The sequence below is a fragment of the Lampetra fluviatilis genome, chromosome 4, assembly GCF_964198595.1.
Source record: "Lampetra fluviatilis chromosome 4, kcLamFluv1.1, whole genome shotgun sequence".
Taxonomy (NCBI): domain Eukaryota; kingdom Metazoa; phylum Chordata; class Hyperoartia; order Petromyzontiformes; family Petromyzontidae; genus Lampetra; species Lampetra fluviatilis.
This window is the reverse complement of record NC_136278.1, coordinates 11,729,996-11,802,084: the sequence shown is the minus strand read 5'-3', so window position 1 is coordinate 11,802,084 and position 72,089 is coordinate 11,729,996. Positions and strand designations below refer to the sequence as shown.

The 72,089-nt window shown below is 45.1% G+C and overlaps 2 protein-coding genes and 1 long non-coding RNA gene across 13 annotated transcripts in view; 2 read left to right on the top strand and 1 right to left on the bottom strand.

Moving 5' to 3' along the window:
• Nucleotides 1–7,610, top strand: part of LOC144931570 (janus kinase and microtubule-interacting protein 3-like) — a 264,070-nt gene extending 256,460 nt beyond the window's left edge. For all 9 annotated transcript variants that reach the window (XM_078855561.1, XM_078855558.1, XM_078855556.1 and 6 more), the window contains one exon: nucleotides 1–7,610. This exon is cut by the window's left edge and continues 3,056 nt beyond it. The gene's annotated coding sequence lies outside the window, so the exon portion shown is untranslated.
• A 4,909-nt stretch (nucleotides 7,611–12,519) lies between these two features.
• On the top strand, nucleotides 12,520–63,287 carry LOC144931568 (dihydropyrimidinase-related protein 2-like). 3 transcript variants are annotated; one of them, XM_078855548.1, is made up of 15 exons: nucleotides 12,520–12,629; nucleotides 13,612–14,211; nucleotides 35,072–35,160; nucleotides 37,536–37,720; nucleotides 41,631–41,795; nucleotides 44,117–44,178; nucleotides 45,459–45,539; nucleotides 47,169–47,237; nucleotides 48,699–48,819; nucleotides 50,476–50,632; nucleotides 52,275–52,416; nucleotides 53,611–53,781; nucleotides 54,782–54,961; nucleotides 55,749–55,935; nucleotides 58,179–63,287. In XM_078855548.1, the coding sequence occupies exons 2-15, from the start codon at nucleotides 13,792–13,794 to the stop codon at nucleotides 58,268–58,270; spliced, it is 2,121 nt and encodes a 706-aa protein (XP_078711674.1). In that variant the 5' UTR covers nucleotides 12,520–12,629; nucleotides 13,612–13,791; the 3' UTR covers nucleotides 58,271–63,287. The 3 variants fall into 3 exon arrangements, with proteins under 3 accessions (XP_078711674.1, XP_078711675.1, XP_078711676.1); XM_078855549.1 differs by having other exon boundaries at nucleotides 12,521–12,629; nucleotides 58,182–63,287; XM_078855550.1 differs by lacking the exons at nucleotides 12,520–12,629; nucleotides 13,612–14,211 and adding an exon at nucleotides 29,260–29,795.
• Nucleotides 30,861–31,332, bottom strand: LOC144931569 (uncharacterized). The gene is made up of 3 exons (XR_013636579.1): nucleotides 31,274–31,332; nucleotides 31,024–31,077; nucleotides 30,861–30,988 (listed from the first exon to the last, which is right to left on the bottom strand). It is a non-coding gene; the product is annotated as an uncharacterized LOC144931569 (long non-coding RNA).
• Nucleotides 63,288–72,089: the final 8,802 nt, after the last annotated feature.

Here is a 72,089-nt window from a genome sequence, read left to right as displayed (position 1 = left end):
TCCATCTAAGGTTCTGGGAGGCACTAATGAGAATTTGTCGGCTACGGCTTTGTATCTATTAGCTGGGATTTCTGGCGCAAGCGAAAAGTATAAATTACTCATTTGGAAAGTTAACGTCGAACCAATGGAACAGTTTTTGAATGGCATGTAAGTATGCACTTCAAAATCGGCGTTCAATGTAATTACATTTCATCCTGATGTTGAGGGTTAATGTGGGTTTCAATCGCACACCCAATCATAGTTTATATGTGAAATGATCAGCACACGTTTACAGATAATGGCATGAGTGCTCATTGTCAATTTAATTCCCTGCATAATCATCCCATATTTTTATTTCCAAATGCCAGTTTTTACAACCCCATCAAGAGTCCAATAAAGAGCTCATAAATATAGATTTTTTTTACTTTGCAATGAAGGGTAAATGCAGTTTTTATCCCTACATTTTGGATAAATGGTTATTTCACGTTCATATTTGCATTTTATTTTGTTCCTTAATCCTTTGGTGTAATGTATTTGAAATGCCACTTCCAATATGAAATGCCTTGTTATTTTAAAAATGAGCAAGTGTACATTCTTTAGTTTTTGATATACAGTACATTATGGAATGCAGCTGTGAAGCCCTAAATGCTGGTATTATTACGTGTTATTTCTGAAAATTAGTTTCTATTGCTGTTTTTTTTCAAATGTTTATACATTTCCCCATTTTACTCTTTTAGCCGTGAATACCACTTGCCCAAGGTTTCCACAGATTGTCACATTTCTTATTAAATGTAATTATTTTGTTACTGGAGAATATAAAATACAAATGAACTGGAACCTCAAAAACCACGTAAAAATTTTACGTTATTCTTCACAGATGGTTTTGTTCAGTTCCACGGTGATGCTGGTCATTTAAAACGTATTTGGAGAAATAGAGGCCATTTCTAACTGTTCACTGAAGCATTTAAAGTACATTTAAAGTTCGGCAATTGGATGCATTATAAATTGTGCACGAGTGTTGTACATGGACACCAGTGGCAATCGTACAAGCCATTAAATACAGTACAGGACTCCTCCACTTACGAACATTCGACTTAAGAACTATCAGGGATACGAACAAACCTGTCCGTATGTCCAGTTGCCTGTTCGGACTGAGAGTCGTAAGTTCAACCGCTCCGCGAAATAGATGGCAGTGGTGGCATCTACATCTGCAGAACGTGAAGCATCACTGGTGTCTACATCTGCAGGAGATTATTCAACTTTTAAATCCATTTCCCGTCTTTAGTGTACGTGCCGTACAACATGTTTGGAATCGACAGGAGTATAGTTGGACTTACAAACAGACCTCTGGAACCTAACTCGTTTGTAAGTGGACGAGTGCCTGTACCTTGTGAGATGTGTGAATAGCTGCGGAGACAAAGGCGGGTGATTGGAGTTCTGTATGTAGTCGCTAACAGCACCTGGCCACGACAGTCTACGAGGCTGAGTGGAATAGCTTTTGCTTCCGATGTTTTGTTAAAGTTAGCACTTCAAAAAAAAACATTACGCTGAGGACTTATATTTCAACCAATATATTTGTCATCATTTATGGTTGGGCGGAAAGGTGCTTTCCTGTCAATGTTCAGTAGCAAAGCAGCTATTTAGTAAAAGAAAATCAACATGAACTGCCTTTCGGTGGAAAATATTAAGTAGGCCGATAACAACTGAGCTAGCAAGAATCAAAATCATATTCGTAGTAGATATTTTTTTTTTCATTTCAACAAAGATACGGTGTCCGACACCAGCCTCAAGGCAGATGTAATGTCGCGCTCACACGTCATGAAAGATCCACTGAATATTGAGATAGATGTCCATACCTTGGTCACTCTTACCTTCCCTCTATTTCAGTACATGTAGTCAACAAGTTGTTAATAGTTAAACACATTTCGAAGTGTTATGACACATTTTTTTGCCTAATTAACGGCGAGGGTGCAGCCCTGAAATAATTTGTTCTTGACACTGCTGGCGGAAGCGCCTCTACGAGAGGGAGGTCTAGAAGAGCCCCTCTAGGATATTTGGCCTGCTAGCCAGACGTCTTTGAAAAGGTGGCCGTGCCCACGCTTTACCACGCTAAACGCGCCCTGCCAATCGACTGCCTTGGCCGATGAACTAAATATCTCCGACATGCAAGAGCAATCAAATTATTCGTAATTATAATGTACATTTCTTTTTAAATCCGATGAGCAAGCAGTCATTAAAAATATATTTCGTGGAACAGAAGATAAATCATCGACACTTTAATGATTTGCATTGATTGTGGGATGTGAATATGAATGTATGGTGCTTGAATGTAGAACTGCAATGTAATGTAACAGTTTGTGGCTTTGCAATGGTATTGAGTATATAATTGTCCTCTGGCTGAGACAAGATCGTGTTGAGATGTAATATTTAAGACTTAAGAATGGGTGCTCTTTTACATGTTGTATACCGGTAATGGAAAAACAGATATTCTACTTTCTAAAAGTACATTTCTTCCGCATGACATTGTGCATGCCTAAACATTTCATAATATTCCTGATAATGATTTGCAGCAGGACATGTTCTGTGTGGGGGGAACAATGCGTAGCTGACACATTTACCCAAATTAAGTGGCGCACTTCGCAAGACCAAAGTCAAACCTTCAGTGACGTCAGTGTTGGCGTTGACGTGCGCTTAAATGTTGGGCCTTTTCATCTTTTTTCGATGGTCCAATTCCATTCGTTTACATCGGTGCGTGGTGCACTAAAACAAAATTACATTCACTGCTTTTGCTAAAGAAGGCCATGCCCATTTAAGACGGTAACGCAATTGCGGCCGCGTGGCTGAATTTAAGTTGAGTGCCGCTGATGCAGCGGAAATGTTTGGTCTGTGTGATTTAGCGGAGACCGTGGTTCAATACCTCTGGACCTGTGGTAAAGGCTGTCAGGATGGAGAGTCCCATTAGAGGTCCTGTAACACTCCAGTAGATGTAGTCGGTTGATGTAAAAAATATTAAGGCACAAGGCTAATGCCAGTGTAGGGTCACGAGGCCAGTACCATTGAAAACTTGCATTGGAACTTTAGAATTCATGCAAATTGACATTTCATCAATGATTCGACGAAAAAGCCAGAAAATTTGAATTTAGCTTTTTTCACTTAATCGTCCAAATGGCAGGAAAATTACAAATAGACTTGATTATTGACATGCGGCGAATCCACAAGCCACAACAGAGTGCCATCTGGAGTCGGGTATGAGAAGCCGATTGAAGTGAAGGAGTCACGGCACAGAATTTTTTTCACCACGTGATACGAATTCTTTAACATCGAGGACATGTTTGGCGATTCATAAAATAGTGATTATCGAAATATTTGGCGGACAATTAGTGATTTGTACATATTTAAGAAAGCGTGCATCCATATTCTCACCTCTAAGTAGCACGGTTCGCTACATATGGTGCAAAAGAAGTTCAACATACATGCTTAAAGTATACTGACACCTTATGAAAGCACCAACACCCCAAACATGAATTAACTTGCTCAATAATAATACTTTCAAATTATCTTGTCAGCAACACTGCTGGATGAATGTCTCACTTAAAACGATTCGATTTTTTTCATATCTGTCTAACATCACGTCGGTGCAACTAATCGTTTTCAATATTTCACAAACTCATTCTCTCTTATTGGTCAGGAGAGCGTTGTTTTTGACCGCATTGAAACCGAGTGCAAATATCACTGTCCGGTGCGAACGAAGGCCACATACTCATCTCCCTCAAGTACTTTGGTTGACAAATTAAATGTTGCCACATCAGTTGAGTCCAGATGTACAGAATGCTGAACGCATGGCCGAATCGCCTTGTAATGTAGCACACACAAAGTTACACGTGAACTCCTACTGTCCCGCTCAGCTTCCAGGAAGTGGCAGCGGAGCAAGTGAATTCTTCAATGCATCGGTGCGTGTCTTGGAGTGCTATGCCGTCATATGCTAGGCGTTCGTATTGTACTCTGGTTTCCTGGCAATATTAATATCCCAATGCAGCATTCCTCTGAAACAGTCTTGCAATTCAGTGAAACTTGGAGAAAGCCAATGCATTCAAAACCATTATTGTTATATTGAATGGAGTCTACAAAACGGTTGCTATAGTCAATTGGTAATTTCTGTGGGGAGTGACCAGAATGAATTGTCTGCTCTAAGTGTATATTTAATCCGCTTTGACGTCGCTTTCAAAGGGACGCCATTGTCTGTCTTGTCATACCCTAAATCCCACAATATTTTAAATCCTGTACTGCATAGCTCAAATTTACAGGTTTCCCGTCACAATAGATTCCAAAGTGCATTTTTTTCGTATGTTCTTAAATTGTGAGCGATGATTAAAGCGCATTTTTTCTTTCCTATAACGATGCATTTTTTTTAATGAAGCCTGTAACATAATTTCAATTCCACGTTTTCTTCGTTGAATGTGCACTGCAAGTGTGATTGCTAACCTGACGCACACTTACGCATTTTTTTCAATAAGTGAATATGTGATTGCGTATGTAGAAACACTCTTGCTGTACGGCACTTTGTATGCGTCCGAACTATGTATATGCGGAGTTTAACCAATGGGATATGAGCATCGATGTAACAGTGTAACTCTTGTTGTGAAATCATTTTGCAGTCATTGTAGATGGGACTAGGCGGTGGGCAGCAGAGCGCAATGCAGCAACATCCATTGTTGTACTCTACTTCTATGCTCCCCGCCTTCACCAACTCGCACTGACCAGCGTGTTGGTAGCACGGTCAAAGAACCCCTTCGACCCAAATGGGGGGTGGGGATGCCCTCGTCCAGCAGTGGATTGACGAAAGGGCGCTATGTGTACATGCAAATTGAACATTAATTACCTGTTCTTGTGAACGGTATTGTTAGTAGCTTCCACATTCAGTTCAATGCCGCCAAAAATGTCTGTAAGATGGGATTTGACCTGATGAACGTTGCCAACCTGTCATCTCGGTGGCATTTGCGATGCCCACAATGGGATGCGGCTAACCCATAAAAAATCAGCGAATCCATACAATGTTTAAATTAATCAATTAAAAATGTTTCAGTTTTAGTTTGCGCATTTGCCTTGGTTTCACCGTAATCAATAAGGAAGGGGAGACGGTGGCATTGCAGCAGGTTTAATCCAGTGTAAGGTGGTGGGTCAATGTGGGTGATTAAGATAAGGGTAGACAACAGACAGAATGACCCCCCTTCCCCCCTGCCCAATGATTCAGTGGTCTTGTAATCCTCTGCAGTGAGTTAACCTCTGTAACAGCTCTCCCACCTCTGTGAATCGCACATTGGCTTTTTTGTTGTTGTTCTGTGCAGTGGTTCTGAAGCCCCAAGTGCCTTATTGTTAAATATAGCACTTTAAGTGTTTTGCCATTCCCAGGTGTAATATGCTTCTGTGAGCTACCATAAGCTTTTGTTGAAACCTTTGCATAGTCCATGTTAAAAAAAAAACTATCTGAATTGCTGTTTTAGTGAGCTCTATCAAACTCCAGACATTTCAATGTTGCTATAATTATTCATTCAACAGCCCAATTTAGGTTATAATGTAAACATCGATGGCTAATTCAGTTACACATTATTTACAGTGCATCCATTGATCGATTTCATAGTCATAGCAACCTCATGTTAAGATTTATTTGTGAGTTTTTGCACACACATATCACTACATGCAGAGATCAAGATTAGCATTAAAATAATTACGTTTTCCATTAGGGTTAGGGATATGGTAACTCTAATTAAGATAGCAAACACATGTATGACCATTGTTACATTTTTATATTTAATTCAGTTGCCCAAAAGCATTTTTGCCTTTTCAAGCCAGTGTAGGGTACAGACTCAGACAGTGATGCACAATTGTGCAAGGCTACTTTGTATGTAAGGCAGCAAACCATTATTGGTACGCAGTATCCACTTTAAATCATAGGATTTCAAATCATATATCATATGTATGGAGTTAATTGCACACTGAGTTTGATACCACTTACAACTACGGCAATGCAATTATTCGCATCGGATTACCTGTATGATGAGACATACCTTGTAAATTAAAGATATTCTTTTACAATGCATGGGTTTTTGCTTTTTTATTTTCTTTATTAAGTCACTATACGTTTGCCAGATATGTATTCTTGCACAGTCTCACATTATAGCCAGAGTAACAATGTAAACGTATGCACGGTAAGAAAAAGAATACTTCACAGACGGACAATGCAGTCCTTGTAAAGTTGTGGTTAGTCATCTATTGCATTCCTTTCGTGAATCTCTGTGACCATGGGTCATGCATAACCATTCTTTGGCCCCGTAATAATTATGCAGAAAATCACTGGCGTCTGTCCAAACGAAATTGGATGTGATGGCCTCCTGTAAGGATGGCCTCGTGATGCAGAGTTGAATAAAGTTTATTTCTTTAGTGGGAAAATACGACCGTAGTGGCGGAGGAGTGAAGATTGGCGCACATTGTCACCCTACCGAGGCAGAATATGAAGCAAGGTGTACGTCAAATAACACAGTGCACAATGTTGGCTTCATGACGATATTGCATTGGTCACCTTGTTGGCTATTTGGCACCATCTCAAAGTCATGCCACTGATTATATAGCGCGCGTTTGTTGGGTGAAGTCCCCGTGGTTTATGGGGACTGCCGCCTTGAGCTCACAGTTGGGGTTACTGAAATGCGACAGATCTATTCGAATGGGAAACTCATCCAAGTGTAAATCAGAATAAAAACAACAACAATACGTATTTTTCTTGACACGTTCATAGCATCGTGTGCGTCGTTATGATTACAACATACAACTATAGCACGAAGCATTGCTGCAACCTCAAGCAACCGCGGTTGCGCGCAGAGGACGCCATCAATTTGGGACTGCTCACTTTCTGCAACTTCTTCGAACAGAAACGGCAAACTGCACCGTGCGCGATCCATCGTGGGATTGCTTAACGGAACTCAACAACTGCCCTTTTAGTGGCTGAATGCATTCAACACAGAAGCCACCGTGATTTCAGAGGTAACAAAACGCCCTGTGTCTGTTGCAGACATCGAGTTAATCCGCTATTTTAACTTTAAACTCAACATTTAATATTCAGTTATTTATTTACATTGTTTGGGTTTAAAACCATCCCGGCGCAGGGTACCTATTCTAAGAGAGTCTTACAACTCAGTGGCATTCAATTTAATTCAACCATGGTACAATTGCTGTCACCTGAGATGCAGTCTCAGTATAAATCATGCCGTAATTCCGTAATAAGTCCGTGCAGTACGAACTGCGGATTGCTACAGCACATTGAACTTGTCGCAACAACAACTGGTGCCACAATTAAGATTTTAATTGGGCACGAACTACATTGTGAATTCAAATTAATAAACGTGTTCATTTATTTTCTTTGATGAAATTGCATGACGACCAAGCATGAGCACACTGCCGTGGAGGTGTGCCACTTGTGTCACCCCTGATTATCAGATGTATAAAGCCACGAATCTATGTATTATACGTGTAAGTACTTGTAAATATGACTGTATTTTTATTCTTAGAAAATGTAAATTTTATATATAATTTAAAACTGAAGCTGTTTTTTTTTAAAATAAAGTTACTGACAAACCTGTCGTCGCTTTTACAGCATTGAGTGATTCACAATGTCCGGACATCTCTGTACCCCCCATACACCCCCATACCCCCCCATACACCCATACACCCCCTATACTCCGATATCTCAGACAAGTCAAAATATATTTGTACAAACATATCTATAATTAATATATTATATGGGTCTTTCGGTAAAGCCACGTAGATAGAAAAATAATAATGTATATAATTAAGCGATTGGTGTCCACAGCCACTCGTCAAACACAGGTGCTGAGAGTGAGTGCGAAATGCTTAACAGACAAAAAGCAGATCGTATCTTTACTCATTCTCTTTAACGTTTGACATTTGTTTAAAGTTTGTTGAAGACCAACTCTGGCATTCTCAACCCCCCCCCTAACTCACCCGAGTGTTTGTACACCTTCTTAACACGGTCGCACTACTAGCTTGCTGTACTGTTTATGCGACCCACGTCTCCGTTAACAGAGATTTAATAAATGAGTAAAAGTATTATTACGAGTAAAAAAAAGCTTTAATTAAAGCTATTTTTGGGAGAGCGAATTTAAACAAAAAGATGAAAAAAAGGAAAATTAGATTTCATTTAGGTAGGCGATGCTTGCATGGCAAAATGGTTAGCACACTGGACTTGCAATTAAAAGGTCGCTGTTTTGGTCCTCTGTTAGAGGGATTAACTCGTAGCTCTGTTAAGATTGTGCACAATTTAAAATGCGGGTGTTGTTGCTAAAGCCAATCAAAATTTGCATGTCTGTCAATCTGCCGGTGTGTAAAATGTTCATCAGTACGCTACATGCATATGTGAGTGTGTCGCTTATCTACATATTATATAGGAGGTTGGCTGACCTGGACAGCTGTACCATGCAACATCTACAGGACCAGAGACAAGACGAGCATTTCGAGCAATATCTGATTTAATAAAAATGTCCCAGAAATTGGATTTGCTCTCGAATGCAAGCAAGGATATACCCATATTCATATACATGACCATATACAAATACATTATGCAAGCAAGGGCATGACCATAGACGAATACATTACATGCCATTTAAAGCACAACCATACTTATCGAGCTGGTATTACATTTCTGTTGAAACTTAATTTATATTTTGCTTGATGTAGCAGAACATATTTCACTCGTTTTGAGCACACATACAACTGTACTAGATTCAAAATATGTAAATGTCTACTGTATCCATAATATAGACATTAGCTGCATTGTTTAGCAATTTATTCATATCAATGAAACAAATCGTTCGTTTAAATTGTACAAACTACGGTACCTTTACATTTACTGTAAAAAGGTTTTTATTAATATTTGTTTACCTTACAAAAATCTATATATTAAGTCTCAACATCTTTTCATAAGGCTTCTGTTTTGCCAGGTGGAGGAGGGTTATGGTTAAAATGTTCCCATGATACCTGCACGATCTAACCCAAAATAAACAAATTATGAATCATAATATTGGTTGTGAAAGCCTACATATTAAAGTTACTGCTTGGAATGTTTCACAGTTTGTTTTTATTAGGAAATGTTTTTCGTATGTGGGCAGTAACAAGAAAATTAGTTTCTGCGTTGGCAGAAACAAATTTGCCCAGGGACACGCAAGTCGCATGAGAGAACAATGCTTAAACTCCATGCAGAGAGGGCCTTTAGAAACCTATTTGGCCTAATGCCCCTGACAAGGAGCTCTTTGCCCTGCAGGTTAATGTCTGAAGCACGCTCTCTCTATGCCCATATGCGAGTCTTGTTATAAACATTAGACCACCACGAAAAAACACTCTTTGGCGAATAGAAAACTGGCCTTTACTAAAGCTGACAATGACAGTTCACTTTAGTGTCATCGCTATCCCACAGTGGTGGCTAACAATGTAGCCACAATGGGTGATTCATCTAGCTTGTGAAACGTTCATTTGCCGATCCCATGTACTCGCTCCACTGCTCACTGCTCAAGCGAAAGATCACTACGCGGAGCACGTCTTGACCTTCACGTTCGCCATCTGGAAGTCGGCGTCTGCCCCTATTAAAGTCAATCTCCGTGGGTTGTGAATTCTCCCCATTGTGACTCAGACAGATCATTGTCAAGTCAAGCCATGATACAAATGTGTAAATATTTTCACAGGAAAGCCTCACTTACATCTTTAGAGTTTGTCTTCAGGGGGGTCCTCTTTGTGAACTTTTGATCGTTACAGTGTTTCAATTTGTTTCAATGAAGAACATTCCTGTGTATAAGGGTTTTAAAAATAGCTATTTAATTTGATAACATACCTACTTAGTGCACGGCATCTCACGCGCACCGCATTTCCGTACAGGTTTGCGTCTCATGCAATTCCCATCTCTGTATAATCCATCAGCCCCATCTCTTAAGTCGCTGGATTACAGACATGTGCCACAAAACCTGGACTATGAATGTATTAAACACCAATCACTAATGACGGTGGTAATTTAGTCCATATAGCGCTCCCCAGCATGGGATGGTGGAATTTTCATCACTGGCCCAATGTTTCCAATGCAGATGAGTGCTGCCCCAATATTCGTCTCGAGCAGGGAGACACTTTTTTTGGATACAATATATTATCAGACAGCTGTGCAGAAACCCACTTGTTCCAACAGGCAGTTTGTTGTAAAGCGGTTGCCTGTTTGATGTTTTACAGAGACATGCGTGCACTGGCTTTATCCCCGTATAAGCCATTAACTCACCCATCGCTATATCACAGGTGTTCAACCCTCGAATGAATGAGAGCTACATTCGTGAATGGCTTAGGTTGCCACTGAGCCATTCATTAGTATTATTATTTGTTGCACAAGATGGTGAGATGTGTCACAAAGCGCCTGAATGGCTCTAATGATGTTAAAGTCTCGAGCTAATGCCATTAAATGTAGGATTAGCACTATATTCTCATGCTGAAAAAGTAAACCCCTTGCCGTTCTCACAATATATAAGATTATTATTTGGGTCTTTCGGTAAAGTCACGTAGATAGGTTAAAATTAATAACGAAAAAAATATGAAACAAACAAAAAACTATGACGTTTCGATCCCAACACAATCGATCCTGATGACGATCGCTTGTGTTGTGATCGAAACGTCGTAGTTTTTTTGGTTTATTTTATATTTATTTTTATTAATTTGAACCTATCTACGCGACTTTACCGAAAGACCCAAAGACTATTAATTTCTGCAGTCACGAAAGCTTTAAGTCAAGATTTTACTGTACTTATCTGTTTATCATCACAATTTTTCTCACGTGAAAATTAACATGGGCGTTAAGCAGTATTGTATCATAGAATTTGATTTATTCAAATATTTAATGTATAAGAATTGCGGTGTCTGTGGATAATGGTTGTCTCAGAGCACTAAGCCAGCAACACTGAGACCCTGAGCTAGAATCTGGGTTTCAGTTGGCCTAGGTGAACGAGCTTAACCCATATTCAAGTGCAGCCAGCCGATTGTCCCAGTTCCATCAACAATGACAGCATAATAATTCAACATATACAATCATTGTTTTCTTGGATAACAATTTATTATTTTAATATATATACTTATTGGCGCGCGGCAAAGCATTACTCACAAATAAAACTTAGCGCTCTCTAGTGATGGGAGTGAGACCTATTGAGATGCTATAAGGAGTTCTGTGGCCCAGACGTAATATAATTTTCATCCTAATTAAAGTTTGCTGTTAGTTTCTTTGTTGAAGAAAATAACACCCACAGTATATATAGAGTTTGCTTTTTGGTGATAAAATGCATATGGAGTATACAAACTAAACAATCAATAACTTGTCCTTCACATAAAGGTTGTGGAAAAGCCTGGCTAGCGAGCACCGATTTCAAGCCAACACGGCGCAATTGGAGCTGTTTAGGATCGGCATTCACACCCGGCCGTCTTTGTCTCTCCACTGCTGACAACCACACTGCCTCAAGGCCAACACTCGCTTGGGATGATTCAACCCTAAAGAGGGCAGTCCTTTTGAGTCGCGCTATGCCCGAGGCCACCACGGCACCCAATAACACAACAACAACAACCGCCATTCGCCACTAAGTGGCGGTGACGTCACCACGACGCTTGTGCCAGGCCATGTGCACCTTGAGGCCACGTGAAGTGTCGAACGCCCGCTGGCAGGAGGTCACGTGGCAGACCCAGGTGTCACGGGTCGACTGACTGAGATGACCGAGATGACTGGCCCAATAACAACAACAACCGCCATTCGCCACTAAGTGGCGGTGACGTCACCACGACGCTTGTGCCAGGCCATGTGCACCTTGAGGCCACGTGAAGTGTCGAACGCCCGCTGGCAGGAGGTCACGGGGAAGACCCAGGTGCCACGGGTCGACTGACTGAGATGATCGAGATGACTGGACCAATAACACACACACACACGCGCGCATACTCTCCCAACGCGTGGGCTAGAGGCGTCAGTGGCTACTGCTGCTACTGCTGCCCCTCTGCTAGCGCGCGCGGGGGGGTGGACGGCGGGTGCTGAATTGGACAGCTCCACCTCGACATCGCGCCGCCAGCCATAGCGGGACCGAGGGGGGCCAGCAGCAGCTGCTGCCACCCTCCCTGCAGGGCTCGGTTTATCACCGGTTACAATCGATATGTCAGACACGACTTGTTTATGCATGCACAGCACCCCTTACGCTGCCCCCCCCCCCCCCCGAAACGCCAGACACACGTAGAGCGCACAGCTCCACACCAACCTCGCGTTTCCACGCTGCCGCACTCGCAAACGATACAAGCAGGAAGACACAGGCCCGCCCGTATTATATTGTTTTTTCTCTCTATATAAATCATTGCATTGTACTTTGTTGTAAGTCCGGGGTGTGGTTTCAGCCGATGGTGCTGCATTAAACGCGGGGGGTTTTCTTTCTTTCTTCCTTCCTGAGCGAGAGCAGCCAGAGTTCAGTGGGACAGGCTGCTGCTGGTCGCGGTGGTGGTGGTTTGTGTGACGCGCACCCCCGTGGGTTGGAGAGCGGCTCTGTGTGTGTGTGCACACAGCAGCAGCAGCACACACCTCTACCTCCACGGTATTGTACCGCGCGCATACTTACATTTGCACACCATACCCGTACCGAATATCATACACATCCGTGCCCGTGTGTGCTTGCTACATGTATCTGTGTATACATACTACGATATATATGCGACACGTCTAGCACGGTTGATTACGTACGGTGCGAAACAAGTTTAACATACACACATTATACCGCGTCTACCTCCACACACGCTCACACCTCTGTTGGTGAGCACACTGAACGCTGACCCGTGTGTGAGTGTACACACACAGGCGCGCAGCTTTGCGTATACGGGTGTATGCATTGCAATACGCGCGGGATATGCACATGTGGATGCTTCTGTTCGTGACTGTATGCATGATACGCACGTGCGTTGAATGTCTTTCGCACCGTACGTCTATGCCGTGTGCACGTTGAAGCGAGATAATGCGGCAAGTGCACTTGGGAATGAATGATCGGCGCCTGAGCGATGTGTGCGCGCCCGTGCATTGTTATAAAACAGTCGTTGTATCCTGCGATAGCTACTCGAGTATATACAATACACACACACAGAGCATGTATGGCCAGCCCTATGCATGTACCCATTGCTCGTTTGTGAGTGCAGCTATGGAATGCACATCGATCATATGTACGCACACGCATGCACGGACACACACGCGCAAACGCACAAACAACGAATGTACCTATACACACGCGCAGACTCATGCATGTACTGTATGCACACACGCATACATGTACACAAGTGCACACACACGTGCGTACATGTATGTACACACACGTGCACAGACGCATGCATGTACACGCACGCCTGTACACACGCGCACACACCCGTGCATAAGTGTACGCACACACACGCGCGCGCACAGACGCATGTATGTACACACGTGGCCAGGCGTGTGAGTACACACACGCGCGTGCATGTACTCACACACGCACGCACGCACACACACAGCCGCGCGCTCCGCCTGTGCTCAGAACATCACTTCCCTTGCAGCTCTCGCACAGCAGACAGCGCAGGCACGGCACAAGGGCGCGCAGGAAGCCAGCCAAAGCCATTCCCTTCAGCAGCAGCAACGACAACGACCAGAAGAAGATTAAGCGGAGAGACAAGCGAGGAGCAGCAGGAGGACAACAACCACCAACGACCAAGAGGAAGACCAAGTAAAAGCGCACAATGGCAGCAGCAGCAGGGAGAGGAGGGGGAGGAGGAGGCGGCGGCGGTAAGGACGAGGATCTGCCCGTCTATTTCGGCCGCTTGGGCTCCGGCAGTCCCAAGCCTCGGCAGAAGTACGGGGGCATGTTCTGCACAGTGGAGGGCGCGTACGAGAACAAGACCATAGACTTCGACTCGTACAGCGTGGGCCGACGATCGGCCGCGGAGACTCCGAACCGGTCCGGGACGCGCTCGCCGGCGTCCGGCGACTCCCCGCCGGGCAGCGTGAGCGGCGGGGAGTCGGCACCCGGCAATGGGGACGCGGAGAGCGGGGCACCGCTGCCCGGTCCGCCCGGGGTCACCACGACGAGCGGCAACCCGCTCACGATCAGGGCGGCCACCGGCAAAGAGGCGCTGCAGAACAATGACGACGACGTGAAGGTGAGTGTGTGTAGATGAGTGTGTGTGGATGAGTGTGTGTGTGTAGATGAGTGTGTGTGTGTAGATGAGTGTGTGTGTAGATGTGTGTGTGTAGATGAGTGTGTGTGTAGATGAGTGTGTGTGTAGATGTGTGTGTGTAGATGAGTGTGTGTGTAGATGAGTGTGTGTAGATGAGTGTGTGTGTGTGTGTAGATGAGGGTGTGTAGGTGTGTGTGTGTGTATATGAGTGTGTGTGTAGATGTGTGTGTAGATGAGTGTGTAGATGAGTGTGTAGATGAGTGTGTGTGTGTAGATGATTTTGTGTGTGTGTGTAGATGAGTGTGTGTGTGTAGATGAGTGTGTGTGTAGATGTGTGTGTGTAGATGTGTGTGTGTAGATGAGTGTATGTGTGTAGATGTGTGTGTGTGTAGATGTGTGTATAGATGAGTGTGTGTGTAGATGTGTGTGTGTAGATGTGTGTGTGTAGATGAGTGTGTGTGTGTAGATGAGTGTGTGTGTAGATGTGTGTGTAGATGAGTGTGTGTAGATGCGTGTGTGTAGATGTGTGTAGATGAATGTGTGTGTGTAGATGAGTGTGTGTAGATGAGTGTGTGTGTGTGTATGGGGAGCGGCAGTGTAGCGGTTAGCGCGCTGCGCTACGAACCCAGCAACTCAGGTTCGATTCCCGCTCACGGCCAACACCAGTGACGATTATCTGAACCGGTCCCGGGCCTCCCATAGGTCGACTCAGCCTCAAATGAGTCCCTGGTGCGGTGTGTAAACATCGCCAATGGGGAGACAAAAGCGGTCGGGCGTGGTGCTGGCCACCCACCCCCTCGTGTCGTTCCCGCATTCATAGGTGCTCGCTAACAACACTTGCCCCTACAGTCTGTTAAGGCTATACGGGGGATCTTTGTATTTTGTCCAGCCAGTGACGGTTGTCTGAATTGGTCCTGGGTCGCCCCAAGGTCGACTCAGCCACACATGAGTACCTGGTACAATGTGGGAACATCGCCACTAGGGAGACAAAGGCGGTCGGGCGTGGTTCTGGCTACCCACCCCCTCGTGTGCCGTTCCGGCCTTCATAGGTGCTCGCTAACAACACTTGCTCCTACAGTTTGTTGAAGGCTATACGGGAGATCTTTGTCTTTGTTGTGCCTGTAAGTGGGGGGCGGTAGTGCAGTGGTCAGCGTGTTGCGCTACGAACTCAATAACCGGGTTCGATTCCGGAACACGACTAACATCGGTTTGCGAGTGAGATCTGAACTGGTTCTGGGTTTAGATATCTGGGTCGACTCAGCCTTAAATGAGTATCTGATGAGAAAACATGAGATGGCTGCTCACAACACTTGCGAAAACATAACGTTATAGGAGGAGTCTTTGTGTCTTTGTTTTGGCTGGAGTCGAACTTGGGTTGCCTGGTTTGTAGCACAGTCCCATTGTATTATGAACCCGGGGGACTTAGGTTCAATTCCCGGCCACGGATAACTGTGACAATGGGTGTCTGAACCTGTTACGGGCTTCCCGTAGGTCGACTCATACCTAAACGAGTATGGGGCTGCATTGCATGAATATCCGCATTGGAGAGACAAAGGCGTTCGGGCGTGGTCCTGACTAAACCACTAGTCTTAAGACCTCCGTGCAAACAGCATTTTCCCTAACATTCTACAAAGGATGTTAACGTTGCCTTTATGAATATCCTGTGTGTGATCTGTGTGTTATCGTGTTTTGCGTGTCTGTGTGTTGTGTCTTTTGTGTGTGAGTAGTGTGGTGTCGTTCTGTGCGAGTCGTATTGTGACTCCGCACCCAAGTGTGTCACTGTGTCAATGTGCATGGGGTAGTAGGCGCGCGTGTGTGTGTGCCTTTGTTATTGTGTCTGTGCGTTATTGTGTCTCTGGCGCGTGGAGAGCGCAAGCATTGCGGTGAGCGCGCTACAAACCAGGCCACCTGAGTTCGAATCCAGGCCACGCCCAACATCAGCAACGATTATCTGAACCGGTCCTGGGCCTCCCCTAGGTCGACTAAGCCTCAAATGAGGACCTGGTGCGATGCGTAAATATTCCCACGAGGGAGACAAATGCGGCCGGTCGTGGTGCTGGCCCACTCGCCCTTTCGTGTGCTGTGCCGGCCCTTCATCGGTGCTCGCTAACAGCACTTGCCCCAAAATGATCTTGAGGCTGTACGGGGAATCTTTGTCTTTGTTGTGCTATAAGCAGGTGCGTTGCCTTGTGTGTCATTGTATCTTACCCTGCGGTGTCACGTATTAGTTGGTGCCCGATGTTGTATCGTACTGTGTCAGTGTGTGAGTGCTTCGTGTGTGTCTGTGTGTGAATGGTTCATATTATGCCTTTTCTTACACGCCGTGACGTTCTTGAGTGGTATTTTGTGTGTGTATACGGTACAGTGTTTGTGTATATGAATGTAGTTAGTGGTGCGTGTGTTCACGCGAGCGTGTGTGTGCTGATTAGCGCAATGCGCCAGATCTCACTGGTCCAATATCACATTCCTGACCAGGCACATAATGCAGAGAGGCCTGACCCTCTCCTAGGTAGACTCAGCCCGAATAACCACCAGGTACAATTTGGCCAATATGAATGTGGCATCCCACAAGCACTCGAGCGCTTGCACCGGATTTAATAGGTGCTTGCTAACAGCACACACGGCCCCCCGACAGACTCGGCAAGCTAAAGGAACATCTGTGCCCTGCGTGTGTAGCCATGTGTTGGTAAATGCGATTCGCCGAGTGAAATTGTGCATGAATCTGACCCGCTTTGTGCAGTGCGTGCGCACTGTGAACAGATTATTGTATTGTGCATCTCCATATTTGAAACCGAGTCTGGCGAAAATTAACTCCTTGATAAGGGGGACAACTCCTGAGATGAATGCATGCCGGTCTTTGACGTGCACTCTGCAGCAGATGGCACGCGCTGATCGCCCTGGACCCAACTCCGTTTTTCACAGACATGTTTGGTCGGCTAATTATTTCATGCTGTGAATGTGGTGCGTGTCTGCCGTTCACGACTTGCATGCGATGTGCAATGCATGGGTCAGTGTATGGGTGTGTTCACGGCTGTGTGATCATGGTTGTGTGTGTAGAACATGGCATTCAATTCCCGCTCACGGCCAACACCAGTGCCGTTTATCTTGGTCCCAGGTTCTGTCCTGGGACTCCCCTAGGTCGACTCACCCTCAAATGAATATTTGGTGTGGTATGCAAACATCGCCACTGGGGAGACAAAGGCGGCCGGGCGTGGTCCTGGCCACCCACCCTCTCGCGTGCCATGCTGGCCTTCATAGGTGCTCCCTAATAACACTTGCCCCAACAGGGGGTTGAGACTATACGGGGGATCTTTGTCCTTGCGCGTGGCCTCAAGGTGCACCGAGCTTGGCATAATCGCTGTGGTGACATCACCGCCACATAGTGATTGTTGTTGTTGTTGGTGGTGGTGATTTCAATGAAAAACACAAAGTGGTAGCACTTGGTGTCTAACCTTGAACCACGTTTTATTCTGTGCCTCCCCATGATTGTGGGGTCAGCATTAACACGGGCAAGGTAATGGTGGTGTGGCTTTGCGCTGTCACTCACTTCACCGTGCCAGCTAATGTAGGCGCTTGCCCCAGCAGCCTGTGAGGTAGAATATTGCCATATTCTTGGTTCTTTCGGTAAAGTCACGTAGAAGGGAAATAATTAAATAATAAAAATAAAACCGCCACTTTTTCTAATTTTCTTGCTGTGGTTTCACACCTGATGAAGATTGCTTGTGTTGCAATCGAAACGTCGTGATAATTAAATTTGTATTATTTTATTATTTCCCTTCTACGTGACTTTACCGAAAGAACCAAGAATACGAATCCCTGCAGTCACGAAAGCTTTAAATCGAGATTTAGAATATTGCCCTTTGTCTTTTGTTTTTTAATCGTCGTGCGTTCGGAAAGGGTGTATGGCACGACCACTTTCATACTGCATCGTTTTGGATCTACCTTGACGCTTGTCTACCCGTGTCTTTCCCAGGTGCACGACATTCGCATTCACTCCCTATAAACGTCGGTGCTTTGTTGACGACCAAGTCCCCCCCCCCCCCACGTCTACCACCCAGCCACACCAATGGCGCCCGATATTTTGTCTGTATATTATTCACTCCGAGTAAGCGTGCAAGAGCCTCGCGCTGCCGTAATCCTCTGCAGCTGAACAAATGTCTTTTTTTTTGGTGCTGCTGCTGCAGACATCGGTGATGCATGGTGGCACTATAAAATCACTGCAGTTGCCTTGCCCGTAGTATGGATGTGTCCTTGGTTACTAATAAGCACGCGCTGTAGACATCCTTGGAAGTGTATGCGGTATATCGTAGCAATGGATTTTCGTTTTATACTCCGGTCGTGGAAAAAAAAAACTTCAGCCATGAATATCAAATGTATGGTGATTAGCGCATCACATTTATAATATTATTGGTCCCAGGTTCTGTTCAATATGTTGTCAGTGCACATAATGCAGTGACCCCCTTGCTAGGTAGACTCAGCCTAAAATCAGCACCTGAAGTAGTAACCAATATGTACTGAGCACACACCCGCGCTCGTCTGCTGGTGTTGTACTTAATAGGTGTTCGCTAACAGTACACGTGGCACCAGTCCATGCAACCCAAATGGGAATCGTTGTTACGCGTGTGCGTGTGTAATGTAATTGTCCAATTTGTAAGTAAATAAATGGCAATGATTGAAAAGTTCGAAAATAAATGTGGCATCCCAGTTGGTGAAATCGTGGCCCTTTTACCCGATAGTAAACGTCGAATAAGTTCCTGGGAAACTGCTCAGGTTAACCGATTAGCTTCGGGAGGGCCCTGGTGGTCACGTGGACATTTAAACCATGTCCTCGTGTCCCCGCATTGCAGAACCAGGATGTGCACGTGACACAATTTGAATATTTGTTGTATGCCTGTCACATTTATCTACGTAAGTATGTGTGTGCGTGTTACATGCATGCGTGGGGAGTGGTGGGGCAGCGGTTAGTGCTGGTGCGCTATGAACCTGGCGACCGGAGTTTGATTTCTGCTCACGATAAATGACGTTGGCGAATATCTGAACTCGTCCCGGGCCTCCCCTAGGTCGAATCAGCCTCAATTGAGTATCTGGTGCGATGTAAAACATCCCCACTCGGGAGACAAAGGCGGCCGGGCATAGGGCTGGCCACCCACTCCTTTGTGTGCCGTCTGGACCGTCGTAGGTGCTCGCAAACAGCACTTACCCCAAGTCTGCTAAAGGCTATAAGGGAGGTCTTTGTCTTTGGATGTGTTTGTGTTACGTAAATGCATGTGTACATACATAACTTCGTGTGGTACACTTGTTTCACATGTACAAAAAGACGAGTGCACCGGGATGGGATGGACTTGCTTGGTTTGTGGGAAATCACGTGGCCCAGGCATTATCAAAAGCAGGCTTTGTTCGCCGTGCGATAGCTCGAGAAAAACTAGTGGACAATATCGGGTGACTTGGGAGGCATTGTGCTCATTATTCCCTCGCAATGGTCATGCGAACATGACCCTTCCTATCGCTGACATTGTAAACCATCTTTCCCTGTACATACCTTCATACTTAAGCAAAAAATTTCGTGAAAAAGTGTACACTTATTTTTTTAAAAAGTAAGTGGCAGGAGGACCTCTGACTACGGAGAATCCGAGAGGGCTCCGTTAAAGGTAACTTGCTCTACTCTTCCACACTGCCAGACGTCTTGGAAGAGATGGAGTTGTCAGACTTTACCCCATCACACGCTACTGGGTGGACAGAGGCGAGGGGAGTCATGAAAAGTATCCGTTGTTTCAACTGCCGTTCCGGGAGGTCGAACGTTGACTTCTGACATGCTGGCCCAGTGTGCAAACCATTACACGGTGGCTGGAAACATGTATTAAAAGTGCCGCTTTACATTTTAAAATGTTTTCTTTCACGCGTATAAAAAACGGGCAGGGGAACCCCACATTTTTATATCAGAATCTTCATTTAGACCGGAAGAATCTGATGAGCTATGAAGCTCTTTTTCGCAGATGTCCCAGGTTATAAAAGAAAACGTTTCACGCCAATCAACAGATGTTGAGGGCATTCTGATTATTTAATTCGCGACAACGAGATAGCCATTATCAAACCAAATGTGGCCGGCCAATGTTGCCTGAGGATGATCGCTGACAGTGGGCGACATTGGTCAACCCAGGAGCCATGGCATGAGCGTGGAAGAGTGGCACGAGCAGTGGGCCTGTATCCAAGTGTGTGGCCCCACATGACCCAGACAGTATTCATTAGCAACCCGGAACAGAGAAGCATTCCCATATTGCTTTCTTCCGGACATTAACAGTCGCACTTAGCAAGCGCGCCTCGCAGCGTGGGTTGTTAATGCGTGCTCGAGATCGCCAAGTCCACACCACTCGCCGAATACCGGGAAATCACCGAATGTGAAACAGATTGTTAGGCATGGCCGTGTCCTCTCATTGGTCTCAGCCCGGCTAATAATGAGGGCACACACAGAAGAAAAAAAACATTGCACACATTTGCTTTTGATTTACTCTGCAGTATTTACAACGTTTCGTTTGAAAGAAGAAGAAAAAAACCTCAGGAATGTCTCACTGCGTCTTTTTTTAGTGAGGAGATTTCTGCACGTGGTGTTAAGCTGGTTCCTTATTGAGTATTTATAGACCGTGTGCTGGGTATGGTTGATCCCGGCCCTGTTTGTGTAATGTGCCGTGTAAATCCTTCAATTTGTACACATTATGCAATTTAGAGAATTTCTCATGGTCTCATGCTGGCACAGTCCAATGCCATGCAATTCCACATAAATGTTTACAATTTTCGTGTTAATGATTGAAACACCCTGACAACGTCCCCATCCCTCCTGCTACTACCCCGGCGGCAACTGCCCGACTGAATTCATGAAACGAGCCAACACTCCTCCGCCTCCCACGCCCACGGCATCTGTGAAACCGACTCTTGCGTGGAGACTAACCAATTTCACGCGCCGAACATCTCTCAACTTTAGAGGTCTCTATGTTTTGGTGTTGAACATCTTTCGCAACGGACGGTAGCCGACCGTGGCAATCGGGGGCGCGGGTGGGAAGATGACAAACTAAAAGACAAAAAGCAAAGCAAGGTCTGCACGTATACAGTGCAGAGACAAGTCGAGCAAATCTCCCACAAGTGGGCCCGATGAGGCTGAATCTTATCAGCGCTCGTAAGCTAAGCAGGCGTGAGCATGGATAATGTTTGGATGGGTGATCACCGTGCACGACAGGCGTCATAGGTTGTTGACCGCGGTGGTTGTGCGGTGGATAGCAGAGGGCATCGCAGCAAAAGCCGCTGTTGTTCCTGCACTTCTACGATCCCGTGTCTATGTGATCAACACTCCACCGGACCGGTGCCGTTTGAGCCACTGCCTTTCGAGCCGCATATCAAACAGGGCTAACTTTAAATCCGAGCTGCATGCTTCGTAATACAATGCATCGTGGCCTGGGTGTGGCGGGGCACGCCTCTGTAGTCCAGTTCTGCGGAGATGCGCCGGGTGGATCACTCGGATTTCATGAGCGACACTCCCAACCTGCTGGGCTGTAATGCACCTACTACGGCATTGCAGTGCCGTCTGGAAAGCTGCTTGCTGATTTTGTCTGCGCAAATTTTGAACGTCATCCAAGCATATTCGTGGGATTTTTTCCAGGCACTGCATTTCATCTTTGTTGTGCTTAGAACATGCAAAACATTAAGGAAATTACCAAACACCACGGCGTAGGACCCCCATCTGCGGCATTAGGCCTTGCTGCGTAAAGGTCTATGATTGTTACGACTGCACCGTACTGTGTTGCCAGTGTTGTTCTCTGCACGGATGGTTTAAGTGATTTTGACGTTCACATTTTGTCACCATAAGCCACGACGAAGACTTCCACATGCTGATGCCAGGCTCCCCAATCGCCGGCTCCCGTTCTTGGCCGCCGTCGATTCCGTCTCTTGCTCGTTCCCAAGTGTTGCCACTCGAGCAAATATTCCCAGTCAAAGCACGCGTGCGCTTTTTCATAGCGGCGAATGCGCCGAGATTGTTCAGTTAATGGCATTCATTTCATCAGCTGGGGATTCTGTTGAGATTCTTTCTCCAATTTACAGGGGGACAGCACGAGATCAATGATGTCATCTTTACCAATACCCATGAAATTAGTTTTATTAATTTAACTTGGTAATATGTAATCTATTTAGTTATTTGGCGCATTATGTAGAGTCCATAATTATGACGGGGAGGAGGGTTGAATTTATTTCACCTTGATAGTAGAAACAATGGGGCGCCACGGTGGCTATGAGATGTTAACTACCCCGCCTGATATACAGGAGGCCGTGGGTTCGATCAGGACCCTGACGTTTGCTGTATATTTTGAGTTTGCATGTCTCTTTCTCTCTCTCCCCCCCCGTGGTCGAGTGGATTTTTCTTCGGGTCCTCTAGTTTTCCTCTCCACGCTTAGAAACACGCGTTTAGAGTATCTGGCTGATATAAATTTCCACGCGATAAGCCACTTCATTGAGCTATCATTTGTGGCCAGGTCGCTTCTTAAATAGAACTGCATAGCTCAGTGGGCCTTACCTGGAAACAATAAACATTGCTTAGCTTTAGTTTAATGTAAAGTTGGAGGTCATTAATAAATAATCAGCCTTTCTCAGGGGGCACGTACATAAGTCTACTAGGCAATAAAGTGCTCATGAAAATGATATTGTAACCAGAAAATGTAAACGCGTAATCCTCCTCGGTCTCAGTTGACCTTGCAACATAGGTAGGCTGTGCCAAACCCACTAATCTGCATGCCAGTCAATTCACATTATTATTATGTAGATGCACGTAATATCCTGTCTTGCGCAGACTCATGTAAGCAGCTCAATGTCCCATCGTCTGATATTTACACATCCTGACCACTGATTGCCCATAAATATGTCTATGCTTAATAAATGTTGGTCTGTATTTTTTTCCCCAATGTATAATTGATTTTTACACTTTAACACATCGGGGGGGGGGAGGGGTCGGAATGAAATGTCTTTCCCACGAAAGACAAAACTCTTGTTCTGCGCAGCCTCGTAGACTGTCGGGACAAAGAGCTGTCCACAAGCACCATGTACACGTGCTTGGTGTACAACCGATGGACAGAGGTGAATGTCCCCTGTCTACCCTATTGGCACAGTCCCCATCTTGTTTCTCTCGCTCGTTTTAACTCTCTCCAAAGCCCCCTCCCTTAGCTGCCCTCATTTCCTAAGCATCATCAGTAGGGAATTCGGGGCAAGACCATTACAAGGAGTTTGTGAGGGTGGGGAGCGGTCTCTGCCCGAGCACTGTACGGTGGTCTAAACATGTGTGCAACACACACCTAATACATATTTAATTTGCCATAATTCATCTTCTTAGAACATTTTTTCTGCTCACATTCACAAAACTACTTCAACCCTGAAGCATCCCCACAGCTCGCTGTCACGATCATTATATATATTCACTCAACGTTGATAATTATTTATGTGGACAAATAACATTTGCTCGTTTAACGGTAATTGGATGCAGAGGTACAGACGTGTGGCTTTGATTGGGGCGCCACGGTGGTGAGATGTTGACTCTCTCGCCTGGAATGCAAGAAGTCATGGGCTCGATCCTGACCCAGACGCCTGCTGTATATTTGGAGTTTGCATGTGCTCCCCCGTGGTAGAGTGAAATTTACCCTCCACATTTAGAAACATGAATTTAGAGTATTTGGCTGCTATACATTTCCACGTGATAAGCCACTTCGTTGAGCTATCATTTGTGGTCAGGTTGCTTCTGAAAAAAAGCTATACAGCTCAGTGGGCCTTACCTGGTAAATAAAATATATATTTAGGTTACGTATAGATGTAGGGATAGGTTGGTGGGTTTCTGGACTTATCCTACTGTAACCATCCTCGCCATGCATCACCACTCATTATGTTATCGTTCAATGTTATGTTAATCTCATTTGCTCTCTAAAAATACTTATATTTATAAAGCACCTATCGTCAAGGATCTCAAAGTACTGCACACGACACAGTAGACGCTCAGCATAACAATAACTCATTGAAAATAAACTAAGGAACGTGTACACTTACAGTGGTAGGCGCTGAGAAGTTAGCATTACTATTGTATTATTTACCAATTATTCCCAAGGTGGATGGGAAGAAAGTTGCCCTTGCTCAGCAGGATATCAGACGTAGGGAATCAATTTGCTTTATTTAGCCAGATGAGACCCATTATTATATTTATTATTTATTACGTTCGAAAGAGAGAGCTTATTGTGTAACCGTCCTTACGCAATGACACGTAGCGACCGGTAATCGTGCACTTTCCTTCAATCCAATCGAAGGTAATTTTGTGATTTGGGCCTTTTTAGCAGTGACGCAGCACACGATCGCGCGCATTGTTATGTCGTCGGGCCTTTAAGAGTTGTGACAGAATGGTCTGTAGGCAAAGGTGTTCGTCAACAAGTTAATACACTGAGGCCCACTTGTGCTAAAATATATTATAGAGTGCACACATACGAATGTACGTCTGTGCACTATAGCAGCGAGTTTAAGAAAGGCATTGGCACGCACGCTTGTCTCCCTGTGCAAATAAAATGATTTGACGGTGGAACACTTATCACAATTGCCAATTTACATATGGGATAATGTTATATTGAAGAAACAACAACAGAAATAATAGCACTGCAGCGTAGAGACGTGACCTGGTATACTGGTGATGCATTGATGCTGTTTAAGGAAGTAAAATTAAAAGGCAACTCATCCATAATCACATGCGGGCATATTCAGAACATCTTTTCAGTAAAGCTGGAAGTGAGTGCACTGAAATATGCTCTCACACATTTTGCTTACAGTCACTGAACTCTCAACGCGGCCATTCATCTGGATACTGCTGCTGACGCGACGGACATGTTCAGAATCCGTTTTGGAATCTCGCTCTCGCTCAACGCTCACCTCGGACATTGCCTGCCTTGTAAATGTTCGGAACTCGTGCATCGTGTTGTATAAATCAATTACTTCCCGAATGCGGTGCTGTGCATTTAAATTTACGCTTGCTATAGGAATTAACGAGAATGAGCGGGTTCTGTGTTTTTTTATTATTATATACAAGTGCAGTTGACATTGTCTATTTTTAATTTACACCACATTATGGTCATTTGTATGCGGCTGTGTTCTAATAATTAAATTACAAGCAGGCTTCAGGGCTCTCACCTTTTTAAGCAGTGTCAAGTTAAATACAAATTGGACAACAGGCAGACAGCGAAAGAAGTTCAACATGTATACGTACGTACATTTTAAACCAGTTAAAGTGGCAGCCCATCGAGAAAGTATGTGTCTTTGCAAAGAAGACATCGGGTTAAATAATGGCCAGCATAGTTCAATCGGTAGTGTAGGGGAGCTCACGATTAATATTCTTGGTTCTTTCGGTAAAGTCACGTAGAAGGGAAACAATCAAATAATAAAAATATAAAACAATAAAATTCTCACGACGTTTCAACTGCAACACACGCAATCATCATCAGGTGTGAAATCCACAGCAAGAACATTTGAAAAAAGTGGCGTTTTTTTTCTTAACCTCAGCACCACGATTGTTAGACTGTCAGTTTAAATCCCAACTGCGTTCAACTCAGTCATCTCTCGAGTACCATCTGGTGAGGTCTCTTCGGCGGAATTTCGCACGTAGAGGTGGCCAATTCGATTATAAAAGTAATCAATGACCCTACTGATAATTATCGGTTCAATCACTCCGCCTAAACGGATAACGCAAAGAAGAAAACGTCGCTAAAAGTCGCACCTCTGTCCCCACAAGAGGCAGAATGTGGGGCAGCGGACATAAAAAAAACATGATAAACCATCGAGACCTATTTTCAGGAGAGTTCCGCATCAAATGTTTGGCCAATTCCACAACGCGCAACCTTTTTTGTCTCCTGCCGGCCCGTTCTTCGGTGTCGTGACGCTCACCTCTCGCGTGCCGATTTTAAAGTCTCCGTGTCAAGTTGTGCCGACTTGCTCTGAGCAATGAACAATGCACTCTGCTGTCACTTCTGTGTCCTGAATGTGACTGCTGTCCGTTGTTCGAAAGTTAAACCCGCTGCTACCCTGTGATAATACTTGAAACGGTGTGCAGGCGAGTACAAAAACATGGCTTGAATATGCAAAAAAAATGCCCAATTCCTAATTGAGGATTTTGATATTTGGGAGGTAACCAGAGCGCCAGAATGAAAACAATGCATACGAGATAAGAACACTAACTCTACTCAGATAGGGCAACAACCTACTTACTTCACTGCCTATTACTGGCTCCATATTGTCCTGCCGTTGGGCCTGTATTTATTTTTTCTTGCAATATTTACCAGAGGTGGTGACCAAATAAGTAATAACCTCAATTCAGGCGGTTGGATACTCTTAAGAGGACACCATAAGGGTCTGTGACAGACTATCAGGCAGTTGTGGGAACTGATGGCAGGACGGCAGTGATTTCGAGAGAGGTGTGGTGGTATGAACAGCATTGGTCAGCACCAAACGAGCGAAACTGTCTTGATATCGATACACGCTGAATAGCCAAGTGTCTCTTTTTAGCAGGGGAAACATTGTTCTTTCAAAGGCGGAATGTCTGCTTGGGTGACGTCATTCCGTAAAGTCGTGCACGCTGGCACTGCCCTAGTCAGTGTAAAACCGATGAGGTCATCGTTCATCAGTGTGAATAAGTGCGAGGCAAATTTTTTTGTAAAACACATAACGTGAAATTTTCACACGTAGGCTTTCGCGACCAATATTATCCATAACAATATAATTAGTAGAGGTTTTTGGGTTAGATCGCGTCAATGTAAATGTTTTGCCGGTAATTAATTACAACTAGCATCATGAGGCAGACAGGCAGAGTTGTAAAGAGACATCACGGTACTTGAATTGTTAATCTTGTGGGATCACTCTCAAACACACAACCGGTGTGCTGAACTCGTCACGAATTTGCATGTTTTGTTTACGTGACAAACCTTGCTAATTGGGTGTGTCGGGTGGTGGCGGGTTTAACGACGTATTTATATTTACGCAATATAACCAAAACAACTCTATTAAGTATTATGATTATGGACACGTGACATTTGTATGAAAAATCTTCTGCAAACGTTCGAGGTGTGTGTTTGTCAGAATGTTCCCCTCCTTTAAGGGTGGCAATATTTTGTGCAGGTTTTACACATACTATTGCTAATATATGTGTATATATCTTACGTGTATTTATCTTGCTAAAGTGATTTGTTGATTTCGTGAACGGCAGTTGAAAACAAGGAAAATATTCCCAAAACGGCGACAGACCTCAAAGTCAATTACAGTACCACACTTGAAACTTGCAGTTGCAGAACACAGTACACTTGCAAAAGTATCACACTCTTATTACTCATCAGCATGCTATAGCCAGATATGCAGATGTCAACACGTGTCATAAAAGCCATCATATGATGTCAGAGAATGGCCATAGAAGATGGAATCACAGAGCTAGGAGTCGAGTCACTAGAACAGCGGACTCTGATCAAAGACTGTGCAAATTGAATTGCAGAATTTCCTTCATGCATCGCATACAAGGCCGTAATTATAATTTATATTGTATATTGGGGGACACACATCCCCCCCAATATTCAAATACGCTCAAAATGCCCCCCCATATATTGCTATAAAATAGATGTCTGTTTATATGATTGTGGTTATGGTTGTACTTTATTAATCCTTAATCTCTGCCATTGCATACAATGAAACAAGAAAAGGTAATACATAAAAAACAGAGCAATGTAATACAATACACTATTAGACATTATTGTAACAAATAAAAAAAAATCCATCCTATGTGTTAGTGATTTTTTAATATTTTGTGCAGGAAATGCATTTTTTTATTTAGATTTTTTTTCTGGGGGGGGGGGGGACCCCCAGACCCCCTGGAAGATTTGGTTCCACCCAATGTTGACTCCATGGCTGCGGCCTTGATCTGAAACATTTTCGCCATATGTGAATAACCAAATTGAAAGCTTAATGCCGTTAGTAAAAAAAACTACTGGGCTGTGAGCACCAAGTAAACTACGCTTGAGAATCTGGCTGAATTCTTGGAGACTTCTTGAGTTATACCCTGTATCACAGCAGTACTGACTCTATGCTCTGATACTTGCATTGGTATTGGCCTCCATAGCCACCTTGTCAAGAGACCTCTACATCACCATCCACCATATCAAAGCAAGAGGTCAAACTTTGAATCTAAATTCTTTACCGAGGAGAACTTAAGCGACACTGGGGTGATAAGGTCCATGTTTACGTTTGCCAAGTGGGAAGAACGTCGAGAACCCGGACACGTAATAAGAAGAGGACACTCACACATGACACAGCAACCCTACTTGCTGTACTGCCCCCTACAGGCACCACCTCGCAACCACACGTGGAGCGAGGGTGCAGCTTTTGAGCATGCGCAGTTTAAATTCCGAGCCGGCTCTGTGCATGCAGCACCAACCGCCTCCTCGGCCATGCACAGCAGAATCAGAATATTTATTTATCCTGGAGGAATCCGATGAGCTATAAAGCTCACAAATGTCCAGTAGGGGCACGGGGTCAGAACGTTACAGCAGATGACAGCATCAGCAGGAGGAGCAGTGTCTCCCCAGTGCAATATGCATACTCAATGCCAGCCACTGCTAAGCTCAGCCACTCGCCCGTGCAGTCCACACATGCCACCCGGCACGATCGTGCTGCACCCATGCTGATGAGCACAGTGAAAGAGCGAGGAGGAGTGGGATGGCGGCGGCCGTGGTGGTTGTTGATGGTCGCTGTGGTTGGATGGAGGAGGGTCGGATTGGGTCGGTGTGGGTGGAGAGAGCTCCAAAGAGCCAGCCCCCCTTTGAGAGGCATCAATACTAATCCCGATGGGCAGAGGGAGCGATGGGGGGGGGGGGGCTTCAGGGGGGTGCTAGAGAAAGGGGACGGCGGGGTGGGGGGAGGGTCGGAGAGCCTGGGAGAGAGAGAGGGGGGGAGACGTGGTAGTGGGGGAGAGAGAGAACCCTTGCATCTGGCGTTAGAAAGCACGCTTTTGTTATGCCCCATTGGCGAACCCCGGTAACAAAACAGGACATAGCCCCTATGCAATTACGCAGCAGCTAAAACGCAAGTCAAGCTCCTCCTCCCTTCATAATTTTTTGGTCGTTCTGCTTCTTCTTCCTTCTCTCTCTCACCTCTCTCTCTCTCCTCTCCGTCTTGAACCCCCCCCCTCACCGCCAGGAGGAAGAGACACGACTTTGCATGCGCGCTCGATTTGCTCGCTGCGCGCATTCTGTCTCTCTCTGTGCGCGCGTTAGGCAAATAATAAATAAATAAACGCACGCGCACGCGCGTCGCACTCAAGCACGCGCACACGCAGAGGGAGACCTTTTGCTATATAATTATATAAGTGTATGTTGGGGGGGGGGGTTAGAGGAAGAAGAAGAAGCAGCAGAAACGCCAGACGACGCAATTTCTGGGGGGAGCGCTGCAAGCATCATTGCCGCAAGATTCTGTTGCGTTTGTTCCTCGACATGTCGTACCAAGGGAAAAAGAACATTCCTCGCATAACGGTGAGCGACACTTGCAAAGGGATGTGGTGGGGGGGGGTACGGGATGACGACGACACGCGTGTAGCGTGATGGTTGTTACGCACACCGCGCGCGCGCACACCGTGTACATTGTGAGCGTCGTGTTTAATTGTCTTAGATGTGGTGGTGGTGGATTTGGGGGGGGGGGTCCTTATTGTGTTGGTGGTGGTGGTGGGGGGGGGTAAAGATGGCGACTGGTGTAAATGCCTCGTACGTAATTGTTTAAAGGTTCGCTCGCGTCGACGAGCGGTGCGTGTCTGATGTCGTCTCCTCCTCCTCGCTGCAGCTGCCCCGTGTTGTGAACGCACAGCGCAGGGAGCTTGGAACTGGAGGTTGTCAGTCGCTTGTGGCAATTTATGACGAGTGCTGTTGTGTGTTGTGTGTGTCCGTCACTGTGGGCTCTTTGTCCCTGCCGTGTTTGTCTCTCTGCGTGTGCCTTTGTCTTCGTGCGCGTGTCGCCGTTGCGTTCCTCCGTCTCCGCTCTCTCCGTCGTCTTTGTGTCTTTGTCTCGGCGTGTCCGTGCGTGCCGTGCGAGCCCGTGGCCGGCCTTCGTAGGTGCTCGCTAACAGCACTTGCCCCAACGGTGTGTTGAGGCTACGCGGGGGATCTTTGTCTTTGTGGTCAGCAAGCATGACCATTGATCATCGTGCGCGCACCACGATCTTGTATGTGTGTCGGCCACGAACGCACGCGCGCGTGTGACACGTGAAGCGCGCGTCGAAGCGAACGTTGTTGTCGTCTCGTATCTGTCCCCTGCGTGAGCGGCGTTATACGCATCGTATCCACCGCTGTGCCGCGGATATTAAAGTGGGAGAATCGGTGTCCAGCGTGCTCCCCCGGGATGTATTTCTGTCTCGACATTGCTCGGCATTTTAATGCAATACGCAATAGGTTGCATTGCTGAATAAATATATTGCAATAGCGTTGTGCTGCTGCCTACTTAGTGTAGGTAATGGCGAAATCGCCCGGCACGAACCCGATTCTGTGACACCGAGTAAGCCAATCAAGGTCGAGCCTGGATAGTGCTCACACGCACGGTGCTAGCGACCACCAAGCGCGTTAGGCGGGTGGTGGTCGTTACGCGGTGTTGGCAGCAGAGGGCAGTGCAGCAAATTCCACCACCTTCACCAACCCACACACCTGCACCAACCCACACCCTGCACCAACCCACACACCTGCACCAACCCACGCCCTGCACCAACCCACACACCCTGCACCAACCCACACCCTGCACCAACCCACACACCTGCACCAACCCACACACCTGCACCAACCCACACACCTGCACCAACCCACACCCTGCACAAACCCACACACCTGCACAAACCCACACCCAGCACCAACCCACACACCTGCACCAACCCCCACACCCTGCACCAACTCACACCCAGCACCAAAACACACACCTGCACAAACCCACACACCTGAACCACCCACACACCCTGCACCAACCCACACACCCTACACCAACCCACACACCCTGCACCAACCCAAACACCTGCGCCAGCCCATGCACCTGCACCAACCCTAACCCTGCACCAACTCACACCCTGCACCAACCCACACACCTGCACCAACCCTAACCCTGCACCAACTCACACACCTGCACCAACCCACACACCTGCACCAACCCACACACCTACACCAACCCACACACCTGCACCAACCCACACCCTGCACCAACCCACACACCTGCACCAACCCACACCCAGCACCAACCCACACACCTGCACCAACCCTAACCCTGCACCAACTCACACCCTGCACCAACCCACACACCTGCACCAACCCACACACCTGCACCAACTCACACCCTGCACCAACTCACACCCTGCACCAACTCACACCCTGCACCAACTCACACCCTGCACCAACCCACACACCTGCACCAACCCACACACCTGCACCAACCCACACACCTACACCAACCCACGCACCTGCACCAACCCACACACCCAGCACCAACCCACACCCAGCACCAACCCACACACCTGCATCAACCCACACACCTACACCAACCCACACACCTGCACCAACCCCCACACCCTGCACCAACCCCCACACCCTGCACCAACTCACACCCAGCACCAAAACACACACCTGCACAAACCCACACACCTGAACCACCCACACACCCTGCACCAACCCACACACCTGCACCAACCCACACACCTGCACCAACCCACACACCTGAACCACCCACACACCCTGCACCAACCCACACACCTGCACCAACCCACACACCTGCACCAACCCACACCCCTGAACCACCCACACACCCTGCACCAACCCACACACCTGCACGACCCACACACTCTGAACCAACCCACACACCTGCACCAACCCACACACCTGCACCAACCCACACACCTGCACGACCCACACACCTGCACCAACCCACGCACCTGCACCAACCCACACCCAGCACCAAAACACACACCTGTGGTGAAGCATGGTCAAATATCAGTGTGTAGACTCCCCATCCAGAAGTGGACAAACGAGCCGTGCTTGTGCATTTGTCGACTGTACGAAAATGTGTCCATTTATAGCAATGCACTACTCTGGCAATACTGCGTCACACACTGACTTCCTACGCAGACAGACGCACACTGGACCCCTTATGTGATGACAGGCTGGGGTAAAACACTGACAGTTCATAATTGGGCTGTGATATATACTGGTTCACGCTCATAGGAATTGCAGTACAGTGCACACAGTACACGTATGTTCTCTGCAGAGTAAATGTAAAGATAGAGCAAGCAGTTGAACATACATACATACATACGCACAGAGCACACAGAGAAATCTTTGTAGTGATGTGGACGTGTCCCCCTATTGATTTCGCTCGTTTGAGGCCCGGTCATTAGTGAGGGGTAAAACATATTTCGGTAATAATCACCTTTACACGTGGTGCATTGTGAGCACTGCAATTGCTTTGACACCCATGCGGGTAAAATTATCTGCATATACCTGTTGACGTAGCTACACGGCACTAAGCAACAGCTTCTGTGTCTGTAGATTTCTTGGCAGGATGGATGAGCGCAGCTACGCCGTGATTAAACATGCAATCGGAAGGTAGCAGGTCTGGTATATATATAAAACGTTTTTAGTTTTTTACTATGATTGTGTATTTATTGAGAATACTAGCTCTTAGCAGCCCTTTGAACGGATGATTGAACCAAAATGCATGAAAGACACATTCTCGTTAAACTAATGGTGGAATTTAGCTTCTTTTTTTTACAAAAGGAAAACATATTTTGTTCAGGCGAGGAAAAGGATGTTCCGGATGTTCGCTCTACCACAACATTGATTGGGGTAACATGGACCGATGGAAACGTGGAGAGAGAAAAAAAACACTGAATACGTGGAACGAAAATGGTGTCAGGGATCGTATCCTCCTCGCCAGGTCGTGTGAGATGGCGACGGCTTTGGGAGTCCTTCACCCAGCGGTGGATAGATCATGGCTGAGGATGATGCCACACGAACCAGTTTGCGTTAAGTGGTGGGTTGTATCCCCGCATATGCGTGGTACCTCATTTGCATTCTTTGCTGTGAAGTGAACATTAAAACATCTACGCAGTTGGTTGTAAGAGTATGTCAAACGCATGCCAGTGTCTTATCCAAATTTGCAAATGTAACAATTGCAACTAAATATCCCCCTACCCCCCCCCCCCCAAAAAAACACCTGTCTCTGCATTAATCACATGATTGATATCAGGTTGATCATAATGAAGTAACTTCTTTCGGTAGCTTTAATAAAAAATAAAATGTTGAGATGTATACTGTGTAAGGCTTGCGAATGAATGCGGTGTGAGATGCAACGCAAGGTCCCGCTGTCACCCCGTGCAGAACGACAGGGGCGGTTTTCTCTCTGAAAACGTTTCCTTATTAATCCTGATTTTAAAAACAACAACACCAATGAATGAGCGCAGCCTCATCATGCTTGTCTCGTTGGGCTGTCGTGAGAGAAGCCTGCTCAATGACCCGGTGGGTCTCTTTTTTTCCCTTCTGCCCCGGTGATAACGGCGACGTTGGCGGTCGTGGCGATCGTGGCACTATCCAAAGGCTCTCCTCAAAATGGCAGCCTCGCCTTTTGTGACGCCCAAAGGGGGGCGCTTGGTGTCATGGAGATTGGCCATATGACCTCGGATGAGATCTATTTAGAAAGGAGAAAAAAACTCACCCACACCAACCCATCCCTCATGCATTCCGAAAATGGTGCATCTATTAAATGCGACGTTTCCTGCGTGCTTTATTTGAAATGTAATCGGTTAGACAAATTGCGTCTTAAACCAGAAGGCATTTTTTTTACAGGATTCATCTGAGGCAGGGTTAATACATTTTTTTTTCTCCTTTAACGATTCTCTCGGCTGACAATCAGGCACAAAGCGGAGCATCTATGCCCCATTTCAGAAACCCTGCACGCACATTTAAAACAAAAACCTCACCGTGTGCTTGTAGTGAACGGGAAAGCGAGGCAGGAGGACAACATTCTGAGTGAACCATCTTTTTTGACATGCCTTTTCACCGCGGCTTCTTCTTGATGTTCGTGCTCAGTGTCCAACGATGAATAATGTGCCCCGCGAAGATTTGTTCAATGAGAATGAAATGCAAATTCTAATTTTCTGTGGTGCACAGTTATACATTTAGCATGAGACTATCAAACACTATAGAGGGTGGACCAAAAGTCAGGACACATAGGGTTATTTAATTTATTTTATCAAGTCACAAAGGGTTATTTAAGCATATGTTCTTACTGACTTGCATTAACATTAATGCATGCATTAGTTCTCTTTTGAAATTAATTTAGGACTTGACTTTGTTTTTAAATATAACCGGCATAATCTCTGAACATTCATCACTTATGTTTTGTCCCAATTCAGTCAGGGTTCTTGGTCCAGTTTTGTAAGTGACGGATTTGAGGTGACCCCCACAAGAAAAAGAAGACAAATAGCTATGAATCATCATAATAGATCAAATATTAACTTAAAGAATAAACAATTTAAATATGTTAATGCAAGTGTTAAAATATCCCTATATGTCCTGACTATTGGGCCACCATGTACATGCCGATCTTTTATTTATTATAGCGATGGCCAGGGGCTTGGACACACGTGATCTCCAAGGTGCTGTCTCACTGCTCTCTAATGTTGTGGGTGCTTTGGTTCCCTGAGCCACCCAGACATCTCGTTTAAACAAACTCTCGCTGTGTGTCTCTCGCGTTGTCTGTGTGTGCTGCCCCGCTTTGACCCCTCCAGAGTGACCGTCTGCTGATAAAGGGAGGACGCATCATCAATGATGACCAGTCGTTCACCGCCGACATTTACGTGGAGGATGGCTTGATAAAGTAACTATTGATTGCGTTGCTGTCACAGATGGGCGTTGCTCTTTGCTCCAAAAAAAAACCCAGTTGCTTAGCAACGGCGGTCATTGCCGCTATGTTCAATGAATCAAGATTTATTTTAGCAGCATCACGTGAGCAATGGCTGTTTTGCCGTGACCCTCAAGGATCACAAGACAACTGCCCATATCGCCGTTGAATTTCACCTTTGCGTGATACATTTCAGCCCACAATTGTCTTCATTTAGAAATGTCTTTGGTAAAACGTAATTTTACTTGGCAACATTGTATCCTGTTAAAACATGCGTACAGTTGTTTGGTAAATGAGGTCATCACACCCAACACGGGACCGTGGAATTTTTTTTTTTATTTTTCTCGAATTGCCGGTCATTTATTTTTAGATGAATCGCCCAATAAAATATATCTGTGGTTGGAGCTGGGTGATTCAGTGAAATGCAGCCACGCCCTACGCTGAATGGCGTCTATGAGACGTTGATCCTTATAGGAATAAAATGGCCTAAAATGTATGTACAGCCATGTGAGGCTCTACCCTCAATGGGATACAGGGCACAAACTCTGAAAAAAAAACATCTACTTTTGTTTTGGGCAGGCAAGCTAACAGAATTACAGGCCTCATTTTCATTAAAGCTTGTGAAACGTTTGAAGACAAAGAGGGAAAGTGAATGAGCAGGAGTAACGTTCAGTCTCTCTCGCATATGGGCTCGGTGCACATTGTTCTGAGTAATCGGTGGCGACGTTTTATAAGACTCCCGTTTTCCTACAAAAGGGTGACCTTGAAGGCTCTTGGACGGCACAAACGGAGATGCAAATTGGACTGACATCGCGTGGCGATGCGCACTGTTGCCATGGGAACCCATTTTTTTTCGTGAAGAAGCAGACTTTGCACGAGGGATGTGTGATTTGTACAAAAATTGGTTTGGATATGTATACAACGATAACTGTGACGTTTGTATGATTTTAATGAAAATACGTAAAGTGAATGCATTTAAATTTGAAATTTTTTTTACGAATTGCGATCCAATATGATTTGTGAAACAAATACATTGCAGCAGCTCAGCAGCTGTACCAAGATTATAGAATGTCCCAGTATGACCTGACAATCAGGCCACACTGCACTAAATCACTGCCATTGTGTAAACTGCAGGGCGATGCAGTTAAACACAAAATAGGACGTGATTACCTGGTCCATCCCAAAGGCTGATTATCATCATAAATCCAGACGCCTGCATAACTGAAATGTCAATCCCTGCCAACAGTTGACAGGGTAATGCTCTCGTTTCTGTTGCCAATGTGCGCATTACTTTCATTGATTTCTTAGAGAGAGGAGTAGTTGGCATGGGATGGCTGTAATTGTGGTTTTATCCAATTTCCAGAAAATGCTTCTTGCCATAATTGATTTGTATAGGGTGTGGCAGTGGGTCGATATGATGGCAATGCCCTTTTGGAATCAGTAATGGCAAAGTTATCCACATTACCATGATTACTTTTTAGCTCACAAATATGGCATAGCCCTGATTTAGTAACATAAGTATGAAACTATCATCTTGGGCGGGGGCGATGGAATTTTACATGGAGATTTATGCTTGAAAAAAAAAAACCATTTACTGAATGGTCAGTTGTTATAACATTAAGCTTTCAATGTACATGATAAAATGTTACCTTTATTGTATGTATGTACACATAAGGGATAGTCAAACACGGTCAATAATTATCGGACACTGCAGTAGGAATACAGTTGCATTGACTAAATGTAACTCTGAATTTGAACTCCATCTCAATATGCTCTACAAGTTGTTTGGCGTGGTGAGGTAATTAGTTGGCATCAAGTTCAAATCCCCTGTCAGGTGTTGACGTGGACTAGCATGAGACACGTGGAACTCTGTGGCAAGTCACCAGTGGTCATCCTTTCAGTAAGACTGGCCATGGCCAAAGTAGTGTGGAAGTTTCCACCATTGGCCACCAGTGGAGACAATCGTTGCCCAGTGCTTTGTTCGAGCACGGAAACAATCTGACTTAACACTCGCCTTGTGCTCAAACTATCATGTACTCAAGTTGGGCATTTGAGCCCCAACAAATTATAGTAATAGGTTTTTACCCTTTCAACTGGTACAAAATCTGACACCTTTATACAAGGCATCATGTTTGTAATAACCACAACACAAGCAGTCAAAATGCAAACAAAAAGAAACAACTCTGATAATGATATGCACTGTCCTTGAAGTTGATTGGTCCACACCCGAGACAGCTTTTCTTGTATAAAGGTGTCAGATTTTGTACCAGTTGAAAGGGTAAAAACCTATTACTATATTTTGCCACTGGTAAAGGAGACGTCTCATACCCCAACAAATTCTTGAATTTCAGGCAAATCGGGGACAACTTGATCGTCCCGGGCGGCGTGAAGAGCATCGAAGCCAACGGACGCATGGTGATGCCCGGTGGGATCGATGTCCACACCCACCTGCAGATGCCCTACCTGGGCACCAGCACCATGGATGACTTCTACCAGGGCACACGTGCGGCATTGGCTGGTGGCACCACCATGATCAGTAAGTGAACCGGTACCGCAGCCGCCTTCGGTGAAAAATAAGATCTCTTGATAAACAATTAAATACCTTAAGTAATTCTTAACCGGTTAACTGCTTCTCACTTTTTTCGATTTAAAGCTTTCGTGACTGCAGGGATTCATATTCTTGGTTCTTTCGGTAAAGTCACGTAGAAGGGAAATAATAAAATAATAATTAAACAATAAAATATAATTTTTTTCTTGCTGTGGTTTTCACACCTGATGATGATTGCTTGTGTTGCAATCTAAACGTCGTGAGAATCTTATTGTTAAATGCCTAATATTTTATTATTTCCCTTCTACGTGACTTTACCAAAAGAACCAAGAATATGCTTCTCACTTTGTTTAATTGAACACATCCTGAAATGTGGCCGTGTCAATAAAGAGTTCTGCGAGGTAATCTTAATTTTTACATGTCTCTCACTCTCCGCGTTTTTGCTGCTACGTTTTTAACAATTACCTGGTTTCAGTTTTATACGAATGCTCTCACAACCGATGTGATTCGTAATTGGTATCTTTTGAGTTTGGTCGTCTGTAAAAATGCATGTTGTAAACCATCCTCCACCCAACGCGGCCAATTAATAAAATAGGTCCGAGCTGCTGTTAACAACCTGATGATGCCGGATGTAATCTCCAGCGAAACGTCGGTACCCGTGTAAATGTTGTGAGATTTCACTCCAACAATACCATGAGTGGGGCTGCGGAAACAACAATTACATTCATTAAATGGCTGTCGGGTGGAGGAGGGTTTTACGACAACCCTCGCAGTTTCAGAAGCGATTTACACTTTCATTTTTTGGGTGCGGAATGACATTTTAAGCGGTATTCTTTCCAGTTGGGTTTAATTTTCATATTTTTTCTTTGGAGCGCTTTGCAGTTTGTCTTGCTTTCAGATTGCACGGCACGGCACCCGTGCATATTTGTCAAGTGCTGTAAGCCGCTCGTCGTCGTGACGTTCGCCGATGGTGAACGGGGCACTGTTGGTTTTGGAGGAGTCGGGAGTGTGCTTTCACTGTCCTTTAGCTCCCAAACTAAATATCCACTTCCATTACCAAGTGGCTCAGTGGACTAATGCCCATGTCAGCGGCACTGATCTAACACCGCTGAGATCCTCCGTCCAGGTCCAGGCAGTCAACTTGATTAAAACCTGCACTTTCAATACGACGGTCATTTGGCTTTCCCACTAAATTTACACCAATCTAGCTTCGAGCGCTCATTTCTCAATATATTTAAGCTAAAAACTCAACATTTGTATTTATTATTTTACCAGGTAAGGCCTACTGAACTATGTAGCTCTTTTTCAGAAGCACTTTGGCCACAAATGATAGCTTAATGAAGTGGCTTATCATGTGGACATGTAATGCATGTTAATTTTAAATGTGGAGGGAAAACCCGCAGGACCCAAAGAAAATTTCACATGACCATGGGGAGAACACGAACACTCCAAATATACAGCAGGCGTCAGGGTCGGGAGTGAACCCACAACCTCCTGCATACCAGGCGAGGGAGTTAACATCTGTCCACCACAGCAAGATTGGTACATGACAAACCACCTTTTACAAAGTGTAAAGGATATCCATTTCATACAGCTGATGACCAAATCGAATCTCGAAAGCTAAGCTGGATTTGAGCCTGGCTCGAGCATGGATGGGCGACTCATCTGGGAATGAAGCAAATGGTGTGGGCTGCTGCCGCAGGGATGCGTCGCCAGCAGAGGACAGTGCAGCACAAGCCATTGTTGTACTGTACTGGGCTCCCACGTCTATAACAGTGCAAGGACATGTTTAACGTGTATGTCTGAAGTCCAATATTTATGTATGAACAGACTGATTCCGAATGCAGTATATGAGCATATGTTATACATGTTCATTTTACACTTTGAATATTCGTCTAAAGCATGTCCCAATGTGTGGAGAGCATTGACGCAGTGGTTCACACACCCTGCTATATAAATCCGGACACCTGAGTTCGATTCCAGGCCACGGCTAACATATATACGAACCAGTCACGGTCTCCCTTTCGTCTTCTTCTACTTCACAAACCCGCACTGACGAGCGACGTCAACTACGGTCAAACAACCTCCGTGACCAACATGACCTAGAGAGGAGGCCCTCGAAAAGCGACGCATTGAGCAAGCGACGTTCACTGGTACGTGCATATCTGGCGTTGTGTAGGGCAGGGCTTATTTAAGTGACTCCAGACGTAGTTCTGACGTGATGCACAAGCCACGCTGTGGATACCGTGGGAGTTCCAGGATGTTTACTTGCTATCACGACACAGGGGGTGGATTGGTAGCACAGTGGTTTGCGCCCCAATTCTCTAGGAATCGGGTGACCTAAGTTCGATTTCCTGGCTATGGTTAACATCGGTGGTGAGTGAGATCTTTAAAACTGGCCCAGGCATCCCCCCCCCTCCCCGCTTTCACCAGCCCCTCACTAACCAGTACGGTGAAAGGCACAAACATCCCGATGTCAAAAATACTTAACAAGAAAAAGAGCGCATTACCCTTTAAACATTTCAATCAACGTTTAGCTTGGATTCTGCATCATGTGTTGTAGGCTCCATGATAAAATCAAGACTATGTTTTTTTAATAATTCAATTACTGGACTGCTATTTAAAAAAAATAAGTTGCCAAGAATGCAGTGCAATTAAGGTTTCACAAAGCAAGGGAAATATTATTGTGGTATCCCCAGCCTGTGCAAATATTTTGGTTTTCTCGCAGGTTATGGAAAAATAACAAAGCTCTTTGTCTTCTTAAAACCAGTATGTGGGAAATGTTTAATTTGTATGTTTGAAGTGTGCATATACACACGTAGGCAACAGACTCGCGTGCAGTGTATGAGTGTGTAAATGCATTGTATGAGCACAGTTTATATAAATGTACGCGAGCATAGTCTGTATACAAAAGGTTACGTTTACACTTTCAATATATTCTTGATTTGAAGCTTTCGTGACTGCAGGAATCCATACTCTTTGGTTCTTTCGGTAAAGTCACGTAGGTAGAAATAAAATAAAACAAATCACGACGTTTCGATCGCAACACAAACGGTCGTCATCTTTGCGATCGAAACGTCGTGATTTGTTTTATTTTATTTCTAACTACGTGACTTTACCGAAAGAACCAAAGAGTACTTTAAATATACAGTACTTACATGCAGCAAGGCTTGGAGAGTTGTCGAAGTGGTTCGCAAACTGTGTGCGCTATGAACCCAGGCATCCGAGTTCAATTCCAGGTCAGTGGTGTATTCGCGATGTGTTTTGAGCATAACGATAACTTGCAGACCTTTCTCGGTCTACTGCTGGATGAGAACCTCACCACACTATTTAAATTACGGGGGTTGTTTCAACATACTTCACCTCACTTCTAGATTTGAAGTTTTCGTGACTGCAAGGATCCATATGCTTGGTTCTTTCGGTAAAGTCACGTAGGTAAAAAAAAAGGTATATATTTTTTTTACCTACGTGACTTTACCGAAAGAACCAAGAATATATATTTACCTCACTTGTCAGTGTAAATTGGTTAAGAGTGATTCGTTAGGGTGTCCCAGAAACTGCATCTATCACTCATCACTGATGTCGGTCACGGCCGGGAATCGGACTCAGGTCGACGGATTCATGGTGCAGAGAACCAACTATTGTGCCACCACTCCGCCATCGTCCAGAGCATACGCTTGCCTCAAATTAGCCAGATAAAAAAAAATACCCGCAAATTACTCAATTAGGATGACACGCACAGCATTCCCCCCCCCCTCCCCGACCGGCAGACGAATGCCCACAGGGTCACTCTTACAAACTGGACTCTACGCTCGTCTCTGGAGTTTTCGACTGGTTAAGCGAAACAAAGTTGAACGTCAATCACCCCCACGCCTGTGCCGTGCCCTTCTATTCCCAGTTGACCACGTGATCCCGGAGCCCGGCTGCAGTCTGCTGGGCGCGTACGAGCAGTGGCGCGAGTGGGCCGATGCGAAGGCCTGCTGCGACTACTCGCTGCACGTGCAGCTCACCTATTGGAACAGTGAGCTCTGCTCCGAGATGGAAACGCTCATCAAGGATAAAGGTGGCTGCCTCTCTCTCTCTCTCTGACTGTCCATCTCCCTCTGTCTCTCTCTCTCTCTCGCTCTGGGGCATTCTGTCGACATCTGTATGTTTGTCTGCTGAACTTCTTTCGCACCGTACATAGCCAACCGTGCTAATCAGAGGTGCGGGGGAAGGACAGCAAACATCTGGCCCGTCCCTTTGTGCGTGTTGACTTGGCCAACACCTGCAATGTCCACCATGCAGCACACCGTTGACATGTCGCCATACACATTTAGGGCTAAGCTGGCAGTGGTGTACATGCACAGACTGAAAGAGCTTTACACACAGGAATGCATTTAACTCTATCTTATGATAGACAAAATATATACAGTAGTAAGTTAACCTATCAACCGTGCGTGTAAGTATGCGTTTTGGCGTGTGCATCCACACTTGTTCGACAATCCACGTGGCCTCAAGGTGCACCTAGCCCGGCACAAGCACCGTGGTGATGTCACCGCCACTTAGTAGCGAACGGCGGTTGTTGTTGTTTCATCCGCACTTATGTCTGTGCAAGTGTAAGTCTCTCAAGGCTTGTGTTGGACTTAATAATTACTCGCCAACAGCACTCGCTCCCATGTCAAAAGGTGGCTTCTTATTTGCATGTACGTGTATATGTGTGTATACATGTGAGGTTGTGCATATCTACGCGTGTGATCTCTTCATGATGACACATTTTACATAATGGTACCTTATATAAAGCACTGAAAGTATATTTTTTTAAATTGTTATTGAAAGGCATGAACATAGGAACATAACGGTCAGGGAGGGCAGCTACCGCTCCCTCCTCCCACAACTTTTAGGCACGGGAGGATGAAATAAATCTTTGCCCATCAATTTAAATATCCCTCATGGGCCCTCTTGGCAACTCGACATGCGCTCCTATGATAACTCTTCTCCAAAATGGTTCCCACACAATTGTAATATTTTTCAAGTACAGATCGGTAAATTCTCGCTTAGGGAACACTTTTCACGCAATTCGGAACGCACACTGTTATAACGTGGAACGCTCACCGTTATAACGGGGAATGCACACCGTTATAAAGTATGCACACCGTTATAATGTAGTATGCACACCACGTTATAACGTGTAATGCGCGCCACGTTATAACGTGGAACACGCATCATTATAATGCAGTTTCTGAGTGGTGTGGGAATTCTGGGTATACGTGCGCAATGATACGGTACGTGGCGACGTACCCTCATCTCAGTTCTTTGTCCCCCGCATCTCGCTGTGTGTGCGTACATTGTATCTTTCCAAACTCGCCAAACTTTATTTTTCCATTATTTTTCATGGGCTTAACGCGTAAATTTTCAAGAACGCATCTACCGCGTTAATCAAGGAATCGCTGTGTAGATACAAATCGGAAGATGGAAACGATATGCATTGTAATGATAATACTTGTTTTTATTATAATGGCACGGGAAGGCAATATCCCTCCTGTGCGCTCACTGAAAGTGTGCAGAGTAGGCCGCACGCACAGTGGCAGCTGAATTCGATAAACTGGTAGTCATGGCGACCTCACTCCCCTCAGATTGGTGTTCTGCTCGTTAGCACTTACCCATGTGCAGCAGAGAGCACTGTGAGCTCATTTGTCGGTTCTTTGGTGTACGAGAGCGATGAGGCATCTCGCTAATTTAGCAATTCTGTCGTGAGCGTATAAGATGGAGGGCCTAAGCACTGAAAAATCGAATTAATGAAATACTGCGTTACACGCTGAAAAGCCAAATTATTGAGGATGTGACAAATATGGTATTTTGATGCAAATTAGTGCAGGCACGTGTGAATAGTAACCTTATTTATAGCCCTTAAAACTCTTGTATTGCACCTATTGTGTTCCTTCTGACGGAGATGGTCTTCTTCATGGCAACACGTTGGCTTTCAGAAATACAATTATTTTGAGCCACAATTCAAGGGGAAATGCGAAGAGAATGGCCGTATCCATTGGCCTTGGTGATATAGGGGCGCCTATATTTTATATTTTATTATTGTTATCATGTTGATTAAACATTTCTCGTTTCCCCCCCCGATGTTAACTCGTACCAGGAACGTGACCACAATTTTCCCATTGGAACACGGTTTCTGCATTCGTGAATTCTTCATTCGCGAGCTTTTTCAAGATCGTAACCCTCGCGGATAGAGAGAGGGTTTACTGTACTTGAACATTGCCAGGTGAGCGAACTTGGTAACTCCACTGCTATAAGCCAAGCATTGTGAAGCGTGTAGGTTTAGGGCTTCAGGACAAGATTAATCACCTCACTCGGGGTGATGGAAGCTGAATGTTGGTGACGTTCTCTTTCAAGGTGTCAACTCGTTCCTCGTGTACATGGCTTACAAGGACAAGTACCAGCTGACCGATGCCGAGGTATTTACTTTTTGGGGTGTTCATTAATTTCAGTGGAGGACCGTTAAAGAAAATTATTACTGAGCCTCCGCCGCCAATTCAATTTGTGCATTTAACTAAAAACAGCATCTCACAAAATATGTAACGTATATACATATATATTCTTAATAAAGGCTTTTGGGTTAGATCGCGTAAGTATGAATGCGTCGTAACCCTCCACCACCCGACACAGCCAGAAAGGTTTGTCACGTAAACAAAACGTGCCAATTAGCTACTACTTCAGCCCACCGGTGTGTTGGAGAGTAAATGTTGCGGATTATTATTGTTAAATCTAAAAAAAATAATTCTCCAAAAAATACCTTTATTATGAAAATATTGGTCGTGAAAGCCTACGTGTTAAACATATAAATATATATATATGTGTTGCCACACGCGTGTGGCTTGCACGGCGGTAAGGGCATCAATTCACGCACGTTTGCAGGTGCACGCAAGGCATACAAACACGCCCTGCTCGACAAAGGCAACTGCAGGTGCATTCACGTTTGGTACTTTTGTGCGCCCGTGCACAGCCTGCCAGGATACCCTCGCGGTAGACGTTTAGAGGCAAAGATGAGATAAAATGAACGTCGCTAAAAACTTCTCGCTATTTTATCCCCAAGTTAATCTGCTCCTCATTTGAAAAAGAGAGATTATGATTTTCACTGGATTTATAGCTGATGAAATTGAATGTGTCGATAAAATTGTTACCAATTGATTAATTACACTCGATAAAAGCAGATAATGACAATATCACAGTACTATTACAGCCTAGCTTTTTTTTTTATTCATGCTGTGTGGACAACTTCAGTTGTAAAGCAGTATACTTACAATCGCTCACATGTATGTTTAGGTTATTATTGTTAAGTCTTTACAAATTTTATATTTGTTTTCTCGAAAAAAAGAGATAAGAGACTTCAAGCAGTGAATTGTGACCCATAATTTCACGCAAAATTCTTTTCAAAAATACGTGTCGCTATTCAATCCTGCATTTTAATTTGTGATAACGTTTCACTCAACAAATCTTGAACAAAAAATAACACTTGTTTAAAGCCTCATTACAAACCGGTTTCACCGATTAAGCCAATTTTAAACCCACGCACACCTTCGCCCTCCTATAGCTTTACCCCTATAGATTTTAAACCACGTGCCTTCACCCCCTATAGCTTTACCCCTATAGATTTTAAACCACTTGCCCTCACCCCCTATAGCTTTACCCCTATAGATTTTAAACCACGTGCCTTCACCCCCCCCCCCCCCTATAGATTTACGAAGCCTTCACGGCCATCCGCGACCTCGGTGCCATTGCCTTGGTGCATGCGGAGAATGGAAGCATCATCGCAGAGGTGAGTGACCGACTCCGAGCGAGGGACACTCGGGTATGCACCCCAGATCTTCTTCTCACCACGAGAACCTGCAAGTGTGGAAAGGCACGTGGGGCCTTCCGCTTTCTGTATGTGTGTACGTATGTTGAACTTTTTTTCGAGACGTACATTGGCAACCGTGCCGATCAGAGGTGTGGGGAAAAGGACAATGAACTAAACACAAAAAAGTAGTTCTAAGGAAATTAGTTTTCAATCTAGATTTAAAAGTGCATAGCTCCAGCGGCTTCCGAATATTTGTCCACTGCACACTGCGATTTCAACTTTTAAATGTGCCCTCAGTGGGGTTGTGTGGTGGCAAAAGCCTCTAAGAAGATACAGTCACCATGCTTTGAGCACAGCTGAATAAGGCTGCTGTAAACTCACACGCACAAAGGTGGAGCTTGCAAGGTCTCGTGGGTACAGTAAACCCTTGTTTATTCGACACATATGGGGCTCTGGTCTTGCCAAATTATCCAAAATTGCGAATTATTTACAATGGTACTCCCAAATGCAATTTGTTTTAAAAAAAAAATAACGCATACCAACAGTAACCAGCACTGCAGGCGAAGAAGGAGGATGTGGTAAGTTCCATGTGGTAGCTGACAGAGCTTGTGGAGGGGGGCTTAATACACTTAGTATGCACTCTGTTCACTTTATCACTCAATTATAACTTAAACACCAAAGTACACTAACTTAAACGTCACATTTTTCACTTAACAATTAATATTTATTACACCACATTCATCGCTGTCAGACGACATCAGCTGATGTGGCACTTCGCTGCTGACAGAGGTGCCTGTGGAAGAATATCCAGAGACTCAGGCATAATGTTGCTTATGCCTGAGTGGGTTTAAAGAAGCCAGAAATGTAGACGACATTTCTGAGAGGGTTGGCTTGCAAAGAGTGCATAAGCAAGGTAAAGTCTACAGCGACGGCTCTGCACTAACGCTCATTGCGCGCGCCGCCACCGATTCGTTGTTTTGGTCGTGGAGCACGGCATCGCTCCACGTGCTATGCCGAAATTGGACCATTCGGTCGGGCAATTCGGCTCATGGCGAATTACCAATATAGCGTATATGCCGAAAACGCAGCCGTACCGCATTATCCCCAATTCTCAAATACCAACATAACGAGGTTTTACTGTATTTCCCATCATGCCATGCAGGCTAGATGACACGTGTGATAGTCCATCCTGAGTTATTTGTTGACGCGATAGTTTTTCTTTCACTCTGACATCATTGTTGTGTGCAGCTCAGAGGGTAAACTTTGCCACTAATTAAATAGGCCAAAGCCCAACACATGTTGTAAAACATTACAAAAACCACGCATGTGAATTGTTTTTCATCCTTGATTTAATTAATGCTATCAGCCGAATAAACCTGTTATAAACTCATTTACTGTGGTGGAGCTTGCGGGGCATGATGGGTACTTACCATGATGTTGTGCAGGTTTTGTATCTTTAAGCCTGAATAGACTGCCCATCCTGTTCTTTTGTTCATATGATAGTTTCGGTTTCGTTGACTGTGCTGTCTGGAAACTTGACCAGTATCCTCTGTAATAGGGCTTGATCTGTAAAAGGACTGATCTCATCCTCTTATCCATCCCCAACAGGAACAAAAGAGGATCCTGGGTCTGCAAATCACTGGGCCTGAAGGCCACGTCCTGAGCCGGCCTGAAGAGGTGCGCTTCCCTACTTTCACGTGGCAGCAGCAGCAGCAGCAGCATTAGAATGACAATATATGTAGCAATCGGAATAATAGCACGATAAGTAACTGTAGCATGAGTAAACCTTTATAGTAACAGGAGTAATGCGAGTAGCATCAGTTGTACTACTCACACCGCTACCACCCTAGTCTCACCCATAACCAATGCAATGAATTGTCAAGATTTGGTGTTATGGTTCGCATACCCTTATCAGTGCCTACCTTATTACACACCAATTCAGACCTTATTGGTCACCCCGTGCCCTTTTAAATATCATCGTTCATCTTACAAAGTCCCATCACAAGGAAGAAACACAAACAATTAGACAAAAACTAAAAAAATTGCCCGTATTGAAACGGCTGTACGCTGTATGGACCTGAAAACTAAATTTTCCTGTTCAAATATACAGGTGAACCGTGTAGGTTGTCAGGTATGGGTTCGAAAAATATCTAATCTTTTTGTCTGATTTGGACAATCTGATGTGTATTGTCTTTTTATTATGTTCTAATATATTAGAGGTATGTAATGTATATAGGGAATGGGTTTCAGATTTCGTTTTTTTTAAGCACTATTATATATCTCTTATTGGCTTTTTGGATTTTTGGATATTTTTACACGGTGTAGTTATTGAACGTATCTTCATGCTATCAAAGGTGACATCTCCACAGGGCAACCGCTTTTGGTAGGAAATAAAGGAAGTGATGTCATATAAGTGATGTCACACTTTCAGATCAAACTGAAACTTTTTTTCACTTCATCCAATTTTAATATTTTATTTTATTTCACCCGAAAATCGTAAACACATCCTAAAAATGTGTTCCACTTTTTCTGTTCTGTTCATTCCATTGGCCCAAAGACAACATCAGCATATGATTAACATATCCCTTAAATCATTTATTGTCGGACGTAATCTTAGGCTTGTATCATGAAGGTAATAATTCAACATAATCGATGAATCGACGATGCTACATGTTTAATTATATTATTCCAGGAGCTACATGTATATACACAGCCCATTAAATCCACTATAGGATGACGGACTCCCCACACCGTGCCGGTCGTGGGAGTTGTTTGACCTTACTTCACCACTCTGGTCAGTGCGGCTCGGTGAAGGTAGGAAGCACAGATGGAGGGGTATAGAAGTGCAGCGCAACAGTGGATTTTGCTGCACTCTCCTCCGCTGCCCATCGTGTAGTGCACAACTGGAGTGCGTTCGTATCCGCGGCTCAATTTGTGACATCTAACAGCAGTCACCTCCGATTAGCACGTTTTGGCTACGTACTGTGCGAAAGAAGTTCAACATAGTATACACACATCCTATCAGCATCTCTTCGATCAGCAGTCCCATCAGTGGCTCTGTGCGTGTGTGGCCCCATCGGTAGCCGGAGAAGTTGTGTTGATGCCGGTTGCTGGGTGCGCTTCGCGTATTCTGCGCAGGTTGAGGCGGAGGCGGTGAACCGGGCCATCACCATTGCCAACCAAACCAACTGCCCCCTCTACATCACCAAGGTCATGAGCCGCAGCGCAGCCGATGTCATCGCTCTGTCCAGGAAGAGGGGTAAGATCATCTACGTCGTCGTCGTCATCATCTAAACATTCCTTTGTTGTAAATAGATTACTTGCACATCCGCACGGCCATTTTGTCAGTCCACTGGTGGATGAGGGCCTCGCCACGGCGTGCGGGTCATGCGAGTTATTTGACCACACTTCACCAGGATGGTCTGTGCTGGATGGTGTAGGCGGAGAGCCGGTACCTGGTGGGAAGTCATCAGCTGCCCACCAGCTAGGCCTGCGACCAAATCACCCAGAATTTACCCGATCTCACAAGCTAAGCGGGACATGAGCCCGAACAGTCCTTGGATGGGTGACCGCCACCTCGCAGCCTATAACAGGTGTTATAGACTGCGAGGGCAGCATATTGCGATAAAAATATTTTTTTGTCGAGTATTGTAAAGTATAATTGTTTTTATAACTTTTACCTCTTTTTAAACTTCCAATATGGGGTGACCCAATTTTTTTCTTCTCACCAAAGACATTTTAAATTTCCCTGTGCGTATGTAAGTGCTGTCTGAGCAATATCTGAACCAGACCTGGCCAACTTATACTGATTAATTATTGGTCAAACAGCCTCCATGATTCGCATGGTATGGGGAGGGGAATGATAAACCACTGTGAATCGTGTTTTAATCAATGCGTTTAATTCCGTGTGATAGATGTTATATATATGAGTTCAGCCTAATTATTATTCCAAAATCGGATCAAGCAGTTGGTGATGATTGAGTCGAGTGATGTTTTACAGTGAAATTAAATACTATCTTAAACCTGCAGTTTATTGGTCACATTTGCTGTATAATACATCAATAATGAAGCCCTTTTATATTTACACAGAGCATATCTCTCAAGCTATGGTTAAGATTTTTACAAGAACACTCTCATGTTTTATCCAATGGTGCAGCTATTAGTCACGCATTTATGTGGAGCACATGGCCATTTGGCCATGAGACTAACACAATTAACTGCCCTTGTGGGCCAGTAATGAGATCCTGGATACTTAAATATGGTTGTAAATCTTCTCTCAAGCCGTCAGTGCTCGATGATGAGTTGGCTTTGGGCTGGACATGTGGCTAGCAGGGATGAGGGCCAATAAATCAAGGATGGTGATAGAATGGTAGCCAAGGAATGGAATGCGTCTGAGGGCACCTCCACCAGGGAGATGGAGCAATGAAGTCGGCTCGTTTGGATGCGCTTGGTGGATCATTACATCGCAGCATCATTACATCGCTGGATCATTACATCGCAGAATCGTGAGACATAGCAACAGCTTGGGGAGGCCTTCATCCAGCGGTGGATTGATCTTGGCTGCTGCTGCTGATGATGATGTCAGTGCTGGGAGCCAAATATCCTCTTTAATTAAATCTATATTGAAAACTAATTTCTTTAGAACTGCTTTTTGTGTTTAGTTTGTTGTTCTTGCCGGCACCTCTGATTAGCACGGTTAGCTACGTACGGTGCGAAAGAAGTTCAACGCACAAACATTTAATGGTTCTCATCCGATGAGGTGTCACCTCGTCAACTTCCGACCTTTCCTTGCACATGGTCCGGGAGAGGTCAATTTTCTCTGACCTCTCGCTCGCTCACTCGCTCGGCCACCCATCGTCGCCACCGTCATCACCGCGCGTCCTGGGGTAATCGCGTTGATCGATGTCCCCGGCAGGCACGGTGGTGTACGGCGAGCCCATCACGGCCAGCCTGGGCACAGAGGGCTCGCACTACTGGAGCAAGAACTGGGCCAAGGCGGCGGCGTTCGTCACCTCGCCGCCCATCAGCCCCGACCCCTCCACGCCCGAGTACCTCAACTCCATGCTCGCATGGTGAGGCGCTCTTGCGTGAGGCAGTCGAAGGGCATGAATAAGTTCAGTGTTAATGATAGTTCTATGCTATCCATAATAGAGGGGGTGGGTGGGTGGGGGGGGGATTTTAGGTTTGATCGCGTAAATATAAACGTGTCGCTAAACTCTACACGGCCAATTGGTAAGGTTTGTCACATAAAAAAGAACGTGTCAATTCGCTACTAGTACAGCACACCGGTGTGTTGGAGAGTAAACCCGCAATATTTACAAATCAATGTTAATGTGTCATTTTATTGAGGGAATACGACCGTGTGTTATCTTGTTGTGGTCTGGGACTGTCTTTGTTGTTGTTGCTGCCTTGCCCAATCTTGATAAATCGGACTTAGGGGCCGTCCTTAAATGACGTCACGCACCTCGGGGGGGGGGGGGAGGGGGTCAGACATTTGTGACGATGTGTGACGAGGGGGGGGGGGTTTGAGAAATGTGACGTCACATCAAAATGCGCAAAATTAAATAAATATAGACAACACGTTCTACTTAATGAAATAGACTTTTTAATAAATGTTTTCTCATATTATTGGTTGTTTCGGTAAAGTCACATAGAAGGGAAATAATAAAGAACCAAGAATATGAATCCCTGCAGTCACGAAAGCTTTAAATCTAAATGTTTTCTCCTACAACGTCAGAGTGCAGCGCCACATTAAATACACACTACAATGACAATAGTTTAAAGCGATTTTAAGCATGTTTTATTTTTTGGGGGGGAGGGGCAGAGCTTTGTGACGTCATATTTGAGGGGGGGGTCTGACTTTTTGTGACGCCATGTGACGAAGGGGGGGGGGGTCAAAAATCGTCCAAAATCGCGTGACGTCATTTATAGACAGCCCCTAACCCCGTGCCCATACTCCAGTCTAAATCAAGATTCAGATTCGCTGAATGGGCTTCTTGACGGCGCAGGAACAGTATCCCTCAGGCAGAAGAGGCTCACTGGTTCCCCAGACTGATTGACAGGAAAGTGCCATTCTGAGGTGTATGTACATGCCCGCTGAGGTGTGTACACGCTCGCCAGGGTGTGTACACTCGGGGTGGAATGGTGCATCGATTCATTTAATGATGTTGATTGCTCAGGCTAAGACACATGCAAATTGAATCACGTGTGTAAGAATGAGCATTTTTCTTTGCAGTGAGTGCGTATGATATGATTATGCTACATTTAGGGGAATGAAACGAATAAAACGTGCGCAAACGAGACCGAGCAAAAACAAGAAACAATCCAAACGCGCCTATCAGATCAGGACAAGAAAGTATTGATACTTCAGTTGAATTGTGGCTCTGAATCATGACAAGCCATCGAATCATCCGGTGGGGTAGTGGTGGATTCGGTATACCTCGAGTGTGCATTAGAGTTGTCACAATGACAAAGTGTACATTTCATAGAGGCAGACAGATGGAGACAATAATACAGAGCTAGGCAGAGAGAAGTAGTGTACGTTGATTTAAAATTTCATGCATCCCCATTTGTGTCCGTGCAGTAAAGACGTTGTTAATCAGCTCCCTCTCCCTGCCCTTCCTCTCTACCCTGCGCCATCATCACCACCATCATCATTCACCATCATCACCACCATCATCACCACCACCATCATTACCATCATCATCGCATCAGCGGGGACCTGCACGTGACGGGCAGCGCTCACTGCACGTTCAGCACCGCGCAGAAGGCTCTGGGCAAGGACGACTTCACGCTCATCCCCGAGGGCACCAACGGTATCGAGGAGCGCATGAGCATCGTGTGGGACAAGGGTGTGGTGAGTTCCTCGACAACGCGGCACAAGCGCTTGCACGCACATGCACACACTCACCGCTCGGTGTTAACGCCAAACACCAGCCACCCGCCACTGACTAGCGCGATTGGCTACGTGCGGTGCGAAAGAAGTTGAAAATGTAACTATTTTTTTAAATTTTGTTTAACCAGGTAAGGCCAAACTGAGCGATACAGCTCTTTTTCAGAAGCGACCTGGCCACAAATGGCTTACTTGGAAATTTCTAGCAAACAAATACTCGTCGATTCTAAATGTGTAGAGAAAATCCAGAAGACCTGGATAAAAACCCACGTGACCACGGAGAGCACATGCATACATGCTTACAGCCCTGTGCAGATGTATAGGCCGGAGAAAGTGCTTGTAGAGATAAGCTTATTAGCTCTCTACGTCGAATGTTTTTGGTTAGTACCGTGTGTCGTTTGGCATTGCTTTTTAAGCAACTGAATTATAGAACTGAACTGCTAAGGTCATCGCTTCAGATACCGAACCTATCATTTCGATGATCTCCGTGTTTGAGTCGCAAGACTCAAAGCAGTTTTGTGATATCATCTAGAACAGTTTTTTTCCCTGGGCATGCATTACTTGCACTGTAAAGCTCTAGCCAGACTTTAATTGTCTCCCTAGACTAGAGCTGTGGGCAACTACTACTTCACTGTTAATTAGGAACATGTCATGGCAAGAAGAATATCTCATAATAGCAGAAGATGCAAATAACTACTTTTAAATGCATTGTCTTGAGTGTTATATTACGACGGCACTGACAAAAACCAGGACTTTTAATGTTCCTTGAATACTTATTGCTGCCTCAAAAGGAGGACGATCCTGGGAAAACTATGAGAGGTGGTAACCCTGCAGCTAACATGAAATAAGTCATTGTCATAGGAAGTAGATTTTGCTAGCCGCTTGGTATTTTGGATCTTCTCTTGGGCCCTATTTGAACCTGGGATAAGCAATTGCACCTCCGATGAGCAGATGAACTACGTACGGTGCGAAAGAAGTTCAACATACATACATCCTACCAGCAACTCTGATTGTGGTTCTATCAGCAACCCCATCGGTGGCTCTATGTGTGGCCCCATCGGTAGCTGTAGCAGTTGTCTCGATGCCGGTTGCTTGTTGCGGTTCACGTTGACGGCTCACGAGCATCGCCACACGTTTCCCTGCGTCCTGTCGCCCCAGGCCACCGGAAAGATGGACGAAAACCAGTTCGTCGCAGTGACCAGCACCAACGCAGCCAAAGTGTTTAACCTGTACCCCCGCAAGGGGCGCATCGCAGTGGGCTCCGATGCAGACCTCATCATATGGGACCCGGACGTGGTGAAGACCATCTCTGCCAAGACTCACCACCAGGTGAAGCCGCGCGTTCAAATGCTCGCTCCCGTCGTCGCCGTAGTCACGGTTTCGCAAGAATTAGATTTTTATTCAGAATCAGGTTAAGGCATCACCCTGCCTAAATGAGCAAGGGGAGGTGTTCATCCGTGTTGTTGGGACAACAGCAGTGTTCCATCTGTCATGCCATCATAGTGGCCTGTCTCATCACAGGACAATCGATGATGAGTTTGCATGAAGTGGTGCAAGGTTGGTTGGCATTGGGGGGTCAGATGGGCAGAGTTGACCCAATTTGGAATGCATAACTTTTGATTTCAGCAATCTCGTTTGGATGTATGGAGCCGGAATTTCCTATTCCACAACCCTATAATGAGATCCAGCCCCTCGTTCATCTGTGACCACCGCTCTCTTCTCACTCAGTGTGCAAACTTGCCATGGGAGGGGTGGTAATTTTAGCAGCCCCAGTGGGATGATGATCACGGTGATAGACGGAACCAATGTTCACTGCAGTTATGTCTCACTGCGTTATGATCGCGAGTCAAACAAATATCCATCTGTCAACTGCTTCTGTATGCAGTCGTGACATCAGAGAATGTAATACACAACATAACTTCTTCTGGAGTAATTTCCAAAGGCCTCTTTTTACCCAAAAGGAGAAAGTCATTCTTGCTCTTCAAAGAGTAGATATTATGCAGTCATAACTCATTTTATACTAGGCCCTGGACAGCTTTGAAACCAAATGCTTGAGAATCTGGATTGTGATGTCAATCATTATTCATTGCCTTTATTCACAGCGATGGGAGCTCAGAGGCCAACCATGGGAATTAGCAATAACTTCCAGTCACGCAGCAGCAATCGTCTTTGTAATAACTACAACCACATGTGCATCATGGGAACAAAGGACGAGTATATATTCACATGGGCACTACATTGGTGCTGTTTTGTTACTACGAGAAGAGACGATCTTGAGTCCGGACTTGAGCCTGGGGCCTCCCGCGTGCACGCGCGTCCCCTTTCGCAGGCGGTGGAGTACAACATCTTCGAGGGCATGGAGGTACGGGGAGTTCCGCTGGCCGTCATCAGCCAGGGCAAGATCGTGATGGAGGACGGCACGCTGCATGCCATGCAGGGCGTCGGCCGCTTCGTGCCGCGGAAGGCGTTCCCCGAGCAGGTGTACAAGCGCATCAAGGCGCGCAGCCAGGTGCGTGTGCCACCTCCCCTCCCCCAATCCCTCGTTTGCATCGCCGAGTCTCCTCCGTTGCCTACGGTTCGCAAACACGCGCTTGCGTGCGGCATGGCGTCTGACGTTTCGCTCCACGCGCCGGGAGCGTTTTCAAAAACGGAATTGGATTGACCAGTGTCAGGGCACCACCCCCCCACCCCCACCTCTGCAACTGATCCCGATCGCGTGGGTTGCGGGTTTCCATCACTTTGTAGGGCCACTCGGCCCACTGCCCCTCTGCGGGAAATAAAACGAACACACCTGGCGGTTGCCACTCGTGGTTGTGGTCAGAACAGATTGGCATCCGCCGCAGTAACGGCACTGACCCCGAACCAAAACAAGCACCCCCTAGTGCTCGCTATGTCCACGAGTCAGAGTCAGATACTACACCGCTTGGCCATGCAGCGGCCACCACCAGGAGCATAAACCACCATCGCTCGAACTCCGGTCATCCTCGCAGCAGCGGCTTTTGGCTGGCCATCGAACAAAGACGGTTACCGCATCGTGCCCTTTCAGGTGCGCTTTGTCGGCCGTCTGGAATGCTCTTCTGATATTAGGAAGCCACTGGAGCTATGGTGCACTTTTAAATTATCTATATTGAAAACTCATATCTTTAGAACTGATTTTTGTGTTAAAATTTTCGTCCTTCACCCCGGCACCTGGGAGTAGTACGGTTGGCTACGTACGGCACGAAAGAAGCTCAACGTACATACGCACATGCCACAACAAGTCCCACCGACAAACGAACCCTTCTTCCTCTCCGCAGCTTACGGAGCTGCAGGGCGTCCCCCGGGGCCTGTACGACGGCCCCGTGCAGGAGGTGACCGTGTCCTCGCGCACAGCCACCCCGGCCGCTTCGGCCAAAACGTCGCCCACTCGACAGATGGCGGCCTCCGCCGCCTCCCAGGCCTCCAACCTGCGCAACCTGCACCAGTCGGGATTCTGTCTCTCTGGTAAGGGCAGCTGCACCAGTTGGGGCTTCTGTCTCTCTGGTCAGGGCACCTGTACCAATTGCACCTGTGCTCAGCCTTCGCTGCCCCCTTGTGACGAAATAGGGTCAGGGTTTTTGGTTTTCTGGTCAGCGATTTAGCATGTAGGCTTTCGCGACCAATATTTATCAAGATAAAATTTGTTGGGTTTGATGGCTAACCATCGAACAAAGACAGCCACTGCATCGCGCACTTTCAGATGCGCTTCTGCAGCCGTCTGGAATGCTCTTTCTTCTAATATTAGGAAACCACTGGAGCTATGCACTTTTAAATGTAGATTGAAAACTCATTTCATAGAACTGTTTTTTGTGTTTAGTTTGTTGCCCTTCCCCGGCACCTCCAATTAGCACGGTTGGCTACGTACTGTGTAAGAAGTTCAACATAAATTTCGATTTAAAGCTTTCGTGACTGCAGGGATTCATCTTCTTGGTTCTTTCAGGAAAGTCACGTAGAAGGGAAATAATAAAAATAAAACATAATAAAATAATTCTCACGACGTTTCGGCCACAATGCAAGCAGCCGTCCTCACCTGAGGACGGCTGTTTAATTTTTCTTATTTTATTATTTCCCTTCTATGTGACTTTACCGAAAGAACCAAGAAGAAGTTCAACATACATACCTCCACCCGACACAGCCACCCGATACAAATATTATGAACAGCAAAGGCAAAGGAATGTTGCCACGGCTGTGTATTTGAGTCGGATTCTTTGTTATCCTGGAGAAATCCGATGAAGCTATGAAGCTCTTTGTCACAGATGTCCAGTAGGGGCGGGTCAGCGAGCTACATTAATTGTTGCCTTATAAACATGAGCAAAATCCCCATGGACAATGACAGAATGTAAATGCTCAGAGCCAGACTTACATTTTAAGTCAGTGATTTCAATGTATGTTTTGCCAGTAGTGAGCTACTGGGTGGCACTGTGACAAAGAGAGAGCTTGAGTCACAATCATGATGGTCTAAGTTGAACTCCTTGTCAGGGTTTTATTTTCCTTCGAGGTCAATAAGACGAGTACTCAACCTTGTGGGACGCCAACGGTGCATGCGCTGGAGGGAAGACTGCCCACCACCATAGGAATGTTTAATTTCCACCGTTGGTTCAGGGCCACCAGTGGTGGTGAGCGCTGATCCATGTCGACCACGTATCATCGGCAGGGGGCGGGGGGAACTGGGCCCCCACTTCTACTGGACATCTGTGAAAAAGAGCTTCATAGTTCATCGGATTTCTCCAGTATAAATATTCAGATTCACTACTGACAGCTCAGCTAAATTGCCTGCAGCAGTTGCAAGGGGCTGGAGAAAATGCAAAAATTAGGACAATTAAGCAATTGGCGTTACAACATTTCCCCCTACATACAGGACGTGAGAGTTAGAGCTAAATGCTCGTCATGTTTATTGATCCCATCTCCAACATCATACTCACGTTAAAGAAAGCTAATGTTATCACAGATTATAATTCACATTTTTTTTTTATATCATCTATTATATCATGGGGGATACATGAAACAATATTTTCCTGAATCGCAATTTACACGTGTTAAAAAAGTAAAAAATGTAAAAAAAAAAGTATTGGGCTCAATTCACCAATTTCTGTTGAATGTTACATACTATATTAAGTTGAGTCCAAGCTCTATCTCGCTACGGTGTAGAGTCTCTCCATCCTGCGCCTGCTGGAGAGCCTATGTATGCCACCACCCATTCCTCTAATCAAGCTCACGCTATAAGGCGACCTTGTACTTGTGCTTACTCAAAGTGGCCTACTCACTGGCAGTGACCGCAATTCAAGTTTAAGCCTTAAACGCTCACAAAATGAAACCTCCTAGCTAACATTTTGCCACGGTGGCGAGATGTTAACTATTTCGCCTGGTGTGCAGGAGGTCGTGGGTTCGATCCCAACTATGAGGCCTGCTATATATTTGGAGTTTGCATGTTTTCCCTGGGGTCGAGTGGATTTTTCTCCAGGTGCCTCCACAGTTAGAATCAACTACATTTATAGTATTTGGCTGCTATAAATGCCCACGTGATAAGCCACTTCGTTGGGCTATCATGTGTGATAGTCAGGTCACTTCTGAAAAAGAGCTACATAGCTCAGTGGACCTTACCTGGTGAAATAAAAGTTTTTTTTAATGAGTTTAGAACTTTCCCGGTGGCATCTCGTGCTTCTTTTGTTCGCTATAGCTGCGTTTGTGCATGTGCGCATTCATGGCAGGAGCCCAAGTGGATGACAATAAGCCGCGTCGCACCGGACACCGTATCGTGGCGCCTCCCGGGGGACGCTCGAACATCACCTCCCTGGGCTAAAGAGAGAGAGAGAGCGACAGAGACGGCGACCAGAGGCACCGCCACTGCCCACCGCCAAGACCGCCACGAGCGCCGTCAATGCCCTCAACCCAACAAACCCCACCCGCACGCCATTGTGACTCCCATCTCTCAGTTGTCTCGGCGCGCCTGGATAGAGTCTGTATCTGCTGCATGAGCAAGGGGTTTGCCCGCCACAAGCTGCGGTGGCTTTTTCTTTTTCTGGCTGTCAGATGCATATTGCAGCCTGGAAGGGCAATTTTATACCGATATTATTATCCTGGAATAATGCGCGCGTTGGTTGGGGCGATAGCAGCATTTAACTCAGCTGGCGCATGGTTCGTCATGTGATCAGATCTTGCATCGCACGCTTTGGGAAAGATTTACGTTAATATTACCAACGTTTGGTTAACCCTGGAAATCGTGAAAGTTTTAAGGTCGTATTCACCAATTTTTTGGATCGCACTGCTTCAAGAGTGTGTGGAAAGAAACTGGAGTTCCCAGGGAATCCCTAAATGTACAAGTTTAAATTTCTAAAACTTCTTGCAAATCGTCTGTCGTAAACACACTGCTCTGCTTATTGCATGTGTAGTGATCCACTCAGAGACACTAGGAGTAGGAGGCACTCTTCACAGGGTACAAGGGGTAACTACACTCTCAGTCAGGACAGCGAACAGACTGCCTGACTGACAACGTCGAGAAGGTGAAGACGGTGACGAAGACTCAAGCAGCCCGACGGGATTCCACTCCAAGCAACAGCCCTGAACCATCGCTCGGGGTCGCCTTTTATCCTCCTAGCGTGGCCTGGCTCCGCCCCCGGCCACGCCCCCCTTCTAGAACCTACTAGTGGGTTCCCGGGCTTCCCTCACGTGCCCCCCCTATCACCTTTGCCCTACATCCCTCTTTCTGCTTATCACGTCACCTGCTGACAGACAGGGCTGCTGCAACCGCAGATCCCTTTCTCTGCCAGCAACCAGCGCTATGCTCCATAGTGAACCATTTCATGTCACTACACATGCACTGCATTGCCCAGAAAGGGAGTGTCTTGCACAAGTTCCATCGTTGTGTTATCCACCAACCCCACCTCCAAGAGGTTAAATTACAGACTGATGCCACCACACCGATTAATGATTTAAAAAAAAAATACAAGTTTTACCCAATGAGTATTAACACACCGTGCCCTTACCAGGCTGCCCATCGTTTAAAAATGTCGTCTGAATTGCATTGGCAATGCTTCTCGTTGGGAAACGTGCTTCCGATCACAAATGCAGACTCAATCCAGTTGTGCCGACAGCTTTAGAATTACTAAATGCTCAGCAGGAATGCTAACAGTGGTTGCTCGTATAAAGATAACGATAACAATAATAAAGAATAAAAGTAAGAGTAAGGTCTGATTGTTTTGTCTTGCCATAGATGACCGACTGCTTTGCAGGATATTTCTGACGTAGAAGGGTGAGAAAGTGGTCGTGATGATTGCTTCTGTTACACGGGAAGTGCCACGGTGGCTAGGAGATGTTAACTACCTTGTCTGCTATACAGGAGGTCGTGGGTTCGATCTCGACCCTGACGCCTGCTGTATATTTGGAGTTTGCATGTTCTCCCCGTGGTCACATGGATTTTTCCCCGGGTCCTCTTGTTTTTCGCTCCACATTTAGAAACACACGTTTCGACTATTTGGCTGCTATACATTTCCACATGAAAGCCACTTCGTGGAACTATCATTTGTGGCCAGGTCGCTTGTGAAAAGAGCTGCATAGCTCAGTGGGCCTTACCTGGAACAAAACAACAATTAGTGCATGCGCAGGACTCACTGAGCAGGAGAAATATTCACCACATTTTGAATTCGAATTTACAGTATTGGTTTTGTACCAACGGTGAGAAGAAACCGTCTCATTACATTTGGTGCTGCACTTAATTTTGGTTACATTTCACCTCTTGAGAAATTATAATTTCGTTTTGACCGACGGGTGACGTACCACACTATCTGCTGGACATCTGTGAAAAAGAGCTTTATGGCTCATCGGATTCATCTAGTATAGATAAATATTCTGATTATCGTGTTAAGGGCGAGTGGGAAAGTGCCGCCCCCTCTAATCGTGTGCACCAGAGGTCACTAAAAGGGATCTCAGAGGTAGCTCTGTGATATCCGTTTCCGTGGGCCATTCTCTAACACGGATAAGTTGCACCACTCTGCGTGGGTTCCAAAAGATGCGGAAAACACAATCGGAATGCGACCGTGAAAAAAAAATCACAAATTATTAAAGAGATCAACCGTGTGTGCATGACATGAGAATTCGGTTTGGGTTAACGTGCTGTGTTCTAAGATCACATCCCATTGTCCGACACTTATAATTTAACTACAGTTTTGCAGCAAATGGGCTTTTATTCGAACGCGTATCCAGCAAGAAGGTTTGTCTGTGCCTGAAAAGTGAGTGCTTGACGACGTTTGTTCTTTTTTTTCAAGGCACTTTGGCCAAAACAAAAGCATTGACGTGCAGCAGTCATGATGGGGGATTGTTTTACCATACTGCACCATACTGCTCAGTGCGGGTTGGTGAAAGCACATTTTGTCTTTGTCGAGTATGTATGTTGAACTTCTTTCGCACCGTACGTAGCCAACCGTGCTAATGATAGATGCGGTGGGGAAGGACAACAAACTAAACACAAAAAGCAGCTCTAAAGAAATGAGTTTTCAATTTATATTTCAAAGTACACATCTCCAGTGGCTCCCTAATAACAATATAGAGTGCCTGACTGGCATGGATGTCTCTATCCAAGAGAGCTACTTGGGTATAAAGGGCTCATTGGCTTCTCTGCCAAATCAAGGCAGTGTACCACTGATTTTGAAACATTCGTGTTTTACACCAGCGCCCCAAACTCTGTGCAACTGGCAAACGTGTAAAGTGTATCTCTTTAAAAAAGAGTCTTTGGGGAAACTGCTATATTATAACTCTTGTTGGTTTAAAACTCTAGGTCCTGTGGCCCACCCATGGCTTTACATTCCAACAGTATTATATAAATGATACGTTTATATGTAATACTTGTTATTTTAGTATCGATTTCATCGTTTGTTAAAATCATGTTTTAAGACCATTTTCTAACTTTTTCTGTATTTAAATGTCACATTCAGTGCCCTCATGTTGAGTTCATATCTGTCACATGATACATTTGCCCATATGCAAATATTCACCCATGTGAGCTGGAGCATAAAGTGGACATGTTTTTCGGAGGGCATTGTGTATACACACTGCAAAAAGGAAAAAAACTACCACTTTATGCTTTGCACCTCGCATTTTGTGCACATCGAATTTGTGCACATCAATTTTTCGCAATTTGAAACTATTTTCGTTGACAAAATTGTAAATTGTACGATCATCAATCCTGTCTCGTTTCACGCCAAAAAAAAATAACCACTGGTTTTACAGCATATTACTTTTTTTTCTCATCCTTGTTCATCATGACACATTCAACATGCAGCCCTTGGGGGACCGGTAAATTATTCGTCGAAAAAAATATCTGGCTTCATGCCGTGGGGTCATGTGTGAACAAGAGGCAAAGGCCACTTCTCAAAACTACTGATGCCTACATGATTTCCACATTTGTTGAAATATATAGGTCGGCAACTGCAAACAGAAACACCTGAGATTTGAGGTGCCAATTTATCAACCAGCCAATGTTCATATGGGGTTGTTTTTTCAACAGCTAAAACGCACTGAAATGCGTTATTGCTGCTGATAAGGATAATTTACAAGATATATAATGTTATTATTAATTTAGACTTAAGGTACCTGCATTGAATTGGCTTCATGATCCAATTTTAGAACTGTATAGTTTATCCTAAAGAGTATAGGAATTGCAAAGTCCTAACAAATGTCTCTTTTATTTGAAAACACGTAAAAAATCTGCTCAAAATGTTAAGCCAATACTGTATGTTTAAATAAATTGTGATAACCAGCTACATTGTCTCCACATTAAAATAAAATTAAGAAAAAAATGTAGGCCTCAATCCAGACTTAGGTTTGCTTTATGTGCGAGTGCAACGAATATTTTTTGCAAACATTTTTGGTGGGAAAATGGCCAAAGCCTTCCTACTGTCTGACTATTTCAAATCTAGAATGTCTGACTATTTGGCAATTTTCTGCCAATAATTGACACAAAAGTGGTTCACTAATACAGAAACTCAAGTCCTTTATGCCTTAAACATTGGCTGAGGGAGGTGGCACAGATTTCTCAATGCACAATGTGAGTTCTGTGCAGTACTCCAGAGACGTATGAAACACACCAACCACCTCTGGTCAAACCCAGAAATCAATTTCACACACGTGGCAATGTTTTATGGATGTCGTTTACTTTTTTCATATATTCCATCCCGCTTTCATTTCTCCAAGTTATGTACTTGTGAAAGCCACTGCTGTTCTGTCAATGTGTGCCAGCAGGTAATCTTCATGAAATTTAATACAACTTTAACTTTACACACATATGCTGCATTACAAGCACCTTGGGTACCGTTTTTATCGATGTTTTTTTCCTTTCTATAACAGCTGCTGGTATCTTGGAAGCACTTGATCAATTAATAACTCCATTAATAAGTAGCTTAGGTGTACCTTCTCAAACTGGTTAATTGGATTTCCTAGAAAAAACACAAAATTAGCCTAATATTCTTAGCCAAACATTAGCGTCTGAGTGAATAAGTACAGCTGGGGCACTCTGCGTGGAATTGCTGAAGGGGAAATATTCGGCAATGGGGGGTTGAAACACCTCACTGCATTATGGCTGCAATCCAAAAATCTTCAACAGTTATGTAGAACCAGTCGTGTGCCACTGACTTCCCATTCACGCGTTCATTTTAATCCATTCGAGCGAATGCACCGGGAGGTGGTGGGCCACTGCTCCGGAGAGACCTTTGTGGGATTTGACGTTCGACCTTGCAGCTGATTTGCAGATGCGAATCAACGGTTGTGTTTGGACTTGGTGGAAGCAGCAGGGCGAGAGAATTAAAGCAGCAAGTCCTGCTTTATAATGTTTGTCCGCCAACTGTTCATTTATCCATTGTTAGCGATACAATATAACCGATGTGTGTGAATTTAGGAATTTGTAAAAAAAAATTATCTCTCAAGGGAGCTGGCCGCTGGCCAAGCCAAGGTTTGCGTGTCAGTAAGAGTTTGAGGTAAATCTGAGACACAATTGAAAAAACGGGCTCTCCGAAGACACTGCCGAAAGTCCCTGCAATCGGTGGAGGCATCTGAAAATCATATTGAGGAAGACGTTAACATCACACTAGCCAGTTTGTATCTGCTTCTAACAAATCCTGGTGATATCCGGTGTCTATAAATGTATAATCCAATGTAATTATACAGTGAGAATGCATCAGAGGGGCACTGCGCCATGAGTTTGACTCCCAGCCACGGTAACGAATGTTATCTGAACCAGCCCAAGATCCCCAGCCGACCATCTCGCGTTGACCAGTGAGGTGAAGTATGGTCAAAGAACCCCCATTACTGACAATGCATGGGGAGGCCTTCACTCAGCTGTGTATTGACATCGGGTTGCGTATCAGACAGCAGGTTCTGAACTACTGAGTTTCAATAGTGGCAACACGTCCCTTTATATGCTTTGTTGTTGTTGTTACTGAAACACTCGAGTGATGTTCAAGGGCACTCAAGAGAAGCTTTCCAAACAATCGCAGGTGAGATGTTGGCGGACGCCTGGCACGCTGCGTCATCCAGTGCCACGGTGGACGTGTGGAAAGGAGGAGTTTGAGGGATGAAACTCGCACGACAAAATCTGAAGTCTGCCAAGTGCGCGTGCGTGCGCGTGTGTGTGTGTGCGCGTGTGTGCGCGCGTGCGCGCGTGTGTGTGTGCACGTGTGTGTGTGTGCGTGCGCGTGTGTGCGCGTGTGTGCGTGTGTGCGCGCGTGCGCGCGTGTGTGTGCACGCCCATGGATCGACGTGATGTACACGGCTGTACATTTACACTTTTTTTTTGTTAGAAAAGATAATACCACGATGGGCACCCTTGGTACAACCGTTTCGGTCCGATATCCCACAACCTGACTCCCCCCCCTCATTGACCCCACTCACACAACAGCTCGTGTAATGGTCCATTGGCAATTTCATGAAATAATCGTAAAACTCAAACGATAATTTTATTCTGGCATCGGTGAACTCGGAGGCGCTGGAGAGTGTTGGAGAATGTGAATGTTTTGCTGTGCCGAATATCTTCCTCGTTAAACTACGAGAACGTAGTTCTCCTACAACATCAAAGTGCAGCGCCATATTAAATACACACTACAATGACAATAGTTTAACGCGATTTGAAGCATGTTTTATTTGGGGGGGGGGGGGCAGAGCTTTGTGACGTCATATTTGAGAGGGGGTCTGACTTTGTGTGACGGGGGGGGGTCAAAAATCGTCCAAAATCGCGTGACGTCATTTATGGACGGCCCCTAAACACGGTTCCACGTGGCTGGTTTCAACCGACAGTGTCGCGGAGAGTTGAGATGCCCACCCAGCCAGCTGCAAATGAGACACGTTGCATGCAAATGACGCCACGTCGTACCACACAGAGGGTCATGTAGGCGCGGCTCGTGGTGAACGAAACGTCCGTTTAACATCCTCTTGCTTCTGCACAATGCGGGTACTCGTCTACTTGCAAACAAGTTAGGTTCGTAAGTAGATTTGTCCGTAAGTCCAACTTTACTACTGTCGATTCCAAACGTGTACACAAAACACGGGGAATGGCTTTCAAAGTTGTATCATCTCCTGTAGACGTAGATACCACTGGTTCTTCATGGTCTGCAGATGTAGATGCCACTGTGATTCATGTTCTGCAGATGCCACTGGTTTATCATGTGGCATCTACATGACATACGAACAGGTTTGTTCGTATATCTGAAAGTTCATAGTCGAGTGTTCGTAAGTAGAGGAGTCTCTGTACGCATCAGCGATTAATTAAATAAATAAAAACCTGTGCAGTATCATCTGACCAAATTGCCGCGCATTGTGATTGTCACAGACAGCTTAATTATCGTGGAAGGTTGCATTGCCAACCTTGTAAACGCTTTATGAGTACAGTAATTAAATACTGCATTGTAATTGGGCTACTATGTTGGTGACATTTCCATAAACCCAAACGCAATTTGATCCCAGCTTTGGCTTGATTGCAGTTTTGTCTTGAAACCTGGTCTTGTGGTGTCTTAGAACACTGAGTCATCGATTCTAGATATTTAGACCAACCAACCATCTATGTTTCTGTGTAAAGACCACCCAATGCTTGTTTCAATACATCCTCAAGTGCTAAAAGTCAATGCACAACCCCACCAGAGAATTGCGGATTCCTCATTGAAGTTGAATGGCCATCCACAAGCATCAACGGACGGTCCTTAAAGCTTCCACGAGGATTCATTGGGCAGGGCGATGTTGCTCAAAGATTTCTCAGCAGAGCACATTTCTTATGGTTGTGCCTGTCCAGCAAGGCATTTGAGTGTGTGCTGTGCAATAACAGTAATCGTCTATTCAGAGACAATCGTTGTTTAATGGACCATTAGAAATCAGAATGGCGAAATTCCGCAAAATAAATGTCAGCTGTGGGTTTTTGTTGTAAACATTATCCACAGTCTGGTCTAAAACACGAAGATGCTTAAAATAGTAAATGGTCTGCACGTGCCATCTGCGATTGATTAAGCAAAATGGGAAAATATGGAATGGCCCATTTATCATCGCAGTGGATATTTTTTAGTGACCTCTTCAATGTATTGTGTGAATGTGAGCTTTAGGCACCGCTGATGCGGAACATTATGGCACTGAACGTTCCCTTGTGCAAGCAAAGGCTCACAAGCATGGGGATTGGTCATGTGGACGATTCGAATAGAAACATGTCGGCAAGTCCAATAGGAATACTGGGTACAATATGCAAAAAATATATATACGTATTCACTGTGATAGAACGTGATGTGTTGTCATTCTCATAATTGGAGCAATTGAACAGCCAAGGCAACAAAACCTAAAGACAACGTTGGAATTCCTTTTGCACGTCTTTAATGAACTTAACTTGCCCAGAAATTGTTTCCGGCACCACGGCGCGGTATATTTCCCCAATGTATTCAAACTTGCTCCGGCAGATGTTATCCATACACTTCAGCGTCAAGTTTATTCCGATGAGGACCTTTATGAAAATCTGTTTCAAATTGTATCTCTGCTGGGGCTATGCTCTGCTCGGTGTCATTCACAGCAATGTGTGAGTTACATTTTTTTGAGTTTTCTGAATGTAGACATCTGAGAAGTCTGTGTTGGAACTGCCCCCATACATTCTGAAGATGTTATGGCACCAATTCAATTACACTGATAACATTCAGAAAATTGCAAATATATTTCACTGGGCAGGCATATGCCGAAAATGTCTGGCCATAGTTCTAAAACAAAGTGGTAACCCTTCATGGATTTCAAAAGACATTATAACCTTTCAAGAAATGTTAAAATCTAAGTTTAATAAGTTGGAAAGTATGATTTATGTCACTACTTACCTCTTAGGATGTATTTGAGTTATATTATTCAATGCATTATTAATTTCAGGGTTTTTTTATGGCCTTAAGAATGAAGCAAACTAGCTGCTGAATATAAGTTTTGGATTAATAATTTGGATTAATAGTGATTCATAATAATAATTTAAGACTTCACACAGAGGTCACAAAGCGCTGGACAAAGAAATATTTTTAAAAATATTTTAAAAAAAATTTACCTTAGGCAACACACGAGGCGCCAAAATAACTTTTTTTTTCAACAAAGTAACAGTTAGCTAGGCAAACTCGTTGTATGACGATCCGTCGGTGTGTTACATATATAGTAATGCACCTCCGTAGTACGACGCTTGAGACCGTGACTTTGCAAAGCCTTCATGTGCATGCCGTCTCTTTTCCAAGTCGCTGCCGTAAAAAAAAAACACCCAGCATCTCTTTGAGTGTCCGTGCAGTGAGTGGGGTGCGCGTGTCACGGCCAGGAGGGCATTTAGTGTGCCGGCAATGCACGTGCATCGACGAAGATAAGACGCGCATCGTTCGTGTATTTAAACTGAGATATTTCTTTGCTCTCAGTTTAACGCTGATCGTTTGTAATTCTGCATTGTGTCAACTGTGCAGCCGTAAACCCGTACAGTAACGTGCTACCTTGGTAATCTGTAAATTTAAAAAAAATCTTGAAATATTGAAACATTCTGGAGTATAGTAACTCCCTACTGGTAGTTTAAAACGTATGTTTATAACTCACCTTCAAGTTATTTATTGCGTTTATATATTATGATGGGATTTCTAATGGGGTCCTTACATGATATTTAAGGTAAAACATTTTAACGCAGTACACTTGTTCCATGTATTGTTAACCACATAATTGCGTCATCAGATGCCAGCAATAGTAACTGTCCAGAAGCGTTTACACATTCATGTGCCACGTGTCAAAACCATCCCAGCCGACACATGTGTGGATTTCCTTGCACATCTTGTCCGGTGCAAATACGTGCGACTTAAAAATGTCCATCTATTAGGCGTGCGTGAGTTTGTACGTCAGACACCGGTGCATTCAAATCAAGAGGTCATATTCACCACCAAGAATGGCTCTCTCCACAAACTTGACGGCCACGGATGACCAATGGGTAATGCGAATCCGTGATGAGGTTACAAGTGTGGCTGTGGGAATGGTCAACATGTGAACCATTTGAAACGAGTTACTGTGGTTGTAATGGGTTCTTGAGAAAGCACCCAAAATTATAATTTTGGCAGATGAAATCTGTCGGCATGAAATATTCGAACTGTAAAGTGTTACATTGCAAAGCTGACTTATGTAATCAACTAAGCACTTAATACATTGAACCCCGAGTGAGCAAAATCGTGGTTTCATATTTCTTCGGTTTGAGTGAAGCTGCCCTGAGGCTTGGGTGGTCACCCTCGTAGATAATTAATCATGTAAAGACATTTTATTGGGCAAAGTGTGAGCCGTGAGAATATAAGAAGGAAGTTGCGTTTCGAACAAGTAGGCGCGAGGTTCGGCCTTGACACGTGAATGGTGGAAGACTATCAGCTGGGCGGTGGTGGCTACGCACGCCTATGATCCAGCACCGTGGAGGTGAGAGTTGGTGAATCACACAAATGTCGTGAACTCCCTTCCCCTGGATACCCTGGCTTGCCAGGAGAAGGTGGTACGACCAATGTGGACTCCCCCATCTGTTCCATCCGTGTGTGATACAGTGTTCCCCCCTCGCACGCGTCAGTTTTCTCCGGTTTCCTCCCACATATTGATACTCATTAATTGGCCGATTACACCCTAATATATAGGGAACCGAAGAGCTTGGGCAATTGTTGGCACCGGCTCATCGCGCGGCTGCTGCCTTTCCCGCTCGCTTGTGGCTCCTCGTGCCTCCGAATCGTTCTCCCTCTTCAAGAGCGAGCGAGCGAATGCTGTGTGGCGGTGTTACAAGTTGAAACGGAGCTTGTGTTGGTGTGACTCGTAAGCTTGGGTGTTGTTTACCTGCTGGCGTTTGTATTTCGTAATGCAATGGGTCAAGTGTGCGTTAACCGTGCTTAGAAGGAGTTGGTTGTGTAACGCGGGGGCGGGGGGTAGAAACGCATTTTCGTTCTATTTAGTAGATCTTTTGGTGACGACGATGCCAACACGGATGAATGCGGTTTTATAGATCCGCGTGTATTAGCAGTGAACACTGCCGCTCAAACAGAGCAATTTCAACCCCATGGCCTCCTTCGCTCCACTTTGAATACTGTTTCGCGACGAGAAATGTACCTGTAATGATGCATGTTTCAGCCTATCAATAAAGTCCATAACCTTTTTGAGTTGTTGCTTTAAAACAAAACAAATAGTGGCTGGCTGGCTATAGAAGCAAAAATAATAATACAAGCTAAGCATCCGTCATGCCCTGCCAAATGCCGATTGTTAGGTCTCATATTGTCTGAAGATTACTCAAATCCATAACATTGTGCTGCCCGGTGGCAATGGGTCGTCAACAGGCCACACCTGTGCAAGATTGCCACGTTTCGAAACAATGCTACTTGAGAAACATTAATCTGGACAGCCAGATTGAAAGTGAATGACCACTGCGTCGGTTTACGCGGCTGTGCTGTGTATCTCTGATGCGTTTTGCAGTCGACCACGTGCTATGACTGCATGACGTCGCACCTCGCGCCAGATAACTCGCAGTACAACCAGAAAACACATACATTGGTTAGTCGTAGTTTCTCTTCGGTAGTTAGAAAATCGTATTATGGACCGACGTGGTTTTATAATGCAATAGTTGAATTCGTGCAAGAACTTGCGTTCTTCTTCCAGAAGACTGAGGTTCTACTTGTTTCAAAGTAACCAGCCCAAAAGATTGAAAACCGGGGTTTAAATCCCAGGAACCTGAGTGGCCAGCGTATAAGTAAACACATGCACCTCTCCATGCCTCTGTGTGTACTCTATAGTGGGTAGTAATGTGCACTGATTTAAAATTTTCCTCTCTAGGAACATGAAATTCGATTTTCCAAAAGCACTCCATCCACCTTTAACCTCGCCTATTTATGTCATTACTTTGATCACGGTCCAACTTCAATAATCTCCCTGGATGTACATATGTACTCTGTTGTGTTTTCCAATTGTGTCTCTTCAATAACATATTCAGTAAACTAAGAGAGGGATGATTAGTTTGTTGATGTCATTTTCGAGAGGGTTTTTCTTGGCATTATTTTCTGCACTGCACATTACAAGTGGAATCTAATTGATTAAAAAATATATTAATTATTATTTAACCTACTGATGAAAACAATAGTTTTTCAGCATAAGAACTTAGTCTCCATAGTTTTGTCCTTTTGATAAAAAAAAAATATGCAGTATTCTATTAAGTAAATAAATGGTGATCAGGAAACATCTTACTTTTTTTATCAGGCCCCCTTTAGTAAAAGTAATTATTTGAACTTGCAACGCGTGTAGCGTTCGCTCACTCTCGATGAGAGGAGTGAGGAACCACTGACAAGTGGGAAGGCAGCCACACGTGGAGCCGGTGTGAAATTCTGCCCAAGCTCTGCAGTCCTCTGTATATAAATGTTTATACTTGGGGAAATTGCAGTCCCCAACTCTCAGTAACCCCTCTATCTCTCTAGCCTATCTATTTGCGTGCTATAAATCAGGGCCAGAGACCAAAACATCGCCTATATTTTATATATTAGGCAGTGTTCAATACGAAATCTAGAAATACTAATTTGTTGAGTGTATCTTTTGTTAGTTTAACACGTTAGTAGGCTTTTGCGACCAATATTATCCTCGAATGAAAGTTTTTTGGGTTAGATCGTGTAAATATAAATGTGTCATTAAACCCGCCACCGCCTCCAACAGCCAATTAGTAAGGTTTGTCACGTGAACAAAACATGCCAATTCGTCACTAGTATAGCACACCAGTGTATTGGAGAATAAACCCACAATATTTGCAATTTGAGTACGACGTTTCGCCAGTAATTACAACTAGCATCATCAGGCGACAGCCAGATCTGTAGAGAAATCCTGCTGTTTCGTTCTTAGAGGGATAAATGTGATGTCGTCACTTGTGAGCCAATCCGGTGCAAAGGCCAGAGGGGGGCGGGGGGGGTAATGTATGCATATAAATTACAATAGATATCCATTACCAGTTGGGTTATTTATATGGTAATCGACACACATTATGCGTACACATGCGTGCTATGTACATCCTAGCCTTTTTGTGTGCACAAAAATCGCAGTATCTGTTGTCTACTCACAGTTAATCACCATTGACTATGGTGACCTGTATAGGCATGAAGTTATAGTGTATTACTTCATGATTTGCTTCCAAGCAGCACTAAGCCTGTAGCTATCCGAACGGTTACAATATTTTTTTTATTTCTCTAAATTTCGATAGATTATCGAATTAGTGTTGGCCAGTAGTAACTAGTTTTGCACAAAACTTCAACAATATCAAAAACAAGTGTGTCCTTGTTGGTGTAATGAGTGGCTCCGACACGGCAAGTAACTTCAAGTATTTATTAATAATCTTCGGTACGGCCACCTCTCTCTCCGCGGATGTCAACCCGCTCTCGCCACGTAACGCTCACCCCGCTCGCTAACACGCCGCTGGCTGGCGGCGCGCTAGCGAGCGGCTGGAGGTCGAGCCGCCACGTGGCAGGTGGAGATGGCAGGGCAGCAGCAACAGGGAGCTCCTTCTTGGTCTTCAAACACCGACCCCTCACGTTGCTGTGCCCCCGGCTTATATTCGCTCCCCGGAGGCTAAGCTCCGCCTCTGGCCACGCCCCTCCTGGAACCTTCGGAACATTCCAGAGGCTTCCCTGATAGATCCGCCCATTCACCTTTACCCCAGATATAATCCCTACTTTCGATAAACCGTGGACTGTATGATAGGTAATGTAACCCCCACAATATTACAGGAGATGGCGCTCTCTTATAATATCGGTATGCGTGTTCTGCTACTGCTGACAGTTGCATTTGGGAGTATTTAATATTTTTTCTGATGTTCTTTTAGTCTCGTGCTGATAATTCGTCCTGTCTGACCAACATAGCATTTGCTACAAGAACAATTCACCCGGTACACACCTTCTGTTGATAGCTTTGGTAATACATGTTTAGTACGAGATATTAGTTTATGTATTTTATGTACCAAATCTCACTCGGATGTTTTAGTTTTTCCAAAAATCGGGCTAGTTTATCGACACTGGTAACGAACATAGGTTTAGCCAAAGATAACACAATACTACCTGAACACTGTCTAAAGAACACCTATTTTTTGTGGAAAGGTGACTTCTATAAACAAAAGGAAGGAG

Excerpts from the sequence above, each read along its gene's own strand:
- LOC144931568 (XM_078855548.1), top strand. The coding sequence starts at position 13,792 with ATGGCAGCAGCAGCAGGGAGAGGAGGGGGAGGAGGAGGCGGCGGCGGT. Across the intron at positions 35,161-37,535 it reads GTGGAGGATGGCTTGATAAA|GCAAATCGGGGACAACTTGA; the intron begins GTAACTATTGAT and ends CTTGAATTTCAG. Across the intron at positions 45,540-47,168 it reads ATGGAAGCATCATCGCAGAG|GAACAAAAGAGGATCCTGGG; the intron begins GTGAGTGACCGA and ends CATCCCCAACAG.